General features: G+C 38.5%; 1 long non-coding RNA gene across 5 annotated transcripts; it reads left to right on the forward strand.

Moving 5' to 3' along the window:
• The first annotated feature begins 15,102 nt into the window (after positions 1-15,102).
• On the forward strand, positions 15,103-58,405 carry LOC101713598 (uncharacterized). 5 transcript variants are annotated; one of them, XR_015441704.1, is made up of 5 exons: positions 15,103-15,831; positions 45,049-45,147; positions 47,009-47,127; positions 47,987-52,318; positions 52,863-58,405. It is a non-coding gene; the product is annotated as an uncharacterized LOC101713598 (long non-coding RNA). The 5 variants fall into 5 exon arrangements; XR_015441705.1 differs by having other exon boundaries at positions 15,108-15,831; positions 47,987-53,127; positions 55,309-58,405; XR_015441703.1 differs by having other exon boundaries at positions 15,423-15,831; positions 47,987-48,080; positions 52,082-58,405.
• Positions 58,406-72,089: the final 13,684 nt, after the last annotated feature.

Genomic DNA, 72,089 nt, shown 5'->3' on the forward strand with positions numbered 1-72,089 from the left:
AATTTGTATCCTTTATCTAATCTTTAGCACTCTGCTTAAACATGGAGGGATGGCCAAGGTCCAATTTCTAGCCCTGATTTCCTTTTGAAATTGTGGTTGTCTTCATTGTTTATAAAACTCTCTCATCCTCCTCCCAACTCCAACCAATCCAAACTTTTTCTTACTTCGAGCCTCCTTTCCACTGAATGTACATACGAGCTTGACAATGCAATCCCTTGGATAGACACTATGTAAGAGGGTGAGGTTTCCAAATATCATATTCATGTATTGTTTCTGGGTCACAAAATCAGGATTTGACATAATTCAGATTCATTCTTTCAAATAGTTTGTTTGGCTTTTTTTTTTTTTGCAGTGCTGGGGATTGAACCCAACGCCTCAAACATGCTATGAAAGTGCTTTACTACCAAGCCTTTCCCCCAGCCCTCCAGGAATAACTTGAGCAATTGAAGGTCCTGCTTAGAGTCATGGAACTTGGATATAATCATTAAGGTGGGACCACAAAACTGGCATTTTTTCTGGGCCATTCTTTCCCATGTGTCCTTCCAATATAGGTTGTGTATAAATCACATTGGAAAGGTATTTTTCTAAATTTTCCACCAGGCTAATTCATCAAATATACAGAGTCTTCCAAAAAAATAGCCAGAGTCTTCACATACATGCTTCGGGAAAAAAAACACAGTATGATGTTTTTTTCAACAGATGATGTTACCCTTGAGTGGGGGACCATAGAAGATGTCCTGCATCGCAAAAGCCCGCTACGCCGCCTGTCTTTAGAGAAGAAATTGAAATGTGTGACAATCCCAATGACCAAGGTTACCCAAGCAGCAGTTCGTCATCCTAATAAATGTCTGGAAGTGAATGGTCACGCCTTTGAGTACCTCTTATAATTGTAGAGGCCAAAGGTAACTTGCATCAATCTCATTATCTCAATAAATTTGGTATTAAAATATTTATGTAAGTTTTTCTTTTCCTGAAGTGTGTATGCATTTTTGGGCAGACTTTGTATTTTTCCCACAAGAATATCTAGTACCATCTAAGTGGATAATTAACATTCAAAGTGCTAAGACCATGTCCACGCGATGAAAAGTGTTTGGGGAAAGGAGTAAATAAGTTCATTATGAATGAAAGATATTTTTCTTTTACAAAAATATCACTGAATTGTGCTATCCAGATAGTCCACTGTCCAATAGTGTATTGATAAATGGAGGAATAGACAATCACATCAGGAACAATAGAGAATCATTTGCAGTTCTTAACATCTATATTCACAATCAACAAGCAATGACCTTTCCTTCAAAATTGCAGGTAACAACCCAACAAACTGAACAGCAGTGATGCCCTCACTTGGAGATAGAAAAATGAAAGACAAACTCAAGAGCCTTTAGCTCAGGCAAGTTTTTAAATTATGTTGGCTGAGACTTACAATAAGGAATACAGTGAACAACACAACACAGATGCAAATGTACCTGTATACCTAAGACAAAAGTTTCCAAAGTATTTTGTACTTTATTATCCAAAATGTATACTGATATTTTCTATTGCATTCTATTTTACTTTAAAAATAATGCTAATTGCAAACTATGAAATTGATATCTCTACAGGATGGTTCTTAAAACAATGATTTAGTGGTTCCAGCTAGTCTACATGTTTGATAAATGTAGCAAATGGACTAAGCAGCTTTCACAAAAATGTGTATTCATAAGCTGGGTGGACTAGAGACATCTTATGTCCACAGACTCAATAAAAATTAATGAAATAAAGATTAGAATATCATAGAAAAATAAAGCTACCATAGATAAGCCATAGCTGATGAGTAGGAGAGCCAGCAGAATGAGTCTCTAGCAGTGTGTGTGTGGGGGTAAAGTTTGTACAATAGTTTTTGGCTGATTATGAAGCAAAATGGCAACTAGTGTGGCTGCAAGATCTCCATATTTTCATAAAAATCAATGAGCTGTTCAAGAGAATTTAAATCCAATTGTGATAAGTGGGTATAGATTTGAATCCCAAATTCTCCACTTACCAGCTTTGTAAAGAGGTATAAAGCGTGATCGAAGTAAATGGTGAATATTTAAAATTTAAAAATTTATTACAGTAAAAGACACATTGCCATTAATCTTCTTCAAAATACTTCCTCCATAGGGCTGGGGATTTAGCTCAGTGGTTCTGCCACCTGCCTCGAAAGCCCAAGGACCCGAGTTTGATTCCTGGTACCCCCCCCCAAAATACTCCCCCTCACTTCAAGCACACATTTTGCATCATTTTTGTTGTTGTTGTTGTTTGCTTGCTTTTGTTTTTAGACTGGCCTTGAGCTCACTATACACATCAAGCTGGCCTTGAACTCCTTGAAATACTCCACCTCAGCCTCCCAAGTGCTGGGATTATGGGGATGTGCCACCTTCCCCAGCTGTCCTACCATTCTTGCCACTTCCTGAAGCAATTCTGGAAGTCCTCGTTCATGTGATAAGAAATATGGTGCCTACTGCTGAGAAGTGCCATTCGGCCGAAGGCAGGCCCTTGTCCTCATCTACTTGTTCACTGGATCTGGCACTGTGCAACTTCTGCTGTTCCCCAAAGTCAAAATGACCACGAAAAAGGTGTTTTGAATTCATTCAGGGCACCGTGGTGGTGATGTACAAAGCAAGATACTCTCAAAAGAGCACTTTCAGCACTGCTTGAGAAAGTGGCAAAGACAATGGGAAAAGTATGCTTGAAGTAAGGAGGAGGATTTTGAGGGGAATTCATGGCAGTGTGTCTTTTACTGCAATACATTTAAAAAAATTATTCATTGTATTTTTCAGTCATACATCATATGTTCTCCAGCAAATCTGAGGCCTAATTTTGTGGTATTGATATCTGACTAACCAAGTTCTGATAAAATTTTCTAATAACAATGCACACAGAGAACAATGTAGTACCTAACATGTAGCAAGTGTTCAGGAGATAAATCAGGAGATATTATTTTGTGAGCTGGATGTCAGGGGGATGTTTGTAGGCAGCAGGTTTCTTTGCCAACATCTGGCTTTAGCCCTCCATCGTGCTAAATGGAGCCCCTTCAACATATTTCATCAGGCACAGACACACAGTGCTGCCACTGGCCAAACTGAACTGGGAGGTCACCAGGGTGGTGTACCCTCCTCCCTGGCAGAGGAACACAGTGGCATTGTGGAAACGATGCTGTACCACACACTGGACTCAGCTCTTACTGAGTGATGTCATGGCAGATGTACAAACCCCATTAGGGTGCAACCACGGATCATCATTACTATCACTTTTAAACACATGTTTGGGGAGTTGTGGTGTCAGGGAAACCAAGACATTGACAACTGAGACCACAGTGGTACCAACTTTGGAACTGCATGGAAGTGATTAATCCAAGTTTTCATGAGCCCAGTGGGGAAGGGGAGATGGGAAACTCTGGGCCGCTGGAGCTTTCCGTGCTTGGAGTGCTGTTTGGTCATTGAGACCTCTGAACTGGATCCGCTCCCTCTGTAGCGTGATCTTTCTCCTCTCCTTCCCTTTCTTCCCAAATTATCTCTTCTCCTCTTTTCACAAAGTTAGGAAAGAATGATAGAAATAGGATAAATGCTGACATTTAAAAATATAGCAAAAGACACACCGGAATGAATCCCAGTCAAAATACTCTCCCATCCCTAATCCCATTTTCTTGCCACTTTTTGAAGCAGTCCTGGAAGTCCTCCTTCCTCCTTTGTGTCTTTAGTTGCATTGTTGTGGCTGCCTCAGTGTCCTGAATTGATTCACAAGGTTCATCTAGTGAAAATGTTTACCTTTCATGCTTATTTCGCCTTTGGAGAAGAGCCAGAATTCACATGGTACCAGGTCTGGTGAATAAGGTGGATGAGGACACACCATAATGTTTTTATTTGCCAGAAATTGCCATAAATGTTTTCAGTCAATCCGGGACTTCAAGGTAGCCATGTCAGCACAATAAAGGCACTCAAGAAAGAAGCCTTGCAGAATTGCTTCAGAGCGTGCCTAGAGAGATGGGATAAATGTGTTCTAATGGGGGGGGGCTTTGAGGGGGATTAATGGCAATGTGTCCTTTATGTAATAATTTTAAAATATTCACTGCATTATTTCATCAAAATCTGTGTATCCTCAATTATAAAATATACCTGTTTTCAGCCATATTTGTGTCCCATCTATGTTGGTTAAAATTGTTAAATAAAATTGTATATGTTTAAGGTTTACAATAGTGTCTGACAGATACATACATTGTGAAAATCAAGCTAATTATCATAGCCATCGGCTCATGAAATTACTTATTTTTATGTAAGGAGAACATAAAGATTCACTCTCTTAGCAAATTTCTCTCCTTTGTTTTTGGTGCTGGGGATCAAACCCAGGGCCACAGGCGTGCTAAGCATCCTTACTCTACCACTGAGCTATACTCCCAGCTCCAGCACATTTCAAGCATACATTGAAGTTCTATGAACTACAGTCACCATGCTATAGATTAAGCCTCCAGGACTTATTCATCTCGGAAGTGAATTTTGTGCTCTCTCTACGGTTCTCTCCTCCAACCCCTGGTATCTACCACTCTACTCTATGCTTACGATTCACATTATAATCGAAATCATGCATCATTTATATTTTTTGTGTCTTTTTATTTCATTTAACATAATGTCATTCTGGTCCATGCACATTTTTGCAAATGACAGGATTTTCTTATTTTTTTAAGGCTGAATAATAGTCCATTATTCCAATGACAGCTCTATTTTCAGATATTGTGTGTCTAACTTAAAGGATTATGCTTAATACAATTGTTCTATATTCATATTATACATGACATACATTCATTACATTGACACTTGTTAAATTTTAAGTGCCAATTGTGTAATATTGAAGGTATCAATGTACACAAAGTTTGTTTTTTAAAATTTAACTTGTGAGAAAGTATAATTAATTACACAGTGAAATTCATGCAGGTTGGGCAGAAGTACCCAATATATTCTTATCAATAGACTTCCATATTTGTAATCACTTACAATTAAAAATTTAAAGAATAAGGAGATTACATTACAGACCTTAAAAGGACATTTCTTTTCTGAGTGTGGAATTAAGAAAAAAGTAAGAGCACAGCAATACCGATTATAACGCATAGAATGGTCAATGCAATTTCCCACTGCAGACAAGACAGAGTTATACAATTAGCAATAGAGAGCTGGGTGTCTACGCTGTGGATTTCTGATGATTATGGTAAGGCTTGTCGTTTCTTAATGTTTGGTGCATGTTACATTACTCAGGGTGCTCTCCAGCAATACAGAGTCTGGGTAGCTTCCTCAGAGAGATTCTGACTCAGAGGCTTGAGTGTTATTTACAAACATTGCAGCCCAACCTTCTGTCTACACCTCGAGAAGCTGGTCTAGGAAAATTCAGATGAATTTGTTTTCTTTTTGCCTTCCTATATTTCAGATGCAACCAAGGAGCTACACATTCGTCTAATGCTTGACATTTACTTTCAGCACAAAGAAGTAAAAATTTGAATCAGTTTTCCAGTCTAGGTTTCTGCCTTTGTTACCATATCTGTTGTACACCTTAAACGAATACCCTAGTTGTGTTTGTGCAGCCTTGTGGAGCGTGCAGTTCCATGAGCCCATGAACACATGCCCACAGGCGCACATTAATTACCTGGAGCTGCATCTCTTAAAGCAGGTGTAGATCAGTCCTGTTTCTTTAAGATCTGGGAACATTACTGCAATAAATGCTATCACTACATGACAAGGGGAAATCTGTGAGTGCAGTCAATATCCTTCCTACATTCTTAATGAGACTGCCACCTTGGACACACAACGTATTGTAGAGTCAGTCATTGAATATTACAGTAGTACAACTGTACTCACAGAGGGGATATTTTCTGCCATCCCCAAGGAGATGTTTATAGAAATGAAATATCAGCTGTGCTGTAGTGGCCTAGCACTGCAGACACACTTCAGTGTATGTAACCTTTCTACATTTCTGTACAGACTTAAAGGTCACTTGGCCATAGGTCACCAGCCATGTGATCAGAAGACCTCCTCTTTTCTACCCTTCTTCTCCCTCTAGCCTTCCATTAGATCTCTGCTTCTGAGAAATCTGCCCATGAAGAGGTGGAGGCTTAACTCTAGCCCTGCTTTCTAGTCCTGCTTTCATTGATCTCTCTTCTCACTCCCTGCCCCAGAGGCCTCATAGAAACATTTTTGGTGCCCTTTTTTCCCTCCCCTACATCTGTCTGCTGTACAGAGCCCCATGTATTTGGATAAAATGCCAAGGAAAGTCTGAGAATGGTTTACCACAGAAGCGATCACTGAAAACACAAAAGACTGCAGTAAGACTTATTTCCACATACCTCCGATGTTATCATTCCCTAAATTCCTTATGGAAAATCTGAAAACCTACCTAAGCCTGTGTCTAAGAAAATGAGTTTTTATCCACAAAATCCTCTGTAATCTGCAGGCTGTTGGTGATAAGTTTAATTAGGCACTATGGCTGTTACTGTCGCTGTTATTCCCATTCTATGAGCAGTGATAATCCTAGAGAAGCATAAGAGGGTGTGTGCACAGTCCATGCTGAGAGCCCTGGGGAAGGCAGTGACAGCTGGGGCTCCCTCCATGGTGGCCCCAGGAAGCTGAGCCTTCACCTCTCACAGCTGCTGAGGGACGGAGTTAGGAACCAGAGTCCTGGCTTCCATCCAGGATCAAGGTGCACCCAGCAGTCACCTCAGAGCACTGGGCTGAACGTAGGAGGTAAAAGGGCAGAGCTCTCCTATTTCTGGCTGCCTATGCAGAGTCTCTGAAGATCATGACATACGCCAGCTAAGCTTCCATTAGAAAAACCATAGTCTCCAAGTACATCTGTTTTATGGGTCTTGGAACAACACAAAAATTGTAGGTGATGGTTTTTAGGAGAAAATACATTCTGAGATTGTAATCACTGATTTAGTAACAAATGTTTAGAATTTCACTCCATTCACAAATTGGGGAGTATCTTTTATGTGTGTAGTACTATGATTTCCTAGGCAGACAAGCAAGAGGTAAGCAGAAAAGCACCCTGGAAACTGTAGTTATGTTTTTAAATGCCAAGATAAAGGAGCAACAAATATTGTAAAGAAACATTCAGAGAACTCCCACACATGGGGAATGGCTCAGGTGTGAATCCTGCTTTCTGAGAAACAACAGATCCGTGCAATGACTGCTTTTAGGAATATTTTCTTTGGCTTTGTCAAAGATTTTGACCATCATATCCCAAGAAATAGACCTCGGAAAAATATAAGACTAATACATATTGTCCCCCAAAATAGCAATTATGCTAAAAATAGCAAATTATGGAACTGAAAAATGGAGGGACGGGGAGGGAGAAAGAGGAAAGGGGATGAAAAACAGAATTAAAATGTATTATGTTCATTTACCAACTCCCCACGAGGCATGCAATCATGTACTGCAAACATGTACCTGTTAAAAAAAAATTTCAAGTTAGTATGTATTATCCTACTCTTGTGACTAGCTAGACATAATCCATGGAGAATATTAGAAAAATAAAATGAATTAAAAGAAATATGAACTAAAGAAACCCTTCTAACATTTTAGGGAACATGCATAAATGTGCCACACCTACACATTCAAGAAATCTTGAGTCATATTGAAATATGGTAATAGAATGCACTTTTAACTCAAATATAGCCCAAATATCTTTCCACGTCATTTACACTACAATAATCACAGTGAACATGTTTATTATTTCATTTTATGGCTGATTATATTTTATCTAATCTCCTATTTTGACATTTAGATTATTGTAACATTTTCACAACTTCACAGTCTCGTGATTCAGTTGTACTATGGCACATTTATTTCTTGCAGATGTGAAATTTATCAGGGATTTAAATTGTTTTGAGAAAGCTTTGGGAGGTTCGTCTTCTAAGTCTCCTGGTTTGACCACGCTGCCCCTGCTGGCTGGGCTATTGAGAGGATGCGATTCCGGAACACCTGATTATTTCAGTCAATTTGAAGAAACAACTGGTTGATCCAGGGCTTGATGTTATCTCGTTTTATTTCTCTGTTACATGGGAAGACTCATCAAATTCTTAGGATTGCTTACAATCTCATGTTGCCCTGTGTAACACAGAAGGCGCTAACTGACAAAGGACCCCAGTCACCAGCAGGCTTTCATTTCCCAGATGTCATGACCAAGAGTTCCTTGTGTTACTTTTATTAGTTAAGTCTGCAGTTTTATGTCAGTTTCTCAAGAAATCCAGTTCAGAGCCAACCTAGGTCGTTCAACTATTACCCTCATTGATAAGTCATTAGAGCATTAGTAGAGACAGAAACACATATGATATTGCCCCTGGTGATTTCAAAATTGGTCAATAGCATTGAAAATAAAATCACATTTCAGGGTCTTTATGGAATCTTTCCTCAGCAAAAACAAATGAATAGAACTGCTTACCAGAACTACTGGTCACTACCAATTCAGCTAAATGAGCTTCCAAACATGCTGAACTTTTAAACTCTTCAGCCATCTGTCCCATCATTTTCAAGATAGATTTATATGATTAAAAATAGTGATTGTGTATTGGGAAAGATGAAGTGAAAGAGTTATTATAAGCCAAGATTGTGGATGGATGTTTATAAATCCTCAAAGGATGGCTTTGTTTAGATCTCATCTGATTAGATATGAATCTGTACACAGCACTGATCTGTTTATATTTGCATTGAGGGAGAGGAGGCAGGCACAGCCCAGCTGTTTAATTTTGTAACCATCATTATTTTCACATTAGCACCTGTTGAATTAGAGATATTAACAACTGTTGTTTGACCTGTGTATCACTTTTGGGGTGCACTCTTAAATGTGAAAAAGGTAACATCGTGTGCCACATGAATGGATCATGAAATATAAAAAGCTGTCTTTGAGCTAGTCATGGTGATGCGTGCCAGTAATCCTAGCACTTGGGAGGCTGAGGCAGCAGGGTTCTCATGATTTTGAGGCCAGCCTCTGCTACACAGTGAGTTCAAGGCCAGCCTGAACTACATAGTGAGACCCTGTCTCAAATGAATGAATGGATGGATGGGTGGATGGATGCATAGATGTTGTCCTCACTAGAGTTTTTAATAAATAAAGAAACAATTTTAAGGCCTCAGAATAACTTTAGGATGAATGCTTCAGGATGAACAACTTCAGTGTGAATTTCTGATGAAACCAAGCAGCACTTGCTCTTGGGACTGTCCCTGGAGAGTCTGATTCTGAGAAATAGTCCAGGTTGGCACTTCACAGTCATGTGGACTAAACCAAGAGACAGCATTTCACGCAAAGGGACTTCATCATATCTCATATTTAAAGTACAAAACACTCCAGAGCACTTAGCTTGATTTTGCTGGCTTTGATGGGAAATGTGGGAAGTTGTTGGTTTTTGCAATTTGTACCTGATAATTTTTTTAAAAGTTATATTTAAAGAGTGTTTCCCCAGCCAAGTTTATTATTTGACGTGGTTATTTACAATGTTTACAAAACAATAAATAGCAGAAATAACATCACATATAAGTAAACTTCGAGTCAAGAATTTGGAAATAATAAAGGTCATATTTTTTACATCACTTCCCTTAGTTGAAATTTCCTGAGGAATTATATTGCTATAACAAGTTTAGATCAAAATGCTTTTGATCATGTCTAATTTAGGTATTAAGGAGAGAGCAAAAGAGAAATCTCCTTTTCAAATAGTTACTTTTTCCTTCCCGTTCATGCATCTTCAGGGTTTTTGATACCACTTTAATTTTAGGAGAGATAACATAGAGCCATAATAGTTCTTTGATAATCAACAGTATTTTACTCAAGGTTGTGTGCAAAATACTTCTGAATAATTGTGAAAACCTTCCCTGCGACAGTCTGAGAAAGTAAACCCTCCGGTTTCATCCCTGTTGGGATAGTTGGTTTCCCACTAAATCTGCATTGTTTACCTGTCTCAGTGTCTTTATGTTGCATCTTAGTAGCACCCTGTGTGCAGCAGAAATACACGGGGTCTTGTTAAACAGAAGCTGTGTTACATGATCTTGCTCATATGCCGTAGCTAACAGCTTGGCCTCAAAGAAGAGGGAATAGTGATTAGCAGAGGCTGCCATGGGTAGTCGGAAGGAAGGATAATCTCCAACCCCCTATTTGGGGGCACAAGAGAAATAATTTCTAGTGCTCTGCAGCACAACAGGATGACCCTATCATATCTCAAGAAGTTCACCTGTCATATTTCAGGGAGAACTGGAAGGGAGGAGTTAAAAAACCCAAAACATAAGGAGATGGAAATTCTGAGTCCTACTTTGGATATTTTGCTTTATACACATGTACATGTACTGAATCATTATATCATCCTCTGTATACTATGTACCGATTAAAATTAAAATAAAGAAATACATAAAACATGACTTACCAAGCTACCCAAGTCTTCCTGACTGGAGTGGCTTGAGAATCCGCATTTCTAACAGTTGCTTAGGAAATGCTTATGTTGCTGATCCTGGGACCACACTTTGAGAATTACTACTTTAAAGATTCAGATTTTTTATATTCTTCTCTTACACTCTTTTTCTTTCAAATTCATGTGTAGCAACCTCATAGTTTTAAGGTTAAGCTAATAGAGCTAAAAGAAGAAATGATGGCTGCTCACTAAAGCGTCCATTTACTCAGCGACATTACAAATCCCGATCTATACCACTCTCAATATGTGATTGGATTGATATCCAGCCATTTCTTTGAATACCTCACTTGGGAAAATGTTCTGCATGTTGTTGGAGGAGCATCAAACATCTGGGGAGGTTCTGTTTAAGATATAGGACAGGTACATAATAAGTACTTCATAATTTGCTGAATGAATGCATAAAAGAATGAATTACAAGCTTTCAAATTCATATATTATAGCTGCTTATCACCACTCCCACCATTTTTAACACCATCTCCATTTTGAGAAGAAAATTGAGAAAACATAATTTTCTCTCACATCCTCCTCCTCCTCCCTCTTGCTCATCATATTACATTTCACTTTTCTCTCGAATGGGTCTTTTTATCCTCAGGAAGATGTTGAGACAAGGGAGAGTAGAAATCACTCTGCCCATTGGATAAATGACAGAACCAGGCTCAGAGAGGCGTCTTCCTAAGGCCATGAAATGATGGGGTGAGAATGAACCAGGCTCTGCAATGCCAAGGCTCATGTGGTTCTCACAGAATGGGCCTCCAGCCTGGGTGCTAAGGAGAGTGAAGCCTGACAGGAAAGAAACAGCTTTCTCCTTGCTGCTCACCTGGCCCAATCTTGGGCAGGAATCAGCTGTCAGGGCCGGGAGAACTCTGAGGACCCAACTTTCTGTTGAAACTGCAATCAAGAACTTTAAACAATGAGGCAGAACACTTGTCAGTCACTCCCTTCCCACTCTCAGGCCCAGGCAGAAAAGCAGAATGAGAACAGGGAGACACTGTCTTAGCAGCATGCTGCTCACTCGCTCACCGACTGCCTGGCCCCCTTTCATTCTTCCTCATTGTGTGACTACCATTCTTGCCCGAGGTCTGATGGCTCCCTCCTTTTCCGGGCCTCTGCATCTCAAAGCCGAGCCTACTAGCTTAAAGCATGGATTTCTTGATCTACAATGAAAGCTTGGAGGCTGAGTCTGCCCTGTCTTATTAACAGACTATTAAATAAGATATGGTCATGCAAGAGTTAGCGTGGGATCCCACAGATGAAAAGCTCTTAGCCTCTCTCAGACCCTGTCTTACACAGAATCACAGTATGTGCTGAAGCCCACCTGTCCAGTGGACTTTGCATTCTGAATTTTCTCTTCAGTATCTGGTGTTAGCTGATCCCCCGCTGCCTTGTCTCGCTTCCTGCTTGTTATGTTCCCCCAAAGTCTCATATATTCAAAGATGTTGCTTTTGGAAGGTGACTGGATCATGGGAGCACTATATTCAGTAGTGATTTCATCCACTGATGAGTTCATAGCTGAATGTGTTGTTGGGGGGTGGATCCTGGTGGGAGGTGGTCACTAGGGCTGTGACCTGGAAGGGTGTGTTCTTATCTCCACCTTCTCCCCTCTCCCCCTGTTTTCTGGCTGCCACAGGTAGAGCAGCTTTCATCCACCATGGCTTTCTACAATGATGCTTTTGCCTTGGATCCAGCTAACCATGGACTGAATTCTCTGAAATGGTGAGCTAAAATAAAGCTCTCCTTTAAATTGCAGATGTTGGGAATTGTGTCTCAGGGATGAGAACGTGACCAACGCACATCTCCTTCTCCTCCTGGCCTCACTGGCATCATCCCAGTCCTGTATGGTGACACCCACATCGCAGATCTACCCTTTCAGTAAAGGAAAGCTTCAACTCTGAACTCGGAAAGCCTGGGACACAGAGGCAGACCTCCCACTGCAGACACTCACCAGGCATCTTTGTGAAGAAGCCTGGATCCCAGCCTCCCTTGCATCTTCTGAAACAAGAAGGGAGAGAGGTCTAGTATGCGATTAAAACTGTGGCAAAGTGGAGATGAGAATTTCCAATGCCAGTAAAAGTTGTAGAACGCAAAGGAGCTGCACAGTCTGGATGCTCAAAGAATTATTCTTTTTCTCAATTTTTAAAGAAATTTGTCACCCTAAAAAGAACAGCCCTGAAGAACGTGCTAATTAACCTAGTTGTGTTTGGTTAAGGGGAAATGTTAAAGGACTCTTCTGTTTCCTAAGTAAAATTGCACTCTTTGGAAATGACTGAGCCACAGAAGCATCTGGGGGCACTTTTTGGCATTAATAAGAAGTCTGGCCCTTCCTACAAGGTTAATTTACTTGGGATGAGACCACGGCTTCTTCAACTTCCTTTCATGCTCTCCAGAAAAACCCGCAGCCTGGGACCCTCCAGGCGGAGCTCATCTGCATTTTTTATCTCCCTACAGTCAAATCTGAAATTCCAGCAGTCATGTTCAGACATAACTTACCAGAAGAGTCATTTCATTCAGAAATATCTTAATTTTCAATGACATTTCGAGTCTCCAAATCTGGGATATAGAGATTTCTCTATTTTGACATGTTCATTCTGGTTGAGTAAATTTTGTTCGTAAAAAACCAATTTGGAAATTAAAAACTCTATATTTTTCCATATCCCGGTTTCTCTATCTAGGGAAGCGGGGGCAGGGGGCTTCTTTCTTAGTGCTTCCTGATAGTGTAGGCTCTTCCTTTCTACTCCGAGTATTTCTAAGCTGCAACAGAAAATGTGTCTTGTGTTGACTCTGAGCTGGAAATGAAACTTTTGAGAAATGTGGGAACCTTGGCAAAGATTTCACCAAAGTGCACACCACAAAGGGACTGAGAACACTGCAAAGACTGTTTCGTTGGGGGTGAGTTGTGTGGTGGAGAGAACCCCACCCAGGGAGCGGAGGGACTTGGGTTTAGAGTGCAGTCTGCCTCTTACTCGTTGTGTGATTCTCCGCCCCAGTGAGAGGAGACTCTGTAGCGTTCCTGCTTGCTGTGTGAAGATTAGAGCCTGTGACAGGCTTCGCACGGTGCCTGGCCCGTCGTAAGGACTGGATAAATGGGAGTGATTCTAGTTACCACTCTCTGTTGGCAGACTCCTCTGGTATAGATTTGACCTGGTCCACCTGGGGTTATTCTAATTTCTGTGTTGAGAAATGAGGTGCCCCATAAGACCCATCCTTTAAGTAAGTGCTTATACAATGCCGGCTGGTTCACAGTACTGGGTCACTGAGTGGAATGCATTTTTCCACTTGGAAAGTCATGTACTGCTTAGAATTCAAAATAGTGCAGGTGAGGGGGAAGAAATAAACTAGAAAGTGAGATCCCACAACAAACACAATACCCCAGAGCAGTGAGGGCTGGATGTAAAACCAAACAGTCTTTCATTCAATAAATATTTAATTACTTAATGTCTGCTGGACCCTGTCAGAGATATGCAGTGACTTCAAAAGTTACAGTCATTCTTCATACTTTTTCCCTTCCCTTATAACTGAACTTGGTTTATTTTGAAGCTCCCATTTCTTCTCAGCAGCTACCAAGTGGGTATAGTATTTAATTTTTGAAACCAGTTGAATATCCTAAAATTATCTTGGCCCTAATGCTACCAACTTAGCCACTTCTGCTTTATGAAGTGACTTGCAATCCACTCAGGCTGTGTTCAGGAATGCCTGGGGCACATTGACCAAACTCTTGGCAATGGACTGACATTGGGTTCCACCTGGCCTTTGAGTGCTGCAGAGTCATCTTTGTTTGTGGTAAAGACTCCTTCCTGCACTGCAAATGCACAGGTACACAAAAACCCTGAGGTGCGACTGTGAGCATATTCAACCCCCAACTTGGAAGGACAAAGTATCTTCTTAAGCCCTCTGCGTAGGAAATAGTCAATTCCACTAATGAAAGTGGAGAGGAACAATAATGGATTTGATCCATTGGCTATGGAGGTGTATTTACCTGACAGCCTTCTATAATGTGGGCTGGAAGCTCGAAAGGAAGCGAGAGGTGAGATGTGAACACTTCAGAGTGGCTTAGTTAGCTTTCTAATACTGTTGTGAATACTTGGGGGAAACAAATCTTTGGAAAGCAACGATCCATTTTGACTTACAGTTTTGAAGCGTATGTTCCACAACTGGTTGGCTCCTTTGCTTTTGGGCCTGGGATGAGGCAGCACATCATAGCAGCAGCATGTGGCAAAATTGATTTTCTCATGTCCCGGACATAAAAGAAAGGTAGAGGAAGGTCTGCGGTCCCAATATCCCTTTCAAAGATCTGCCCCCAAAGACATCCTGCTAGGTTCCCCTTCTTGAAGGTTCTACACCACCCCCAGTAGGGCCCTGGGCAGGGGACCAAGCCTTCCTTCAACATATGGCCCTCTGGGGGACACTTATCCAAGCCATGCTGCTTCCCATGCTAGTGCCCTTTGACCTCCTCTTGTTCCTGGTTGGGTAGTTACAGGAGCTCCATTAATTCACCTCCATTCTTGTCTACTGTCTGATTTTCTTCCTGATGGGGAATGAAGATGACTAAGGAAGGGTTCAGCAGAACCTGGGGAACCTGAGTGCCCTTGGTAACTGAGCAGTGTGATATCAACGGTGTCTGCGAGCACAAAGGAGTCTGATCTCTCCGGAGGCTTCTGAGTCAGTCCCATATAAACAGTTCAAGTTCGATATCCAAGTCTATAGATGAAAAGATGGTAGAGAAGGAGCAAAAGGCAAATCTAAGAGGACTCAGAACTGAGGGACCTGATTGGGCAGGTAAGAGCTTGCATGGTGGGGAGATATGTGAGAAATAAATACATGAGAATAAATAGGAAACAGTAGAGAAAAATGCAGTTTGAAAGAGTCTGTTTCTCCTTTACAGAGAAACTACTGGCCTTTCCATTTAGGGCTTTTGCTAATACTGTAGTTGTGGCTCTGTGGAGTGGTTCTTTGACCTTTACCGTCCGATTGCCTAAAATCACCCTGAGGCAGACTTTTTCCCTAAATCCTAAGTAAGGGCTGGGATTATTGCTCAGTGGCAGAGCGTTTGCTTGGCATGTGCAAGGCCCTGGGCTTAATACCCAGCAAAGGAAACAATTCCTGGCCCAGTTCTTAGACTAGCCCCCAGTTCTTTGACTCTCATATTTCTGTTTTCTCCAGGGATTCGGATTGTGAAACTCCTGTCCCTGTGATGATTTTTGACCCTTGCTTTCCAGTCTGCCTGGAAATTACTCCCTGTTAATTTGCACCTTGACCATGACCTATGCTACCTTCTCCCAGACCCTGCTTTGTTCCATCTGCTGGATTTCCATTGTCAGGGTCCTGCCCAGGACTAACCTCTGCTCATGAACATCTTCTGGAATGACTGTCTTGGCACTGTGAGTAGATTTCATCCTCTGGTGGTCACTACGTGAATTTGAATTCAATCTTCTGCTCAGCATTTGGAGGTTCTGTCAGTCAAAGGCACCAATCTTTTCTGGAAACTACTGTGTGTGTGTGTGTGTGTGTGTGTGTGTGTGTGTATGTGTGTGTGTATCATCTCTCAAACATGTTCAAAGAAGACTTGTGATTTTTATTTAACAGGCTACAAAAGAAGGCTCAGAGAGTTTCAGGAATCTCCCTAAGGTCACAGAATTTGTTCCAAAGCATGTTGTCTTTTCTATAGGTGACTCCCAAGGAGGTATGAGGAAGATACAGGAGGTATAAGGAAGTTAGGAAAGTCAAGACAACTGTGGTCATGAAAAGCAGGCCAGGAGTTTAAGATGTTTATAGTGGTCAGTTTATGAGTGATTCACTTCAGAGGAGTGGACTTGCTAGTGAGTGGAGTCCAGGAAAAGGCCACAAGTATGAAGGAAATCGAGGGACATTGTTGTAATCAAGGTCACAGAGAATCTGTCAGTATGAAGCTGATCATAAGGAATTAACTCTTCCCTTCTAGTTTTATACCAAGATGAAATGTAATGCTTTCCCTGGAAGTGGGTGTTGTGAAAGAATCATCCTTGGAATAATGATTGCTGCATTCACCTGGCCTCTAGACACAATGCTGGTATTTCCATGCATGCTGTGTATGTTTGCAGCAAATTTGCTCACACAGTCGGACCAGTCCTTTTGGCTATCATGTCTAGGAAGTATGAATTTAACATTTGTGAAAAAAGCACAAATGTTGCCTTTCTGGTTGGCTATAAATAGAAATGGTTCCACTTCCCTGGATGTTCCTGATGTAACACATCTTAATCCAAATGATAGCACTCCCTCCAAGTATATGCAGAATAGCTAACATTCTTCCTTTCCCTCTTAGAAGGTGGATTAGTACCACCTGTCTCAGCTAACATTCATGAGATTCAGCAGGAAAAACAGTATTAGGTGGGGAAAGCTCCTTTGAATGTGGTGTTTTAGGATTATTTTTCTGGTTGCTAAACTGCTACCTTTGTATTCAAAGGTGATGAGATGTTTTCTGGCTGGGAGACAGAAACAACCCCTAAAGGTGGGAAGTTAAAAGAGGGCTGATGAAGATGTAGAGTAGAGCCCAAGTTGCTGGAGGAGGATATGCCACTGGGTAGTAGGGTTGCTTACATTTTCTTCTTGCTGTTACAGTGGAGGGGAGGGCTGTGGTCATAGGCTTGCTTCCCTTCCAGCCCTTGCTTCCCTTCCCTTCTTCTAGGGAAGGTATTAACCTGAGTTCTCATTCCAGCTGGATCTTTGCCAGACAGTCAGGGCAGCTCTATGTTTCCCTGTACCAGGCCAAGAGGGAAAATGCAATGCTTCCATGTTCAAAGGATTGTCTTGGAGCTGGGGTCCTGAAACTTGCTCTTGGATTTGGGATTCGAAAGGAGCAGCATCCTGGGCTGGGGATTTAACCTTTTGCTGTCTGTGTGTTTCCCCTTTCTAAGTGGAGATCATGGAATTCTCTTGCAGGAGTGTTGGGAAGATTAATGAGTTAATGTTTGGTGAAGTGCTTTGAGATTCTCAGATGAAAAGTGCTACACAATAATTATGATAACACTTTGTTTTTACATAGTGGCTTTCTTTCAGAGAGCTCAAATTGCTTTATAAAAATTATTTCATTAATCCCCATGGCATTCCACTATGGCAGGTAGCAATTACTATGTTCTGTTCTCATCAGGAATCTGGAACACAGAGAAGTAAAATGACCTGGCCAAAGTTACACAGCAGCTCACTGATAAAAATCATTTGCTGAATTTGGATCTGATTCTTTCATCCACTGATTCACTCCTTCATCAAATATTTACCAATTATCATGTGCTATAATCATATGATATGATTTTTTCCTATCATATGGTAGAAGAGGACCTGATGGAAAATTAAGTAAAGCATATTTTCTGTCATTGAAGAGATTTAGTGTGTCCACTTGAATGAGTAAATAAGTAATTATAAGAAGACATGACAATCATTTAGTACAATCCAAAGAAGGACAAAAACTTCATCCAATGTAGGCAAAAAGAAGTAATTTTGATTTCCCAAAGAGATATCAGATTAGTGAACTCTTTCTTGAGTGATAAATTCACCAGTACCAAAAAGAAGGGGAAGAAATATGTCTTAAAAGAAGGAAGAAGCATAAGTCTGGGGTGTGAGATCCACTTGGCATGGTGGAAACATAGAACTTGTTAGAAAGAGAAATGAATTCTGAAATTTGACCTTTATGCACAAGGTAATCGAAAAGCATTAGAGGTTGTTCAGGTAGAAAGAATGTGGTGAGCTTTACGGTAGTCCTCCCGTACCTGAACTTTACTTCCTATGGTTTTGGTTGCCTAGGGTCAAATGTGGTCTGAAAATAGTAAATGGAAAATTCCAGAAAGAAACAGTTCAGAAGCATTGAATTACATGCGTCTGAGTAGTATAATGAAATCTTGCATCATCTTGCTCTGTCTCACTAGGAATGTGAATTATCTTTGTATCAGGTGTATTTATGCTGTATACATTGCCTGCCCTGTAAGTTACTCAGCAGTCCTCTTGGTTGTCAGACTGACTATCATAATATTGCAGCACTTGTGTTCAGATAAGTCTTATATTATTTAACAGTGGCTCCCATATCTCAAGAGTAGTAATGTTGACAATTAGCATATGTCAAAGTGAAGCTATAAAATGCTTCCTTTAAATATCATCTCCTATCATCACAAGAAGGGTGAATTCAACGTAATGAAATATTTTGAGAAACAGACAAATACACTTGCATAACTTTTATTATAGTATCTTATTATATTATTCTATTTTATTATTAATTACTGTTATTGATCTCTTACTGTGCCTAATTTATAAATTAACCTCTATAATAACTATAGAAAAGAACATAGCATACATAAGGTCTGCTACTACAATCCTTGCTTTCAGGCATACACTGTTAGGGAGGCTCGTCTAGAAATCTATTTCCAGTGGATAAAGAGAGACTATGTGTATTTAGAAAATTCGATCTGGTGGCTGATTATCATGAAGTTTGCATGTGTAAAAGACCTAAGTCCTCCAGCTAGTTCTCTCACTCAAAGTCCAGTCAGGCACTGGGGCCTTTTTCTCCTCAGTAGTTTTAGGAGCTCCCAATTCAATATTGTTTTGTAATTCTGCACATGGAACTTCAGGAAAACAGCTACAACAATAGTCTTTCATGGCTAGTATGTTTCTCATTTAGAGAAGCATATAACTGTCTTTTTAAAGAAACAAATGATCTATAATGAAGTTTTTCAATGATAGTACAGGGAGTGACTGTCACTCTTCTGCTTTGAAATCCATCAGGCAAAATGGGTAAGACTACATCCGTTACTTATTATAACAGAAAGTGAGTCTTTGTTATAGTATTTGGTAAGTATCTCTTCAAATTAGATACAAGAGAATGATCTTCAATGCAAAAAAAGTGTTCATTTTTATTTCATGTGTTAACTATTCTGTGATTTAGATATATTTATTTTTATTTTTACCCACGCTTATAACTGTGGAGTCAATTTTAAGAATAGTTTCCTAATCACTTGTATTTTTTTTCAAGTCAGCATCTCTTTTAAGTGTCTGACAAAGAAAAGAGAAAAATCACTTTGCTGTATTAGAGGCTCTCGAAATGTTTTTCAGGTGTGAATGGATGCAGATCCACAGGCTGCTTGTAGGATGAAGGAGGTAGGTGCACTTAGTGTCAGAATGGTCTGTTAAAGACCCCATTATCTTTAGTGTTTGTGGATAAGAATTAGCAGAGAAAAGGCATGAATTCAAATATTCTTCAAAATTTAAATCTTGACACATGTCTGTTAAACAATTGTGTACCTTTCTGACATGCAATAAATATTTGTTGACTCGTTGGAGAATGAATCTATTTTCAGAAGAGCAATGCTTGCCTTATAAAGAATATATCTTCCTTGCCCCTAAATACAATGAGTGTGTCATTTAGGATAGGCAAGATTATGATGCAGTAAAGAAACATTTCTCGGTATTGGTGGTTTTGATAATGAAGGGTTGATACTGGTTTTAATGCAAAATTCATCACAAATCTGAGCATATTTTCAGAATTCTGTGTAGGGGGTTGCTCTGAAATTTACCTTCCCATCAATATACATTTTAGCAAAAAAAAAAGAAAAAAAAAAAAGAAAAAAAAATATATACATTTTAGCGATTGCCAAAGCAGTGTAATGTAGTATTGAAGTGCTGGCAATGAAAAGCTTCTGAGAAATTTTTCACTCTTCATGACTGCTTATCTTCCAATGACCAAAGCAAATCACATGGCCTTGGCCAATTGCAATTACAATCTTTCTATTGCGTAAATAGGGGAATCAGGTATCAGTTTACATATGTATTCAACACAGCTTTATTAATGCTCTTCAAAAATTAATATCTTATTTTCTAAAAAAATCATACACTATCATGTAAGAAACATGTATCTTAATACTGGAACATCAAGTCAAAGTCACTTATTCACTGTGGCATTCCTAGAAGACCTAAAGGTATCATTAATGCCCATTGCTTAAGTATAGCCTACAATATGATACCATTTATTGGTTAGTGTCTCTCACCTACTGGTGATCTTTTTAAGATAGCACTTAGGTGCTAAGTCTTCTTTTTTCTGCATTCCCACTATCTAGAAAAAGCGCTGACACAGACTAAGCACTGAAAAGCTTCCTGTATACTGTGACATTAGTAATTTTTATTTTGTATACATTTGGAAAAAAATAAAAACAGGTAAACCTAATTGATTTTTCTCCAAGGAGAAAAAGAGTCCCATTTCATCACATGAGAAAGTATTAAAAATTTTCCACAGCTGGACTTCTGCTGCATTTTCTAGTTATACATGAAAAAAACTAAAGATCAAAAGACATGACTTATTGGAAATATTTTTATCATTTTGGGAAGAACGGTTGTGTGAGGAGTGAAGTTCATTGTACTCGATGTGGTGGGGAGGTTACTCCACGTGGAGAAGTTTATTCTAATTCATTGGCTTTTAGGAATCATTAATGAAACTATCTTTCATATGTACTTAAATGCTTTAAGTTCATAAAATGATGAAACTATAATAAATTTCTTAAGGTTTATCCCACTTGTTTTCTCCTTAAATTTTATTCTCATATTCCTAGTAATTGCTTCTAGTATATTTAACAGAATTCTTCTTTGGATTGTAAGAGTATTCTGTAAGGCTTTCATCATGCCTGCCCTACTAGTGCAATTCTCAATTGGTGTTTGCAATCTTTCTTCTTGTGCCCATAGCCCCTTTGGCATAGCCTTCTGGTCTCCTTCAAATACATCTGAATCACTCGAAGGCCATGATTTCTCGATACACAGGCAGTTAATCCCACAGTTTTGTGATACTCATTTGAGGGCCTTACTATGACACTTGAATAAAATTATTTTCCTGGGGGCTGGGGGTGTAGCTCAGTTCAATCCCTGGTACCAAAAAAAAATGGTTTTCCTACTAGTTTAGCACCTCTACATCTTAGATTCCTTGGATCTATTTTTAGGTGGTTAACTCCTGAAGTCTTGCTGCTTAGAAGGAATCCTCGTTGTGGGTTATATGGTAGGTCAATACCTTTCATTTTCATACATCTTGGGCACCAGGGAATTTTCCTCTGTTTCTTTTCCCTCCTGCACCATGAAAGCAGGTAATAGATCATGACAATAATTAAAAGGCCAGTGGAAGCTACTTTCTATTAAATAGACACCAAAGAAACCTGGTAAATTCAAACATTTCAGAACACCAGGGTGATATGACATCTTCCTTCCAGTCCTGTACAAAAGTGATCTCATGAGGGACTTGAAAGGGGAGCTATCAGAAGCCCTAACATAAAAGTTTTTTGTTGGTTGAAAAATCCTTGTCACAATAACAACTAAGGTGACTAAGGTTGTAAAGATGAAAAAGTAAGAACGAATAACCTCAGGAAGTTAGCCACAGTCATGGAACTCCTACTTAAAGACTCAAAGTTTATCAGATGCTGCCTTAAATATTTATTATTTTACTTTATTTTTGGGGGGACCAGGAATCGAACTTGGGACCTTGCACTTGCAAGGCAGGTGGCAGCACCACTGAGCTAAATCCCCAGCCCTACATTTATTATTTTATTAACCACTTTGGCGAGGACATTTTTAAAGTTGTTTCAACTGTTTTGGGGTGGGAAATGGGGACAAATGGGGGAATAGAGGCAAGGCCCCTAAATCATTTCACTGTATTTTTTTAAGGACTCTTGTTTTTGCAAATTAGTATACATTTGAAATGTGGTTTCTGGGTGGTGACCTCTGGATATTATGCCTAATGAACACATACATATTTGATGTGTTCTCAGCATGCATATATCATATATTCTGTCTTTGTTTCATTTCATGCTAGTTCACATGTTTTGCATGTCAATATTTTTAACACACAAATCATTTTTTATCGCTGTGTTATATTTAGTTAAACTACTGCTTTTGAGTTGGCTTGTATGTAAATTTTTAGAGTTTGTAATCTTTCTGATTTTAATGACTGCATACATTTACATAATGTAAAGTGTTTGTGTGGGTATCTAAATTAGATACTGGCTAAAGGTTGCCCTCTTTTCCTTCCTCTTGGTTCCCAGGTGCATACTGCTCCCAAACTTTGAGATTTCTTACTCCCAATGCTCATCTCCAAAACGATCAATCCCAGGAAGGTGATTTTCATGTAATAATTTTCTGCTCATAGTTTTAACCTCTTTTGGTGCATTTCTATCATTTCTTTGTCCTTACTGGTGGTTACACCAGCTCCCAGTTTAATATAATTTGCACATTTCATTAATATGTGGCTTAGTCCCTCTTCGAGATCCTTAATAAAGATGTTAAATTAGATTGTATCTGACATTGACCCCTGGGGCACTGCAGTGCTTTAACGATATCCCGTTTTCCTGTCTGCAGTCTATAGAGTTCTTGCAGAATGCGCAAGGCGCAGCTTCAACCTGGGATAAATCTTCAATTTTAATTCTAAAGCAGAAGTCAAGTCATGTGGTTTGGGATAACTTGACATTGCCAGAACATACTTGTAGTTGCTAGGAAGTCATATTTTAGCAATTAAGTACAGGTTTGCCAGAATTCGATGTCAGATTGCCAATGTGCTGACAATTATGAGATAGTCTCTGTGTCCTGCTTAATGCATTTCAGTCAAACTGAGAAGGGTTTTGTTTTTTAAAATAAAACTAAGCTTTTTTATTTCAAGCCTTAGCAATCACCTTTCAGCAGCTTTTAAACAGCATGCCTCGTCTGTATTTCAAAGCAGATTTATTAAAGGAACAGTTGTACCAATACATAGGTGCCCAACTGAGAATCCAGATGTGAAACCCACTTTCAAATTTCAAGAATTTACAACAAGTTCTTCTTCCAAATTGGAAACATTTATTTTTTTTTTGTAGAGAAGGTATAATACCATATGATATCCTTGGCATGGAATTTAATTCTCTTATCCTATTTGGTTTAATCAGAGAGATCTATATATTTATATCAGATAAAATTTCTTCAAATAAATTATTGAGTGTATCCATGAAACTAATTTGCATTACCACATAAACCAGAATTCCTATGAAATTAAATTGATTATGGTTAAGTGGAATATATTCTTCACTTACATAGCTGCAATGCTTTTTAAATGATTCTAAATGATCAAATATTTTTAAAGCTCTGTAGTAGACATTCTCACCAACTGCTTTTGTAACACCTTAAACCTCCCAAGCTTCACAAAGTATTTTTGTCTGCTCTTAGGCATACTCATTAAGAGAATTCTTGACTTTCCAACAAAAAGAGAGTGACTGAAACAACAAATATAATCAGAACTTGAAAATGGCCTTGTATATACAATTTTTTGGAATGATAAGCACAACTACAAGTGCATTTCAGTATCAATTGTGGAAGGCTGCATTGCTCTATGAGGTGATAGAGGGAAAATATTCTGCTCATATGGTAATTCACACCTGTGAAGGATTTTTCCAGCATATAATGGTTCATTACATCTTGGAAAGGGTAGTTTTTACTCCAATAGCTCATTGCATTTTGGAACTTGAATTCCTCTGGGGTCTCCAAGTGCAATTCTCAGTGGCACCAGCTACCCCCTTACTGTCTTACTATTTCACCCCTGCCCCAGTGATGAATGACTAATGGCCACTACTTTAAGAAAAGGGCATGGACTTGGGGTGTGAAGGTCAGTAGTAGAGGACTTGCCTAGCATGTGTGAGGCCCTGGTTTCTATACACAGTACTGAAAGGAAGAAAGAAAGCAAAAGAAAGAAAGAAAGAAAGAAAGAAAGAAAGAAAGAAAGAAAGAAAGAAAGAAAGAAAGAAAGAAAGACTAGATATGAATTAGGCAGTTCAGCGAACAACAACAACAACAAAAATCAAATGATTTGTTGTGTAATGGAATATCTAAGTCAATACTGTGGAGTTGGGTTGGGTGATGGTGGTGGAATCTAGATATATTCCTCAAATTCTAGCTTTTATTTGGAGTGAATAATAGGATAGAAGAGCATTTATTTAGCCAGGTGTGATGACACTCTCTTGTAATCCCAACACTCCAGGACACTGAGGCAGGAGGACTGAAAGTTCAAGCCTAGCTGGGGCAATTTAATGACTTTAATGAAAATTTTAAGAAGGGCTGGGGATGTAGCTCAGTGCTAAGGCTCAGCATTGTAAAAAAGGAGGATTAAACTATACTCTCCTGACCTTAAGGACCTACTAGTTTAGCAGGCAACCTAAGACTTAAGGCTTGGCATTGAATAAAAAGGATTAAGTTACATTCTCCTGACTTCAAGGATCTATTAGTTTAGCAGGCAAGGCAAGAGTCATCTGTAAGCTGATGAAGCATAATGTGAAATGACGTACAGTTTGATACTAAAGCAAAGCAGAGAAGGGCTCAATTGATGTGAGAGGAGTTATCACTCTCTAGGGCCTTCCTGTGGTTCTTGGGTCTCTTCCTTGTATCCTTTCTTCCTGGTTTTTAAATCTCTGTATTTTTCTAGAGTGTTTTCCTTTTTCTCTATATTCTTTCATTCAATTGTCCACTAAAAATGCCATCCGAAAACCCAAGAAGCCTCAAGGGTGCAAACCAGTAGTAGAGCTATCTCCTTTCCCTGTGCTGTGAGATAGGTCGACACAGCTAGGGATGTCAGTTTTGGTACTCTCAAAGCAGTCAGTGTGTCATTGTGGCTATAGGTGTTTCAGCTTCTACCAGCTGCTGTGTCATCTGCAGCCAATTAATTTAGCCAAAGCACTTCTGATTCAGTTTCTAATATAGGGTAGAAATTGCCACCTATGCTGAAATCACTGTGGAGGTCATGATGCTTTGTTCTATTCAGTAATTCCACCTACAAAAGTGAGGTGTTCCTGCTGTGACGTCTTCATTCTTTCTTTTTTTGGAAGGTCAAGTGGGAGGTCCAAATGTTTCCTTCTAGCTCCTAGAAGTGGAACCAAATCCTGGGGAAAGAATTCCCAGACCTGGTTTCTTGTACAATATATGGGTCAAAGAATAGAAAGAACCAAAGAAAAAGCCTCAGAGAAAGTCTCTCCTCTATTTTAGTGTAAAGCGTGACAGGCTTTCTTCCTTCAAATGGTGTTTGCTCACTTGTCAAAACTAAACAGATTATTGTAAACCACATTTTTCTCAGACCTCACATTGATTCTACATCAGTGTTAGAAAATCCACTTAAAATTATTATTTAGTGGGCAATAAAAGTTTTTTATATATGGAGAATGATGTGATCATAGTGGTCTATTTAATGTTTCTTTTTCAAAAATAATGTTGCCGCTATTTCTAGTCCTTGAACATAAATGATCACAAACGTGCAAAATAATTCTTATCCAGTGAATCCCTTAGATGACCAAAAGGCACACATTAAAGAGAAAGATATTAGTGAAGATAAATTTTTGCTTAGATTTTTTGGTGCACAAACTATCTAGCTTAACTTCTTCCACTTTGGCATTAAAGTAAAATGAGAAGCAGTTTTCAAAAACTGGTATCTATACTTTTTGTAATAAGTCAAACCACACACATCAAATTAATGTCTAATGTGCAAGTAGCCCTTCCCAGTTTCAAACCTGGCCTTACCAGCAATGTCTTAGCCTCTTTTTTCACTCACTTAAGAAACTTTCTATTTAAGTAATCCCTTCTCATCTTCATTTTCTCTGTCTGTGGTTTAAGTTTTCCCTGGTCAGCTGTGGTCTATAAATACTAAGCGAAAAATTTGAAAGTAAATAATTCTTATGTTTTAAGTTGCATCCCATTCTAAGTAGTAGAATGAAATCTCACAGTTCTGCTCCATCCCTCTTTGAACATGAATCATTCTCTTGACCAATGTATCCAGAATGTATATCCGATTCTCCTGTTAATCACTTAGTAGCCATCCTGTTTATCAGACAGACTGTGTTTGTATCCAAGTAATCCTTGTTTTACTTAATAATGACCCCAAAGTATACAAGTAATGATGCTGTCTGAATTGTACCAAAGAGAAGCTGTGAATTGTTTCCTCTAAGTGAAAAGGTGAAAGTTCTTGATTTTCTCATATATCTATATCTACAGATACAGATTTAGATCCACTAGGGTGTTGGAACTTATCTCCAATGGGTAATGGGGGACTAGTGTGCTGCTGAGTTCTGAGGACTACAGTCAGTGAGTTGGACCTTAGCCCTCCCCTGGTAGGGATGACAGTCTGCAGAAAAGATCAATCCAAAATCTAATATGATTGCTCTTTTATTGGTGTAATAATTTTTTTATTTTCAAGGACTTGTTTAAAATTTATTTTATTTAATTCAGTTTAAAAAGCCATGTTAAAGTTTTCTTTAAAAATGAGTATTCAGTACACTATTCTGATTCCAAAGCAGAAAAATATTTGTTTAAATATATTAATAAAATTTGGTTTCATTAAGTTGAGTTTTTCTCTGGAGGCATTTATTATAAGGCTATCTCATTAGAAAATTGAATTGAAAACTGCTTTTTTCGTCATGCTGATACATACACATGAAGTTGTTTGTATACATAACATGATAAGGGAAAAAACAAAAGAAAGCCTTTGGAGCTAAAAGTTTGGAGCTACTGGTCTCTGAGAAGTTACAACTGAAGTTTGGTGCAGTTCTAGAGGAAAGCCATGCATTTTTATAGTCAAGACAGTTTTTGGTCACTAATAGGTGGTCAGTTTGTGCAACAAGTAAACCAGAATGATTTCAGAGGTAAACAGAAGATAAGAAAGAGGGTGTCTAGGATTTTTTTTTTTTTTTTTAACTTTCTGTAAAGTTCAGGTCATGCATCATCTCTAATGAGCTTGATAAACCCTAGCAAGGCAAATGTGCTGTAATTCATCATGTTTCCCATTTCAAAAGTGACAGGCAACCGATGGGGAAAAAGTCTTTATTTTGCAGCAATAAAGAAAAAGAGGCAAAATAATTACATTTAAAACAATATCTGCAAAGAAACCCTTGCAGTGCACATCAAATATGAAAAACAGTCTATATGTGGATTTTTGTTCGGTTGATGTTGCACCAAAACTTCCTGTTACTGTCTGTTAGAAAACAGTTTTCATTTTTTTGTTGAAATCTCGGAGAATTAAAAAAAAATCTTTTCAAAATTTGACAGATAATGTCTTCTTATTGTGTCCTCTTATTGTGAGAAATAGCAATGTTTACAGTTGTTAGAAAGGCACCATTAGCTTTCCTGCTATCCTATTAAATACTATGACACAAAATGTTGAGAGGTCTAAATTAAATTGGTTCTGTAAAGAACCATAATGTATTTATAGTAATTTTCTGAGGATATTTGCCTACTTTTAGAAGTGGTTCCATAAAATAACACTCCCCAAAATGCGTCTCTTTGTGCTGTAACTATTCCCTTTGGAAATCAATCACATTTTCTTATAATATGGATCTAAACATCTCAGACCTCACACAGAGGCACGAGTTGGCAACAAAATGAATATATGGGGGCCATAATCACATCTTTAATGCTGCAAGTCGTTATGCCTTATCTGCAAGAATGAGGGAGGATGAAATAAGATTTGGACACACTAAGAAAAAATATAAGCCACTGCCCAAAAGAAATGCTGATTTTTACCATATCTCAGCACCACAACCTCCCTGCGTAATCACAAAATATGTCACTTTATATAATGGCTGCAGAAATCAATTTGTCTTTATTAAGAAGTTTAAGGACTATGTTTATTTAAAGTTATAATCTGCACACTAATGAACAGGAATGCTGTGCAGGGATAGTAGCTTTTGTGTTAAGAATATAAGAAGTACATTTACAAAAAGATTTCAAATTCAGAGACACATTTGGTTCTAAATCATTAGAATTACTGGCAAACTTGAATTTTCACGTTGAGGTGCTGGGGGTCAGTGATCTCCAGGGTTAAGATGGAATCTGTTTTCTCCAGCTTTCTTTGCACATTAGAATACATTATATTTGGTAGATTTAGGAGGAAAAGTCCTGTGGGACTTATAGTAATTGATTTTATATGGTATGAATAGAGGCGTACTTGCCAAGTGAATTCCATCATTGTTACATCCTTATCATTGGCTTTTTAAAAATGGCATTCTAGTAGTGAACAGTCCAATCTACTTGCCACTGAATTATTAATATACTGAGGCTTATTTTAGGCAAATTTTGTTTTTTTGGGCTACTCACAAAGAGCACCTTTCCACTACCTTTGAGCTCTTTAATAAAAAAGAAAATGAAAAATGTGATTATTTAAATCCATCTTCTCAACCCATGTATATTCTATAGAATGAAACACAAAAGTGACTTCTACTCATAAAAGTTTTTCCATCTGTTACTTTAAGGACAAGGACATAGGTTTTCTTCTTCCCTGGTTTGTCAAAGAGAGGAGGTTGAAAGTCTGTTCATAGCTCCATCCTGCTTTTTCTATATTTTAGAAGCACTGCAGAAGATGAAACATAGAAACATAGAACACAGGAAAACTTCACTGAAACATAGGCTCAGAGCTGAAAATGACAAGCTCTACACAAGGGAACTAGTTAGCGATGTGCTGTCCTTATTGCAGGGATTAGGAATATTTTCCATGATTGCAAACCCCTGCCTGGCTTGTTTGTCAGAATTCCAAGGCAAACATTTAGTTGCCCATAAAGCATATGTTTGAATATCCTATAGTTCATGAGACTTTCCCTTTTCCTTCTGAACCCCCTTTTCTGCCCAAAGAGTATTAGGTAGCTCGTCCTTTCCTTTCCTTCTTTCAGAGTTCTGGGATTATAACTGTCTACCACCATGCTCAGTTTCTTTCTTTTAGGAAAAGAAATTTTAAGAATTTCAATTCAAGCTCCATTAGATTATTAGTTATTTTTCTGATGCCATAAATAGCTACTTTTAGCTACTGGTAATCATACCTTTTCACAAATACTTATCTTGCTATTCCTTCCTACTTATTCTTCAATGAATGATTTTTTTTGCTGCATTTCTGGCCCTTTTCATTTAATATTTTGAGACAAGGTCTTGATAAATTCCCCAGATTAAGCTCACACTTGACATCCTCCTGCCTCAGCCTCTGGAGTTCTGGAATTATAGCAGTGTGCCGCCATTTCTAGCTTCAGTGAACAAAGTCTGATGAAGGGAGGAATCAGCGATTTCAACCATTACTATTTTTGCCTTTTTATTTTTCTCTCAAAGTCCTTTAAATAATGTGATACTCAAGATGCTTTTGGATGTATACCTCTGGATTCCTCAGAACTTGAATTACAATTTATACTCTAATATTTTAAAAAGAATGGGCAAAACAGTAGTCTGTGCTTTTCATTCCATTAAATAATATCCAATGATAAATTAATTGTAACAAGCCTGATAGAATTTAACATCCAGTGAAGCGGGATTTGTGGGGACCATGATGAGAACGGGAAATGTTCTTGGAGACCCTAGGCTGGAGGGAGATGGAAATTTACAGGCATCTTTGTCAGTTGAGCCCGATTGACAAGGCTGATGGGTTGTCCACAATTTCAATAAAGACAAACCAGTATTTTGGAAAGAGGGAAGGAGGGGTGGGGAGGCACATTTCATACTGATGCAATTCATTCCTTGAAGATTTTATTATCTGGCCTCTGCCCATTTAATCATGGGTAATAGGCCTTTTTCAGTGTTTCTGTCTTTTTTTTAAATTAGTACTTTCTTAGCTAGAGCTGCCAAAGGGTTACTGTCAGCCAGCTGAAGAAAGTTTGTGTTCCAATAAGGATGGCACTGGGGAGGACTTGAGGTCATAGCTCTTTCCTGCTACCCTGTTAACTTCATCTCTCTCTGAGATGCCACACAAACAGAGAAATCGTGACCCAGCAGTTGCAGCAGACGTGTGTTCTAAGCTCCAAGTCAGAGACCTTTGGGCAGAAACAGCCACGCTTCGGAACATAACCAGGGTCTAGTTGCAAGGCAGTCTGTTGGGACTGCACACAGTTCTTGCTAATTTCTGGACTGTCCTTGAACCGGCATCCTCCGGTTCTCCACCTGCACTCCTTCCATGCTTTGATATCAGCAGAAGGAAAAGTAGAAAACATCATGGGAGAAAAGGAAGCTTACTATCAAGCTGTATTCCTGGCCCAAGAACTTGGGGAATTACCAAATCCTGAGCTCCTATTAATTCCAGCAATGAAACTAATAATATAGAAAAGTATTTTTGTTGTTTAGCAGAAGACAAATTTCTACCTGTGAAAGCAACAAGAATGTGTCATGTGTAGCCCAGGCAATCAACATCTTTGCAGGGATTGTGGGATGCCAGTCAATGTGCTATAATATACAAATATTTTTGAATTTCCCTTTTGTGCTAAAATGTTATGTTAAAGATACATTTCTTTACTGTGTCTAAAAGAAGCACAGGAAAAATAAAGGTCTAGGCATTAGGGGGTGGGATTGTGAAAGCAGCGGCCAAAGAACTTTGTTTAAAGATGCTTCTGAGAGTTATTTATTTCAATAGGGATATAAACCTCCCTGAAAGCTTTTTTCTTCCTTGCTTCTGTTGCTGCAAGTTTTCCTGTCTGGGTGGATATCAGAAAGTATGACTCAGCTTTGAACCTGCTGGGTAAAAGGAATACTTGGTCCTCCCATTTAAAACAACCGGATTTTTGCTATTCGAACATAGGAAAGCTAATTACACTCTAGCAAATTCTCCTCAGTCTACCAAACACAGAAAAAAAACACAGTGACAGAAACTGAAAGGCCAAAAAAAGAGAAAAGAGTCCCTAAGACCTAATGAATCCAAACTAAACACCTCTCCACAGAAATGTCAAACATTTCTCTTAGCACAAAACAAGGCTTAAAGAATTCCCTGCTTTTGTCTCTGGCCTAATTCCTTAAGCAGAGAGGGGGATTTTCCTCTGGGAGTGTTATTTCACAAAGAACGAAACAGCAAATAAACAAAAGACTCTCAAAGAGAGAGAGAGTATAAATAAAATTCATGACTCCTTAAAGAGTTTACACTGAAAGAATGTGGAGGATTATTTACAATTAAAGCATAGCCCGTAGAAGAGTTATTATATAGAGCAATAGATAGATATCAAAAGAGTGAGAGCTCATTTTGTTCACAAGAAAAGTGCACCTGGATACTTTGCACTTTGGAAAAAAAATTATGAAAGTTCATTTTCTTACAATCCTTTTGTTGTGGCTTTTGTTGTATACATACTTAAAACATACATTCAGCATAGTATCTTCTAATTAATTTATATCATTTATTTTAAAAACTTAGATTTAAAAAATTGCTATTTGATTTAAAAAAATAAGCCTGAAAGATAAGTTTCCAAGAAAAAGTTTATCTGCATGTAAGTGGAAAAGTAATTTTCTAAATCCAGTGAACATTTAAAAATGAGTGTTTTCAGTGGTGAAATTAATCTTTGTGTTGAACAAACAACAAGTTGTACTCTATTAAGGAAAGAAGTTTGAATTAACAGAAAATTTAGAACTATCTAGTTTTCTGACAAATGATTCCATAACACAATGTAGTGAATAGAAATGAGGATAGAGGACATAAGATGAATCATATTAAGATTTTGATATTAATATACTAGGCAGACAGAAATAAATGGTTATTAAGATAACGAAGCAGAGTCTAAGGAAATCATTTGATTATAAATTTTAAAGCAATTAGTCCTCTTTTCAAAGTGCGTGTGTATTTACCAGGTGTCTGAATTCTACTTTGAGTGTGAATTAAAACAATGTTGATAATAACAGTAAAAGCCGTGGTACAACAGCCACATAGACAAGCGGAGTTTAAAGGTGGAGTCCAGCTAAAAAGCATAGTCTTCTAGAGGCTTAAATCATGCGCCTGGGAGAAGGGGCTGAGGATTTAAGTGCTTGCAGCGTTTATAGCGGAGTTTAGGTTGAGTTTTATCCTGACGTGCCTGTCTCAGTGAAATATCTGAAACATTTGGCCCCACAAGATTAAAAGAACAGTGCTTATATTTAGCATCTGCTGCCCTGAACTCCAACTTTGCTACTAATAAAATTCAGCTCTATGGAAAAGAATTTGAATCCCAGCTGGGCAGTTTTCAAAATAAGATGAAAAGTTAAGCAGGCAATTGGTGTGTATTTAGGGCTCAAAACACCTTGCCCCCTAAGAAGACTTGAAGGAGTTAATCCCTTCTCAAGATAATCCACTAAAGAGCATCCTTCATTATGATGTTAAAAGCAAGGGTCAGTGCCGGGGAGGCTAACAATAGGACAGGGGGCTTTTCAGTCCCAATCACATTCTTCCCAGGTTAGAAACAGAAACTGCTGTGATTCTAGTTGAAAATAGAGCTGGACTTTCTCTTGAGTAAAATATTCAGATGGAAGGAGAGGGACAAAATCAACCACCAGAACCAAGTTCCTCATTGGATGGTTTTTTAATCTTTTAAAAAAATGATTGTCCTGTCATGAAAGAAATAGGTCTATAACTTAATAATTACACAACGTGGAAAAAACTTGACTCCATAGAAAAGTGAATTTTGGATTAAATGATATTTATTCTATTACCCCCACCTCACAATATAGTTAATGAACACAAAACTCAACATAAACTTTTACCAAAGCCGTGTGCTAAAGTTATTTGGTGAGAATTCTGCTTCATGGTCAGACTTTATTTTTCAAAGAATCTTAACCATTTTTTATAAGTAACAAGACAAAGTATTTTGTTTGTTTGCAAATTAATCTAAAACATCTATTTAGAACCTTGTTCTTACTGTCTTAGCACATTTCATTTTCACAGTCATACAATTTACTGTTGAAAAAATTTGAATGTCACTTTCAAAATATTTTTAGGAGGTAGTTTTAAAATTAAAAAATCCTATAACATGTTCAATATAAGCCCTTATCTTAGATAAATCAGGATAGCAAAGTTTCGGAATATTTTCTTTTCTTTTCTCTTTATTCAAAGTACAAATGCATGTTTTTGGAAAGCATATCTGTTTTTAAAGAACTTCATCACTACAACACTAAATCCAGACAAAGAAATTTTTTTTCAGAAGTGTTTTTCAAGTGGAATCAAGTGAGATTCCTAAACGTATGTTTGTCTGCTTTATCCCACAAGATGTCTGTCGAGCCCCTAGTATGTTCCAGACAGCTGAGCTCAAGCCAAAAGCCCTGTTGAAGCTCCCATGCAGCTGCTAGTGGACAGTACAACTCTAGGGGGGTCAGTTGGGCATAGTGGGGTGATGCTAAGTTACTGGAACTTAGGGAACATTTGGTTGCTATGATTTGGACTTGGATGAACTGAAGAACCACCTGTAAACATTGGCAAGATATAGAATTTAAAACATAAAAGAACATATGATACGTAAATAGAAGTCATCTGAATGTAGTCAAGGACCTTATAGTATATGGGGAAATCCTGAAGTGAGAATTTGTGTGTGCGTGCGTGTGTGTGCGTGTGTGTGTGTGTGTGTTGGTACTAGGGATCAAACTAAGGACATTTAAACTGAGCTGCATCTCCAGCCCTTTATTATTTTTAAGTTTGAGGCAAGGTCTTTCTAAGTCACTAAGTTGCCCAGATGGGCTTGAACTTGCAGTCCTCCTGCCACAAAATCCCAGAGTGCTGGGGTCACAGGCATGTACTGTAATGATTGGCTTTAGGCCAGATTTTTAAACAGAATTTTATTCATTGTCTATTTTCATGCAATGCATCCTGAAAGGATCTTTAAAGTCAGATTTTTGCTACTTATCAAGGATATGACTTTGCTTCTGTTTCCTTACTTGTATTAAATGAGAGTAACTATGCCTGAGCTATAGACTGGTGGGAAGATTGTGAGACAGCGTATGAAAACCTATATTGTCTGAAGACATTAGGGTAACGAATGAATGCCTTGCAGTCTGGTAGACCCTGGTCGTACTCTGTGACATTGCACAAGTTCCCTTGTCTTACTGCTGCAGAAATCATTGTCATCTAGAAAGTGAGAGTACTGCCAGGTTTCTGGAAATACAAGTGAATATGGTATGTAAATAATCCAGGGCCTGACCCACATTTGCCCTCCAATAATTTTAGCCAAAAAATAATGAAAATATATATATTGTAAAATGTCAAAGATATAGCAAATTTGCAAGAAAAACTAGATTTTATAAATATGTGTATCTTTATTTTAAAGGGAAACAGAATGTATTTGACTGATGAAAGGAGTGTATTTGTTACTAAAGATTTTGATCTTATTAGTCAAAAAGCATTTTCCTAGTCCATACACCAGCAGCTGAATTTTACTAAAAAGACAAAAAATATTAATTAATTAATTAATGTAGATTCATTATCTCTTTTTCCCTTACCCCACTCTACACTACTGGGGAGAACAAGTTATTGAATATTAAAAGTAAGTAGTCCTTTTCTACAATTGTAGATTCTGAGAACTGTGAGTTGCATTTGACTTGACTTTTCTTCATTCATCATATATTCATTGAGCTGCATTTATCAGGAGAACAAAGCAGCATTTGTATACAGTTTCCTTTTTATTGTTACTTCAATCAATCACCTCAATTTTCAAATAAATATTATTCCTGATTTTTGTCTTAATAAACGAAAAGCAGGTTAGAAGTGTGCCCAAGGACAGTGTGCTGGAGAACAAAAAGCAAAGCCAGAATAGACACTGGGACATCTTCTCCACGTGCCCTGAGTAGGCAGTGTCTGGGTTTCTTTCCACTCGATTCTCCCACATTCTGATATTCTGGAACTCACAGGAGCTTCTGGTTGTCTTGGACCCCTGCAGTCCTAGCAACTTTATGAATGGGACTACTGGCTTCCTCCACCATTCTACCAGCTTGACTCTGCACTAAGGCTGGGAGCTATTTCAGTACTTGTCTGTCTCAAGGAAAGACTGGTGGGCCTAAGCAACCCCACAAAGGACCTCAAAATACTGTGTGCACATGTGCTATAGGTCAAAGTGTTCTCTAAGTGAGTAACTTTGATCCTTCCTCAAGGAAGGAGTATGGTGAGTTTGGAAGAGCACCTTGATATTGCTTAGGGAGGACAACCAGGCCAAACATTGACTCTGAATACCGTTCCCCTTCATAGAATACCAGGCATTGGATAAGTGTTCAATAATTACTAATTGAATTGAATGCATTTGGCAAAATAAAAGAAAAAAATGTGGGTCATAGAATTTCTTAGGTTAAGAAGCAATCTTGAATTCACAGCTTAATCAATAATGATTTGCAGATTCATTATTTCCCAACTCTCTGTCTGTACTCCTGTCTGCTTCATTATTTTTAAGCCTTTACTAGGTATATAAATACTTTTCTCTTTAATGAGAATGAAGCTGGACTGTCTGTACTTTATCAGCAAGTTACATTTTACTCATAAACGTTTCAGTTTCTGGATAACCCTTTTTATCATGCTTTAATTTATCATGCTTTCTTTCTTATCTTCTTCTTCAAAAAAGATATAACAACGTGAAGAAACTTTTATTGGCCAGAAGAGAGAATATATTTCATCAGTTGGACTGATAATTCAACTTCCTGATTATGCCAAGGAAAGTTCAATTTAGGGAGAGATGGACAGCTGGGAGCTCCCTTTGAAATCCAACTACCTTGCATAGCTAGACTTTCACTTGATCTTGGAACTGTTGGTGAAATTGGAAAAATACTGTATAGATAGTATAAAAATGAGATGGTGATAGTCCTCAAAAAATTCATCACTTAATATGTCCTTTTTCATCTGTCCCTTTTCCTTGTGACTTGAATCTTTGTACTCACACACTTTAAATATATTTTTGAAAAAGATATTTTTCAAAATTTTCACTGAAATATTTTCACTGAAATGTCATTTGTTATTAATATTAGAATACTGATATGACATAATTACTGTATTGTGAGGCAAAATTAGAATTGGAATACAATGGAAACATCCTATAATATTGTAGATTTTTGTTTTACTGCTCCCAGTGCAGAGGAGGTGAGCAGCCCGGTTGCCAGCAGAACACACCCTCCTTGTTGAAATGAGAAGACATGTAAACAAGCCTCAAAACCAGACTTCCATATCACCTACAGCAATCCCAAAGGGAAATGAGATGGAACACTCTGATACTCAACAACCTGGACTCCCTGAACTGGCAACAAAAGAGGGTTTGGAAAAATGAAATCATAAATAATTTCTCGCATAACAGCGGAGATTGTGCCCATAGTGCAAGACATGATTAATAAATCTAGAGAGGACACAGATAAAAAAATAGAGGAGCTGAGGAACATGATGAAATCCCAACATAGGAAACAAATGGAATCCATAAAACAGATGCAAACAGATTTCCAGGAGATTAAAAACTCCACTTAAAGTGTACACAGCAGAATGAGCCAATGTGAGGACAGAATTTCAGATACAGAAGATAAGATTGCAATTAGTGACCAGGAAAAGAAAAATTGCTTTAAAATAGTAAGGGACCATGAGAAACCAATCCAGCAGCTGCTGGATGATGCAAAGAAGAATAATATAAGACTGATTGGAGTCAATGAAGAAACAGGAGAGAGTGCAGATGACATTAAAAACAAAAACAAAAAACTGTTCACAGAAGTGATGGCAGAAAACTTCCCAAGCAGGGGAAAAGAACTTGACATACAGATAAGTGAGGCATATAGGACTCCAACTACCACTGATAAAAAAAATCTACACATAGGCATATAATTGTAAAGATTCCAGAAATTCAACAAAAGAACAAAATTCTATAAGAAGTTAGAGACAAGAAACAAATCACATACAAAGCAAAGCCCATCAAAATCACAGCAGACTTCTCAACACAAACCCTGAACTCAAGAAGAGCCTGGAGTGAAGTATTTCAAGCTCTAAAAGAAATCAACCTCCAACCTAGACTGTTGTATCCTGCAAAACTATCTTTCAAAATTGATGGGGAAACAAGATAATTCTGTAACAGAGAACACCTGAGAAACTTCATGAATACCAAACCAGCACTCCAAAGAATGTTAGAAAATATCTTAGAAAAAGACAATGAGGATCATGTCCCCAGGAAGCCCAGCAGAATGAATCCATTGGGCATGACAAGAAATTAAACACAAAGGGGGAGAATCCAACAAAAAGAAAATGTCATGACAAGGATAAGTACATATGTATCAGTTATAACCGCCAATATTAATGGTCTCAATTCACCAATGAAAAGAAATAGACTGGCAGAATGGATCAAGAAGCAAGATCCAACAATATGCTGCATACAAGAAACACAATTCAAAAAGAAACTCATAGACTAAAAGCTAAAGGGTGGAAAACAATACTCCATGTGACAGGAACCTGAAAAAAAGCAGGAGTAGCTATCCTCTTTGTAGATCAAGTGGATTTCAAACCAACACTGATTAAGAGAGACAAAGAAGGACACTACATCCTTGTAAAGGAAACAATCAAACAGGAAGAGATGACAATCATAAATATTTATGTACCAAACACTAGTGTGCCCAACTATATAAAACAAATACTAATGGACATGAAAAATCATATAAGCACTAATACAATAGTAGTGGGGAACTTCAATACTCCACTGTCACAAATAGATGAACTAGACAAAAAATAAGCAACAAAATAGTAGAACTCAATCAAACTCTTGAACAAATTTAACTGACATTTATAGAGTGTTCCATCCCACAAAATCAGAATACACATTATATTCAGCTGCACATGGGTCATTCTCCAAAAGAGACCACATACTTGCTCATAGAACATATTTAAGTAAGTGCAAAGGAATTGAAGTTATCTCCTGTATATTATCAGACCATAGTGTGATGAAATTGGAGATCAATAGCAAAAGAAACTCAAAAAATTTCATAAACACATGGAAGTTGAACAACACACTTCTGAATAACCAAAGGGTCACAGAGTAAATTAAAGAAGAAATCAGACAGTTCTTTCAATTAGATGACAATACAACATATTAGAATCAGTGGAACACAATGGAAGCATTCTTACGAGGGAAATTCATAGCAGTGAATAATCATATTAATAAAACAGAGTGAGCCTAATTAAACAACCTGATGTTGAACCTCAAGCTTCTAGAAAAAGAAGAGCAGGACAAACCCAAAGCTCATACAAGGGGGGAAATTATAAAGATCAGAGCAAATATCAATGCAATGCAGACTAAGAGAACGATGCAAAAAATCAACGAAGCCAAGAGTTGGTTCTTTGAAAGAACAAACAAAATTGACAAACCCTTAGCCACCCATATCAGAAAGAGGAAAGAAAAGGCCCAAATCCATGCAATTAGGAATGCAAAGGGTGAAATTACAATGGACTCAGCAGAAATCCAGAGGATCATCAGTACCTACTTCGAGAACCTATATGCCAATAAGATGGAAAATACAGAAGAAATGGACAGATTCCTAGATTTGTATGAATTACCAAAGATGAATGAAGAAGACCTAAAAATTCTAAATAACCCAGTATCAATCAATGAAATTGAAAACATAATAAAAAACTTACCAACTAAGAAAAGCCTGGGTCCTGATGGCTTCACTGCTGAATTCTGCAAGACATTTAGAGAGGAACTACTGCCACTACTGTTTAAACTCTTCGATGAAATTGAGAGGGAAGAAATACTCTCAAATTCATTCCTGGAAGCAAGCATCACCTTGGTCCCCAAAGCAGAGAAAGACCCACCTGAAAAAGAGAATTCTAGGCCAATCTCAGTACGAACATAGATGCAAAAATTTTTAATAAGACACTGGCAAATAGAATGCAGAAGCTCATCAAGAAGATCATACACCCTGACCAAGTGGGATTCATCCCAGGGATGGTTCAACATATGCAATTCAATAGATGTAATATACTATATCAATAGAGCCAAGGACAAAAACCATATGATTATCTCCATAGATTCAGAAAAAGCATTCAACAAAACCCAACAGGCATTTATGATAAAAACTGTACAAAAAATTGGAATAGACGGTCTCTAATTCAATCTGGTAAAAGCCATCGATGAAAAACCAACAGCCAATATCATACTAAATGGTCAAAAACTGAAATCCTTCACACTAAAATCAGGAACAAGACAAGGATGTCCACCATCACCACTCTTGTTCAATATAGTTCTGGAAACATTAGCCACGGCAATTAGACAAGAGAAAGAAATAAAAGGAATAAAGATAGGTAATGAAGAAGTCAAATTGTCATTATTTGCAGATGAAATGATACTCTATATAGAAGACCCCAAGAATGCCATGAAAAGTCTTCTAGACTTAATAACCAAATTCAGTAAAGTAGGTGTATACAAGGTCAACACAAAAAATCAATAGCTAGAAAAGCTGAGCCAGTCCCAGGACACGGGAGGAAGCTCCCACACCACCATTCCATGCTCCTAGGGCACAGAAGGTGAGCCAGTCCCAGAACCCAGAATGAAGCTCCCCCACCGCCATTCCACATTCCTAGGGCAGGGAAGGTGAGCCGCCCGGGTGCCAGAAGCACCCTGCCCCCCATGGAAATGAGAAGACACGTAAACAAGCCTTAAAAACAGCCTTCTGGATCACCTACAGCAACCCTAAAGGGAAATGAGATGGAACAATCTGATACTCAACCACCTGGACTCTTGGAACTGGCAACAAAAGAGGATCTGCGAAAAATGAAATCAGAAATAATTACTCAGATAACAGCAAAGATTGTGCTCACAGTGCAAGACATGATTAATAAATCTAGAGAGGACACAGATAAAAAAATAGAGGCGCTGAGGAACATGATGGAATCCCAACACAGGAAACAAATATAAACCATAAAACAGATACAAACAGATTTCCAGGAGATTAAAAACTCCATCAAAAGTCTGCGCAGCGGAATGAACTAATGTGAGGATAGAATTTCAGATATAGGAGATAAGATTGCAATTAGTGACCAGGAAAAGAAAAATTGCTTTAAAATTTTAAGGGAACACAAGAAATCAATTCAGCAGCTGCTGGATGATGCAAAGAAGAATAACATAAGACTGATTGGAATCAATGAAGAAAGAGGAGAGAGTGCAGATGACATAAAAAAAACTGTTCACAGGAGTGATGGCAGAAAATTTCCCAAGCAGGGGAAAGTACAGATAAATGAGGCATATAGGACTCCAGCTAGCCTTGATCAAAAAAAGTCTACACATAGGCATATAATAGTTAGGATTCCAGAAATCCATCAGAAGAACAAAATTCTACAAGCAGTGAGAGAAAAGAAACAAATCACATACAAAGGAAAGCCCGTCAGAATGACAGCAGACTTCTCAATGCAAACCCTCAAGGCAAGAAGAGCTTGGAGTGATGTATTTCAAGCCCTAAAGGAAAACAGCCTCCAACCCAGATTAACGTACTCTGCAAAACTGTCTTTCAAAATTGATGGAGAAATAAGATACTTTCATGATAAAGAGCACCTTAGGGACTTCATGAATACCAAACCAGGACTCAAAAAAATTTAGACAATACCCTAGGAAAAGACAATGAGTATCACAACTCCAGGAAGCCCAGCAAAATGAATCCACTGGACTTGACAAATTAAAAGCAAAGGGGGAGACTCCAACAAAAAGAAAAAGTCATGACAAGGCTTTTAAAACTTTTGACTTCATCTCCCTAATGAGTGTATAATTCAATGTTGTTATTGTACTGATTAGTATTTTTCTGATTCTAGAGTTGCACACCTTTCCTTGTGCTGTACTGGCTATTTATCATCTTCTTATGTCTACTTTTTAACTGGGTTGTCTATTAATGAGCTGTAAGAGTTCTTTATATAGTCTGGTCATAGGTTATATGCATTGTAAATATGGTCTTTTTAAGGACTACTTTTCATTTTAATGATGTCATTTAAAGTTCTGAATTTTGACAAATCTCACTTATCAATGTTTTTTCTTTTATACATCATGTTTTTTGTATCCTAGGTAGCTCTTGCCTAGCCTAAATTCATAAATATTTTCCCTTATAATTTCTTCTTAAAGTTTTATACTTTTAGGCTTTCTTATTTAGGTTCATAGATCCCTTCAAGTTATTTTTATGTGTGGAAATAAAGGGTTGAGGCTAATTTTTTATGCATGGATACCAGGTGTTCTAGTGCCATTTGCTGAAAACACTATCTTTTCCTCAGGTCTTGAATTGAGTTTATATTCTACAAAATGTTAATGTTAAATAATCTTTCAAAACTCAATGGACCATATATATGTGGTTCTATTTCTAGATTCTCTGTTTTATTCCAATATCTATATGTCTTTCCTTACACCAAAACACCTTGATTACTGTAGCTTTAGAAGAAGTCTTAAAATTAGGTACTAAATGTCTTCCAACACTGTTTTTTTTTTTTTAACTTTTCTAGGTCCTTTGTACTCCTACATAACTTTTAAATTTCAATATCCAGTTCTTCATTTATAGCAAGTATACATAGACCTGAATTTTTATATATACCTTGTGTTTTCTAATCCTGCTAAATTCAAATACAAGTTCTAAGGGCTCCTAGAGATTTCTTAGTATTTTCTCTGTAGATGATCATTTCATCCACATAAAAAGATTTTACTTCTACCTTGCCAATCCTATCCTAATTGTGTCATTTTATTGCCAGACTATTTTGGTTTGGGCCTAGGTTTCAAAGTTTAATGGACAGATGAAGAGTGAGCATATCTGCCCTTGTTCCCCACCTTAAGAAGAAAGCATTGTATCTTTTCCATTCATAGAAGGCATTCTTGTGGGAAGTATGGAGTACATGTCTTTAATCTGTTGAGAAGGTTCTGTTCTACTTTTAGTCTCCTGATAGCTCTTACAATGAACAGCTGTAGAATTTAGTCCAATACTTTTTCTCCAACTAGTGACAGGATCATATGGCTTTTTCCTTTCCTCTGTTAAAATGATGTCTTTTGGGGCTGGATCTGCCAATGCTGAACCAGCACTGCCATCCCTATAACAAAACCACTTTCTACATACTGCCAGATCTGATTTCTAATAGTTTGTTTTGTTAAACAAATTTCTATCTATGTTCATACTTTTTTCTTCTATTATCTTTATCCAGTTTTAGGATTAGCACAATGTTGATTTTCTAAAATGAGGGGAGAAGTGTTCCTTCCTTTTTCTGCTTTAATTGTTTGATATAATTTATCAGTTAAAATGTATATGAGCCTGCTGTTGTCATATAGGTAAGTTTTCAAGCTAGGAATATGCTTTCTTTAATAGATGCTATTCAAATTTTATATTTCCTCCAGAGTTAGTTCCATTAATTTGTCTTCCTAGGTACTTCTTAGAAGTTGTCAAATTTATTTCAAAACATATTTTTGAAATATACTTTCTATATCCTTTTAAATTCTGTAAAATCTGTGGTAATGTCTCCTAGAACTTGATACTGTAATTTAAGAAATGTATAATTGATATTGTGAAACAGGAAGAAAAGGTCTAAAGGTGCAGGGCAAGTGGGAGGGGTAGGGGAAAGGAAAAAAGGGAAAAGAAAAAATATGAGAAAAGGAAAAAAATGGAAACAAAGTCTTTGCAAATAGGGAATGGTGGAGGGGTTGAAGGGAGGGCAGGGGAAGGGCGGAGGGCGGGGGAGAACCTAGATACTCATGCAATGGTACAAGGTCCCAATGATGAATGTAACTGTATTTTATACTGAAAATGTACCAATAAACTTAATGGGAAAAAAAGAAAAAAAGAAATATAATCATAAAACAAAACCAATTCTAGGTAACAGAGACATGGCAGGGGGTATTACAACCCCCAAGTTGAAACTATACTACAAAGCTACTGTGTTAAAAACAGCATCGTACTGGCAAAGAATCAGACCTGAGGACCAGTGGAACAGATTAGAAGATGCAGAAACAACTCCAGACACACTCAGCCACCTCATCTTCGACAAAGGAGCCGAACACCCTCACTGGAGGAAAGATAGTCTTTTTAATAAGTGGTTCTGGAAAAATTGGGTTTCAACTTGCCCAAGATTAAAACTAGACCTATATCTCTCACCATGAACTAAACTAAAATCAAAATGGATTAAAGATCTAAATATTAAAACAGAAATGCTGAACTGGCTGGAACAGAGGTTAGGTAGAACTCTCTTGAAGACATTGGTGTAGGAAAAGATTTTATGAATAAAACCTCAGTTGCCCATGAACTGGCACAATCAACAAGCAGGATCTCTTCTTATTACAAAGCTTCTGCACAGCAAGAGAAACCAGCAAAGTGTGAAGAGACAACCCACAATATGGGAAAAAATTTTCACCTGCTGTTCCTCAGACAAAGGTCTACTCCCTAGAATCTATAAAGAACTTAAAAACATCAGACCTCCCAAATTTAAAGACCCAATGCAAAAATGAGCATCTGAAATGAACAGATATTTCTCAGACAAAGAAGTAGAAATACCAAATAAACATATGAAAAAAATGTTCCACATCACTCGTCATTTGAAAGATGCAAATGAAAACAATGCTGAGATTCTACCTCACCCCAGAAAGAATGGCTGCTATCATGAAATCAACCTATAACAAATACTAGTGGGGCTGTGGGGAAAGCGGAGCCATGCTCCATTGCTGGTTGGAGTGTAGACTGGTGCAACCACTGTGGGAATCAGTATGGAGATACCTCAAAGAACTAGGACTGGAAGTCCCATTTGCCCCAGCTATTCCCCTTGCTGGGTATCTTCCCCAAAGAATTAAAAGAATCACATTACAATGATATATGTGCACCCATGTTTATAGCAGCACAGTTTGTAATGGCTATAACTTGGAAGCAGCCCAAATGCCCATCACCTGGAGACTGGATAAAGAAACTGTGTTCTTTTTATATATAAAATGGAGTATTACTCAGCCATAAAGAATGAGAAACTAGAGACATTTATAGCTCAGTGGATGCACATTGAGGCGATACTCTTAAGTGAAATAAATGGGACACAGATATGTAAATACCAAATAGTTTCTCTAGTATGAGAAACAGAAAGTGTAAATAAGGACTAAAACCTGTAATAGATAACGTGAAATAGGAAGAAAAGGGGCAAAGGGGAAAGGGAAGTGGGAGGGGTAGGGGAAAGGAAAGAAGGGAATGAAATTAATATGATAAAATGAAAACAAAGTCTTTGTAAATAGGGAGGGATGGAGGGGTTGAAGGGAAGGCAGGAGAAGGGGGAACAAATTAGAACCAAGAGAGACTATGTAAAGGTGCAAATTTCCAATGATGAATGTCATTATATTGTATACCTATAAGCCCACCTAATAAATCCCCTTGCATATGAAAAAAATTATTTTCTAAGAAATTTATATAAACAATGTGGTTGGTTAATATGTGTACACACAGGCCTGTTTGCTCACTAAGATATTTTACATTCAATGAAATATTACAAAATAGAAGCCACCGGTGTAGTTTGACTATTCTTTTTTAACATCTAACAAATTCATATGTTTTGGACAATTATAGAAATATCAAAATCGGATCAAATTTTATAGCTCAGAAAGTTAAATGATGAAAACTTGAAGACTTTAAAGCCAAATGAAACTGTTTATTCTTCAACTTCATTTAGCTAAAGAAAATATTTCCTGTTATTTCCAGAAGCACCTTTCCTCCCTACCTTGTTCAGCACATCTCAGATCCTTATCCAGCTCCAACCACAGGTTTACTGTGGCAGGGAGACTATAATGCAAGCTCCAGGGAACCCTGCCTCCTGGATTCACCCTCTTGGGCAGTCCCCTCTGCTTGAGTGGGGAGCTGAGTCTCACTTCTAACCAGAAAGACTGTACCCAAGGAGTGAGGATGTCACTGTTTCCATTCCCTTGCAGGACCCACTCACCATACTGACTATGGTGAGGCGAGGCACCATGTTGGAGAGCTCCCTTGGGAAAGAGCTGGAGGCTGAATGATCTACATGGAATGGCCAGGTAGAAACTAAGTCCCTCAGTCCACCAACCCCGAAGAAACCAAATCCTGGCAGCTGATCACCATTTAATTCAGTCTGGAAGTGATTACTTGTACATTTGAACTTTCAGATAAGATGCCAGCCCTGGCCAGCATCTTGATTACAGCCTTTCTAGAGAACTCACAGCAGCTTATTGTATTCCAGTTCCTGATGCACCGACTGTGACATAATAAATGTGTGTTGTGTAAGCTGCTTAACTTGCAGTCATTTATTATATAGTAATAGATATCAAACACTCAGACACACACTATTTACTTTTCACCGAACGTAATCAAAAGGATAAGCCCATTTCAAACGGCTTTTGCAGTAACCTAGTTGTTTTCCTTTTTTGGTCTATGACGAACCTTTGTAGAATGAAGACTTTCTACAACCACTTCAGAAATAAGTGACAAGAATTTTATAAGTCAAGGAGCTATCTACTGAATAAATGGAAGAGTGGTTTTATTGCTGCCTGAGTGCGAAGCTTTATTATTTATGTATTTTTTTTTTAGTCATTTGTAGTATTCAGATGGATCGAATAAACATATAAATTTATCTTGAAAAGTTCAACTGCTTATTTTAAAACATTTTTAAAAGCAAAAGTAAGTTTATTGCTTATGTAGCCTATCTTGAAAAGCTTGAAGATAATACAAGAGATTTTCCTATTAATTATTTATAACAATCATTACTCATTATATCCTTTAATCTGGAAGGGAAAACAGCAAACTTGACACTCATCATAAACAGCTGTCTTTGTTCACTTGGGATTTTATAAGAATATACATCAGGGATCTTGAAGGTTGACTTGTCCTATATGAATATGTCTTATAACTGTAATTTTGATATCAAAAAAGGTTGTAGTAACTTCTCGTCTAATGGTATCGTACAAATCATATTTTCTGAAATGACCAATTTCTCCCCCCCACAAAAAAAAAATCCACAATGCTTGTTAATCAACAACTTTTGAGGCATCTCATTTTGTACCAATTATCTCCAGGTCTTATCAATGTCTCTTTGGTACCCAGCATACATATCATTTCGACTTTCAGTTCTCAAGTCTGATAAAACTAATAAACCTACACTGCCAGAGGTGGCACATTAAGCTGGTAAAATGGTTTTCATCTTAATTGGATATGAGCACTGTTATCGCTAATAACCCCAGGATACTTCTAATTGGAGTCTCTCTCTCTCTTTTTAAAAATTTTTGAAACACTAATCTCATTGACCAGCCTTAATTCCTCCTTCTCCCACTCCCCCAACCCAAACCTTGAAATGAAATATAGAAATTTTCTAATTTCAGGGTCTTATTGTATCATTATTTCCTTACACTAAGCCAAAAAAAAGATAAATGGTCTTGTGAAAATTCATGCTTCCTTTTTCAGTTTTCAGAAAAAAAGAAATTGTACTGAAGAATGTAGTATTGGAACTGCAGTCATGTCTCCAATGTAGCTTAGTTCCAGGTTCATCTAAGGATGCTAAATTAATGTTGTTATTTTATAAATGCAATGATCTTTTTTGTTGAGTTATTTAATGTAATTTTGGTTCAGGTGATATATCAGAACCTTTCAAAAGTTATCAGATTCATAAACACTAGATTTTTATTTTATTAATATTGGTGAATGTATATGAAAATTATAGAAATCTGTTTGTTTACATTTTTGTTACAACGTGAAAAGAGGTGACAGGCTTTTGTCCACAGATAGCTGTAATTGTGTTGCTGGTAACTACACCCTGGCAAACACATAAGAAGATTTAAAGTGGAATCAGCTACTGTACACTATCAATTTTAAATGAAATTTTGGCATGAAAAACTAATTCTGATTTTTTGTAATCCTATCTTTTAGACTCAGGAGGTCATACCTGGCACCAAAAGAATAAGTTAATAAGTAAAAATCTTAGATAAAATAAAGAAAGAGCAGGAAGAAAAATCTGTCTCATTCTACAATCCACCAATTTTTCCTGAGTAAGTATAAAAACTAAAAACTGCATATATTTTAATCATTAAACATATCACTGAGCTATTCCCTGGCAGAAATAATTCATTTTTAATATATATAATCTTTTTTCTGAAGCCATATATACTTTCATCAGCTGAGTATGGGCTTTTATAATTATTATCCCTATTCCCATACAATTAAAAGCCTTTATGTAGATATATAATTATCGATAGGCAAAAGAAACACTATACCGTTTCTGCAATCCATAAAATGGCAAGTGGAAAAACTACTCATTAATTTATATTTACACTATGGCAATTAAATTAGCAATACCTGGAGCACAGATGAAGAGAGCAAGGAGCCTTTACAGAAAGAGGCCTTTGCCCTGTTCAAGCTGTCATGATATCATACAGGCTTTTTGTGATAACTAAGAAATTTGTATATTGTTGTGACTAAAATATAGCTAAACTTTCAGTTTTGTCTAGTGTGTACATGTATGTTTAATACAATTATCTGTCTCTCTGTTGCCACATGTACATACTTACTTCACAGTGAAGCACACATATACATGTGTGAATATACAGGTTTTATACTGAGAAAAACATATATATATTCTATAAAATGTGTGATATATACATGTATCCACACATGCACATACAGTGGTGAAAATGATAATTTTATGGCTTGCATGAATTTTAGCTCTTTTGTGACTCATTCTTGGTTTCCCTCAGTTTGAAAGACACAAATCACAACATAATATATATGTTATGCATGTGCTACTGTAATGAAGTATCATATAAATACACACAGAAATTATAGTCATGAAAAGAACGGAACAAACCTAATATAACAGCTGTTTAACTTCTCTTTCTGCTTCCCTCGCAGGATTATTTGTCAGCTCTAAGGTCACTGACAGGCAGTACATGGACTGAGTCATTGGTACCTGCTTCACAGATGTGGTGGGCAAAGATATCCTGTGGTGAGGAAGGGTGAGGGACACAGAAAGCGTCCAGACACTGGGAATAAGTCTATTAGTACTGCAAGGTTCTACCATTTCTTAAGCTTCAGTGACTTTCAGCTTTATTTCTTTCCCATCACCCATACACCAAAGTTTTATTCCTAAGATATAGGAGACTGTTTTCCCTTACTTTTCCTTTTCCCCACCACCTTAATGTCTTGTCTTTCATTTCCACCTTTTCTTGAACTTAGAGTTTGTCCTGCCCTGCCTTACCTTGTCCTGTCCTTCCTTTCCCATCCCTTCCATTCCCTCCCCTTCCCCTCCTGCCCCCTCCTCTGTTCTCCTTTCCTCTCATTTCTTTCTTTCTCTCTCTACTTCCTTCCCCTTCCCTCCTTCTCTGTCTTTCTCTCTGTGTATCTGTCTCTCTATGTCTGTCTCTCTATGTCTGTCTGTCTGTCTGTCTGTCTGTCTCTCTCTCTCTCTCTCTCGCACATCAACTCTTTTTAAAATTTTTGGACAGGGTCTAAATAAGTCTCTAGATTTCCAGGCCTAAGTTAGAATTTCTGATCTTCCTCCCTCAGCCTTCCAGAGTGCTGGGATTACTGGTATGTATCACCATGCCTGGCTGAATTTACTTTTTCAATGTCATAAAAGGCAGTATATTCAGGATCTAGGCTCCAAGTTCAAGGCCAGGAAAAATTAAGGAATTTTCCCAAGGTTATGCACATGGGGATGAGTGGAATAAGAATAAGAGTGGGGCTCGTGTAGTGGTGGCATGCAAATGAATCCCCAGTTCTAGGACAGACATTGTCCTGGGCTGTGAGGAAATCCTAGTGAATAAGATGGGAAAGTTCTTAGAGAATAAAAAGTCATATTCTAAAGGCAAATGATATGAAATAAGCATATAATAAATAAATTAATAGCAGAGGGGGAAAAAGCATGGGATGGGGACACAGACAGTGCTATATGGAGATTAATCAGTTAGCTTTCTGTCACTATAACAAAATATCTGAGAGAATTAACTTACAAAGAGAAAAGGTTTTACAAGTCCCAGCCCTGACAAGACTGACCCACTGCTTTGACTTGAAGAGTTGTAGAAAATAACAACATGCACAAGATTTTTATACTTAGGTGTTTGGATTTCCTCTTGTTTCCTCTTTGCCTCCATCTGAAGAGCATTGGAGTGGGCTGATGACATGGAGGCTGAGAGACAGCGCCTCCATTGCATGATTTAACCATGCTTCTTCCAGAGCAAGGGGGTGCATTGCCTCATGACTTTCTGGGTGGGTTGGATTTGTTTTTTGGCCTTCATCATTTACACTGGTCATTGACACTACCAGACCTTTCTACCTAACTGCACACTTAAAATGTGGTCACGCTTCTGTGACTCCCTTTGCACCATGCCCTGGCTGCCCGAGTACCTTAAGATCTCCATTCCAGGCAGGCCTGGGCTAAGCTCTTGAAAAGTCTGGAACTAGCCACCACTCCTGCACTTACCTTTAGCAGTAACACACGTTTCTCCTTTTAATGTTCATGTGCGTTCCATATTTCCAGATTGAAAACTCATCTGGTTAAACATCCTCAGACCATATTATGATGTTTACTGCAAGAGTAATATGAATTCTCAAGAGGTTCTTTAAATAACTCTGGCTAGGTAAATAAATAAATGATACCAGTTGTCATTTACTGCACACCTACCATGTCCCAGGAACACTTTTAAACTACTGACATGTATGCATTTAGTGCTCACCAAACCCTCTAGTGTAGCTGTCCTGGTGAGGTGAATTTGAGAGCATTTGAACACCTGAACAGTAGCCGTGCCCCAGTCTGCAGCTTCTAGGTAAAAAGGAAGGGCCTGGCTTGGGAGATAATCTATAATTTTTATATATGAAAATTCAAGATTTTAACAGTGTGGGGTATATGTGTGTATATTTTATATACTTATTTTATGGACACATGTTAGACTATGTTATAACTACATCATACACTGTGAGAACTGAACAAATGTGCTTCCTGGGCAGCGTACCACCTCAGGCCCAGCAAAGAGCCTCTAAGTCAACAGTCTACTCTGGGATGGTGAGAAAAGCACAGCATTGGAGCAGCTGTATAACAGGGTGGTTACCTCTTCATTTCATGGACCCTTGAGATCCTGAGTTTAGATAGAAGTTAGTGGCAAACTGTCAGCTAGATCACACTGTTGTGGGCATTGGAAGTGTATTCCTAGAGTTCGTTGCAAATTAGGGGCTTGGTCCATGCCATTAATTTCTTCTTTTTTTTTTTTTTTTTTGTACCAGGGATCGAACTCGGGTCCTTGTGCTTGTGCAGCAGGTGGCAAAACCACTGAGCTAAATCCCCGGCCCATCATTAATTTATTCTTTGGGAGGAAGCTCTGGGTATGGAAACAAGGTCCTGGTACATCCTAGGTGAATGCTCCACCACTGAAGCATACCCACATCCCTCAGTCAGCTGAACAGGGCGCTGAGCCCACTCTCAGGGAAATGGGGTCCACAAGATTCTCTTCTTACTCTTACCCTCCACGGGAGCACCTGACCCAGCCCAAGGACTCATTTTTTATGTGATATTTGCAAGCTTCTCTATCTATACCTTTATTCCTCCTGGGTAAAAAGTTTGATAGGAATGTAAGTGGGTATCCTTGAAAGAATATTTCTATTTTGACAGGGACCAGTGACTTTGAGTAGCTTGAGAGAATACTCACGTGAGCCTGAGAATGCCATGAGAGATTGGGCATAGACACATTCCCTTTTACCCACCATGACTCCACAGCCTCCCTAGCTGTTTGTCTCTCTCTTCTACTGAGGCTTCAGGTAGTATTCTTTTACAAAAAAGGGGCTCTGTGGCAATGATGAAGGTATCTGGAAAAGTTAAAACCTTCCAGCCAAGTTCTAAGCATCAATCATTTTGTTATCAATTTTCTGCAAAAAGTTGTGGATTTTTTTCCCCTGCTCATAAATGCCTCCTAGAAAAATAAGAGTTGCAGTAGGCACTTTCTTTTCCCCAGGCACAGAACTATCAAACTTCTCAGCTGGAATTCAGAGACAGTAAGCAAACTCCCTAAATACTAACATGGCATACGAGCTGTTTTCCTGGCAGGATGGTTTTGTGCCCATCAACTTGGGAGTGCTATGGCAACTCAGTGGGGCCTTGCTGAATAGCAGTGGCACTGGGACTCTTCACTAAGGTCCTTCTGGTGCCAAGCAGTCCCCAAGTCAGAGCATGTGCTGATTTCAACATTTGTTGTCACTGTAGATAAAGAACAATCAGCAAAGATCCTGATCCCATGACCCATTTCTCAATTCTTCTGGTTTCTGGGAATCAGCATACTGATTATGTAGACTTGGCTGACTAGGAGAGGCTTGGGATTCCCCTACTGGCTTATGTCCTATTTTGCAAAATGAACAACTGTTTTCTTTTTCTTCCTCATTTGCAAGGTAGGGAAAATACTTCCTCTAGCCCTGTAGCAAATCTCCTTACTTTGCAATTGCATCTTGGTGTTCTGCTAGGTTGGTTAGGTGAATAGGGGTCTGGTGTCACAAGGCTAAAGAGAAGTGAGGGCCTGGATAGTTCATTTTTTTCTTCCTTAGCCTTTCCTTTTTCTTATTCCCTCTTCTACCTTTCATTTATGTTTCAGGTTATTTAATGGAAAATTGAAAGCAATATTTTAAGTAAAATGCCTGCGTTCTCTTAATGGGCATGGCTGTGGCCAACAGACCTATAGGTCGAATGGCTATGACACCAAGCAGTGGGCACATACACGTGCGTCGGCCAGTGTGCCCAAATCAAGTACTGTATGTGTGTGGAACCACATGCTCTTCTAGAGCTTTTCAGAGCCGGGTGTATGCTGGGCTGCAAGTGTTTTTCACTTCTTTTTAGTTTTTAAATGAAGACCCTTTTTAGTTATCTACCTCGGATACTCCATGAAATGGAAGAATACCTCACTGCATTTACCAACTCCATTGTGTGGCTTAATTGATGGTCAGTGTGGGCCTTCTTTGGGTTTTCAGAATGTGGGAGTTAATCATAGTGCTTCCGTTGCTCCCTTTGGCAATTCTGAGGAGCTACGAGGATCCTGATTTGTTCGCTGCAGTTTTAAATGACAGTGTGTGGGAAACAAATCAAGGAGTTCTGAGTCTGGTGGAGCTGCAGCTAGGGGCCTGTTCGTACAACCTCCATGTCCTCATCTGTAAAGTGAAGGACAAGAAGCATCTGCAGTCCAAGGCCCCTTCTGGACTCCTGGTTTGGTATGTGCTGGGCCTGATCCCCTGGGGTGAGTGGGAGTCTGTGTCTGTCTTGTGATCTTGGCTAGAATTTGTGAGGTTCTTCCCCCATCATCCGCATTGTGTATGGACTGGAAGAGCCCTGGAAACCCCAAAGCTGATCCCAGAGGCCCTTAGGGAGAGCTCCAGTCCTGGAAATAAGTTCTGTTTGGCAAAATAAGTTCATCTTCTCTTAAACTGTGTAGGCTTTCTAGGTTCTGCCAAATGGAGAACCAGTGAGAAGTGTTCATGAATAGAAACTCACATTTCTGCTCAGTAGAGCTCCTAATGATTAAATGCCTTTTCAAATAGGTACATCAAAGGCAAACAAATCAGGGTGTGGGACTCTGTTGTGGGTCTATGAGATCTGTTATCATGAGTTAAGTATTTTTTAAAACGTGGTATTGAGTCCAAGAGTCTACTCGATTATTATGAAACTAAAAACACATTACATTCCAAAGATATTTTGGAAACAATAGATTTTGATATTCACCGGTGGCTTTTATCATTTCAACAAACTTGTATTTAGGGAGCAGGTGGTGTCTGTGAGCCTAGACCATGGAACTGGTGTTTAGTGGTGAAGCCGATAATTCTCCCACTTGCTTAAAAGATTGAGCCGAGACAAGAGATTTTTACCTGACTGTGTCTTCTGCCAGAAGCCAGAGAAATGCACAATCTTGGAACGCTGAGACGTGGATACCGCATGTCTAATGGATGGAATCTTTTTTTGTCTGGGGTAGAAATATACAACTATTGACTGTGTTACGCATATGGAGTAAAACTGATTGCAGGTGGTAAGTTTGTGTGTACTTTAAGAAAAACATTGATTACTTATACATATCCTGGTAAATGTAACTCAGTTCAAATCCAATATAAAAATGCTTTCAAAAGGGAACAGTAAAATTTTAACTGGATCCCTTCAATGTATGAAGGGATCCCAGCAATACCCATGGTATGAATTTAATGCTCTTTTTCAAAACTCTAAGCTCTGTGATTCTGCATAGACCAAATTAAGAGAAGGTTAAATTCGATATGCATGAGTGGTGTTAGTCCTTGTTAGGAGTGAATCATTTTTGGCCTTAAGACACAACATTTCATGTTCAATTCATGTCTCAGAAAAGAAGCCGTAATTCTAACTACTGGAAATGAAATAATGAGCATAGTTGTACTGCGATTACAGGTGTATCTCACAGATAAAGAACGATTAACATGAATAGCTCACATTCCCCCCATCTCGTGGATGGATATGAGCAAGGTAGCCATAGTCGGCTGACCCTGTGCCATTGATGGTGTGAGGTCAGCTGGAAAAGAAGCCCAGACCTGCATTCTCGAGACCTCATCACGAGCCCTCTTGGCATAATCAGCATAGCACAGTGTTTTAGGTCAGAGGCACCCACCCAGGCTCTGCCCGATCGCTGCTGTACAATTTTAATGAGTTACTCTATCTCTCAAAATCTTCTCTTCTGAGTATCTGATTAAAATAGTCTTTCTGTGAGGACTGCATTGCGATATGTCTGGCACACAGTGAGTGCTTGAGAAACATTTGCTATTATTATTATTATTATTATTAATTTTATTTACTTATCTTGAAGCCAAATGAACAGATATTTGAGAACTTTAGGAAAAAGTCAGTGTAGGAATTCAAAGTTTCACCAGTAATGGAATTATTTTTCTTCCTCAAACTGAGGCTTTTCAAAACACCAGTGATAAGATAGGTAATCTCTAAAGGCTTGAAGATTTCAGCTTTTATTTTTGATACATCTTGGTCCTTTTTTTTTTTCTGAGTTTTAAAAAATACATATGACCATCAGGGAATAGGAAAGAGGATTAGTCTTCCTAAAAATAATATGGGCTTTATAGGTCCATTTTGTTTGACAATTATTTTCTAAGGCAACTGGCCTTTCCAAAATAAATTTACAAACTGTATCCTTATAAAAAATTAGAACTTGGCAAGCCAAAAGAATTTGGGCCATATCAGCTCTGTCATTCTACATTTTAAAATATTTAGCCCTACTTCAAGATAAGTAGGAACAATTGAACTTAAACAACCAAGAAAAATAAACATACAACATCTTGAAAATGTACAAATAACTAGATGGTTTTTAAAAATGTTATCAGAAATGTCTTTATTACTAATAAGCTCTAAGTTAGACTATGGCCATAGATTATATTTATTTGTAATGTTATGGCCACACTGCCAAGGGACTGTCCACTGTGAGGACAGATGAAACTCAGCATTCACAGCCACTTGGAGCCGTGGCTGGAGGAACCCCAGCTGGCTGATGTCAAAACCCTGGCAAGTCTTTGGCATGGGGGTGGAGAGCATGTGCTTTGGTACAATCAGAATGGCTCAGGGTATGATTTGAAGGTATGATTTGAAGCTAAGATTTGAACAATCTTAAAGGACGATTGGATAGTGTATCAAACCGAGTTCTCCAGAGGAATAAAACCAATAGAATGTATATAATAACCACGGGGTGTGTGTGTTATTACATCGTTTTACATAAAAAAGGCTGAGTAGTCTCGCTGTCTGCAAGCTGAATGGCTGAGGGAACTTGTAGGTGTCCAGTAGAAGAAGCTAGGAGCCTCTGATCAAGGACCAATGATGCAGCCCCAGTATCGAAGCTTAAGGCCTGGGAGTGTCCTGGACAGTCACTGGTGCAAGTCTGCATCAAAGGCTGAAGACTGGAGCCTGATTGCCACAAAAAACTCGGCGGGCCAAAAAGAGCTGAGCATGTGCCTGAGAGGGCGTTTCCCCTCTTCTGAGTTCTGTTCCATCCCGGCCCCCAGCCTATGGGTGCCTCACACATTCAGAACTATCTTCTCTCAATTTGCTGACATGCGTGCCGGTCACCTCTGGAAACACCTTCACAGGCATACCTAGAGTGCGCTTCATCGATTTTCTGGTTGTGTCTCAATCTAGTCAAGTTGATAACAAGATGAACCATCACAGATGGGCTTGTTGACTCTTCCAGGTACAACGGTTTCTTCCTTTCTGCCTCTCCACCTTCCCCTGGCACCAGTTTCCTATGCTTGGAGATACGAATAATGGGAGCCCAGTGATCATGAGAAAATTCTACTGGGTTGATGAACAACAACAGTGAAGGGCAGGAACAGTACAAAACCAGTACTGGGAGGACAACTGAGACCCATAATTACTCAGTGAGTTGACCTTGCCCTCCTCAGGACACCTGATGTGCTGCTGAGCGATAAAATATATGGCTCTGGTATCAGATGCAAATTCACATCTCCCCACACTGGTAGGTTTCCTGTGATCCTCAGGCCACGCACTCATTGACACCCATCTTTTTCATTTGCAATATAAGTATATAAAAATTAGATTTTTGTGGGATGAAATGATAGAGCTATAACTATTACTATTAATTTTTAGTCTGCAGTGTGTCAAGAACATTATCCTGACATGAGTTCTCTTTATGTACTAATATCTATTTTATTTTTTTAAAAAATCTATTTTATTTCTAGTTTTCCAGTGATCTCTGATAAAATCACAGGTACCACAGACCTGTGATGCTCTATTAAAATCTAAACATTTTTTTCTGAGTCAGAAATATTTTAAAAAATCTCAGGAACTTCCCATACAAGAGTTTAATTAGGTAAACACATCAAAGAATAGCTTAGATTATTTTGTTTATAGTCTCAAGAGAAAGTTCTAAAGGACATACTCCTTTTAACTTTAATACACTTTTCCAGGATCCATTGTTTTATTTTGATTTATTCCTTATAAGTACATTTAAATGACTGCTATGAAATGACATTTAGGATACAAATATTTTTAATCTTAATTTTTAATAATTTCTTGTCTTAAAACTCATAATATTTTGAGTTCTAATAATAAAACTGGAATTTTGATTTTTACAAGTAATATCTCAACCAAGAATCATCATATACAAACCAAAAAATTTTCAAGACAGTCTGGATTGTATTCAAAGTAACAAACATTATTCAAAAGTACAAATTTCATTCATATTTATTGCAACTCTATTCATAACAGCTAAGAAAGGGAAGCAACTTGAGCATCTATCAACTGATGAGTGAACAAGGAAAATGGGTTATGTATACATAATGGAATACTATTCATCCATAAAGAAGGTTGAAATCCTGTCATTTGCAATATAACATGAATGGAATTGTTGATCTTTATATTAAGTGAAATCAATCAGGCACAAAAAAGACAAACAGCACATGATCTTGCTCATATGCAAAATCTAAATATGTTGATCTCATAAAAGTTGTGAGTACAGAATGATACATGTCGAAGAGAATAGAGAGAGCACAAGGACAGGGAGAGGCTGGCCAATGGGGATGAAGTTGCAGTTAGACAGGAGTAAGATATTCTGGTGAGCTCCTGTATGGCAGGGTAACTAGATAACAATAAAGTAGTGTAGATTTTAAAAAGCTAGAAGAGAGGATATTGAATATCTGTTCCATAAAAATGATAAATGTTTGTGGAAATGGACATACTAACTCTGATTTGAATATTATACAATGTATGAATGTATCAAAACTTTACATGGCTCCTCTTGATGTGTATAGTTTTGTATTTCTATCATCAATTAAAAATAAATTTCAAAAATCCTCAAAAATAAATAAATGACTCACTTGCTTGGCTGTGTTGACTTCTATTTTCCATAGTGACTAGAAAAATCCAAAAGAACTGACTGAATGTGTCAGATATCATACAGACAGAATTAGTCAAGAGAAAGTTGACTTCCTTAGATATACATCTTCTCTTATATAGAGTCAGACCTATCCAAAGTAAGAAGAGTGAGATAATACTTTATTGTCTTTTTGTTCTTTTTAGCATTTAAGGTAGTAGTAGTAGTTGCTGATATTTTCATCGACAAATATAAAATTTTTTTAGTAACTGTTTTTTTTGTCCTTGAGGCTGAACGTATAACAGAGCCAATCACGTTACTTCATTCTGCAAGTGAGGGTAGTTGATTGACAGATGCCATGTGGCCCAAGCTGAACTAATCTGAATTCTTCACTTGGCTTTGTTTTGCTGCAGCTATCAGGGAATACTTTCTTTCTTCCTAGGTTGATAAGGATGGGACTCCCATACTTCAGGTATTCAGTAAATGCTTAACTTTGCCCACTGAAAGTTCAGCTCTTTGTTCACAGCTCCAAGGGTGGTGAACTCAAAACCCACAAGATACTATCCTTGATAAGGATGGCTGTATGTATCTGGGGTTTGAGACAGCCAGACTGTCTATGCTAACAATGCAATTTTTGGTGAGGGCTTGGGCTATGTGATACCCCTCAAGCTATAGAGGAGCTGGAGACAAAAGATAGGCTCATAAGTGATCAATGTGTCTACATGGCAGACTCCTAACAAAAAATCTGGACAACAAAACTTGGATGAGCTTTCATGGTTGGGAATATTCTGTGTGTGTTATTACACATCCTTGCTGAAAGAACAGTGTGCATCCACCTAATTTCACTAGGAATGGGCAACTGGAAGTGCCACACGTGGCCTCTTCTGGACCCTGTCCTGTACCATTTGTCCATTTGTTAATTTTCAGCCAGTCCTTTCATTATGAAACCTTACCACACCATTTATATGATGGTGTTTCTGATTTCTGTGATAGTTGCTAGTGAATTATTGGAACAGAGTGGGCTTGGAGACTTCCTGAACATGTACAGGGCATTTGTTTCTCCACTTTTACAGAACAGCTCAGAGAGAGAAGAGAAGGAAAGATGATAAATAAGGTGGATGAACAGGAGAGAAATGAAAGAGAGAGATGAAGAGAGAGAGAATAGCATCATTATGTCTCACTCTAATGCTTGAGGCCAATTAGGATGCCTTATTTCTTAATCTGTAAATTAATCAGATATATTCAAATCATTTACTCTCTCACTTCCTTTTTCTCTCCTTCTGATAGTTTATGTTGTATTTATGAAAGGCATATTTAATCACTGCATAACAATTTTCCATATGGTTGTGACTACAGTAAAATCCAAGCAAAATAAATCTTTGTAAATATTTTGTACCCATTAACAAACTTACTGAAAAATACACTAATTTGAAATAAATTAATTTAGAAATGGAGATGTCACCTTCATAAACCATTTTAACTACCAAGTTATTTGTGAAATACTATTAGAAAAAGACAGTTGAAAACTAAACTTAGTATAGGCCTGCTAGTGTACGTCTGCTAGTTTCATACTCTGTGTAAGAATTTTTAATATATAATTTTCTACATTTTGAGCTTTCAGCATAATTTTTTTATGTGCGAGGAGATGACATCCTATCACTCTAGAGACCTAAAGCTAAAAACTTACAATGCTACTCTAGAGAGGTATTAAGTCCAGAGAGAGTGCTGTCATAGAAAATGCTATATTCTTTTAAGTGCTACATTCTGTTACTGCTAATCCCAAATTTTAGCATACAGAAGAACAATTTGCAAGTATATTCTTTATGAACATTTAGACATTTCTATTATACCATTTATTGTTCTATTGATGGAAAATGGACTACCGTCACTATGTACTGATGGTTTACAGTTAGTTGTGCTCCAAGAGCTCCTAGGAAGGACTTTTGGAAGGTGGTGGAATGACAGGGGCTTCTACCTGACTTCCTGTTAGGGGCTGAGTTCTGCCTGGAAGAGGGGGTGACTGGGAATGCGACTTGGAAGGGAACGGCTGGCTTCTGGCTCCTCCTCTCTTTCTGTTTCTGATCTGTCAGGCCTTGAGCAGCTCTCCCCGACCAGCCCCTCTGCCATGCTGTCTTGACTTGGAGCCTGTGGATTACAAACTAAAACCTCTATAAATTGTGATCCAAATTAAAACTTTCCTCCTGTAAGCTGTGGGTATCAGATATTGTGTCTCAGGGATGAGAAAATAACTAAGACACCTGGTAAGAGTCCAGAAATAGCAACTACATCTCTAAAAATGTGTCAGTATTCCTGGGGATTTGGGGAAACAAAAGGAAACTTTCCTAATTTGGTAAAAGTACACAAATTCTTAAGACAAAAAAATCCCATGTGATTCTTAGATGTCATAAACATTTCTTATAAAGAACAGCTCTCTTATTACTGCATCTAGGTTCTGGATTGAATGAAAAAGAAAATGAACTGCAATTATTAGAATCAGAAAATTTCACAATTACAGATAGTGTAGTTTTATAGAAATTTACAAGAATTTTGGAAATTTTATAGCTTCAAAGGCAATATACAAATGTCAATATTAATTGATTAATTATGACTGTATCCTTCAATATTAGTAATGAGAAAACATGTTTTTTAATTTGTCTTGGTATCTTTATGTGGGATTGAACAAAAGGCCTTTGAACTGAACTATGTTCTCAGCTCTTTTGTATTTTGAAACCCAGTATCTCTGAGTCACTAAGTTGCCAGGTTGGGCTCAAACTTGTGATTCTCCTGTCTCAGCCTTCCAGAATTCTGGGATTATGTATTCTTTAAAGGATTCCAGGTCAGTATTCATGAGAATACTGTTTCAGAAGTTAATGAAGTGTGGTGAATATAACAGTATCAAAAGGACACAGAAAGTCTTATGAGTAGATTTATTTCATATATCCTAAAGAGATCAATTATCTTCAAACTCATCTAAAATTTTAATTAAAATCTCAACAGAGTTTTTTGTTTTCCATACAGTTTGAACTACTTAATTCATCTGGAAGAGACAAGGGTCCTAAATAGATCAGGTGATTTTGAAAATGAAGAGTAAAGAAGAAGCACATACCAGATACAGACTGAGTTATTTTAAGGCTGATATGTTCAAAACAGTGTGCTGTGGTCTACCGTGGTAGGTAAAGATCCTAGAAGAAACAGCCCTACTTAGATATGGGGAGAGGCTATGAGATGACTTTACCAAACCAATGCGAGAAAGGGCCTTTTCTGTGCAAAAAATAAATTGGTAAAGATATGTTTTATACAAACCTAAAAGTAAACATCATATACTGAAGTCTAGAAGCAAAGCTCCAAAATTCGTAGACAAAAAGAGAACATTAATGACATCATAATAGGAAATAGCTTTACATGTATATACATGCAAACCATAATCAAATTAGTAACTTTGACTAAAGCTCTCCTATGACAATTCTTCTTTTCATTTACAGGTACCTTAAAATACCCCCAAAATTCTATATTCTTATAGCAAACTAGATCAAGAATATATAAAGAATCTGACCAGATAGAAAAATACGAACACAGTGGCATGTCATTTCGCGAATTTAATTTGTTCTAAGATTTTCGAAAAGATGGCCACGTTTGTGTTTGTGTGGGAAAAATGGATGCAGTCATGTTTGTTGCCCAATGTAAAGTGTGCAAACAGAAACAAAATTTTGCCAAATGCTTCTGTTTGCAAACCAGATTGTTTTCAACCAATCAAATTGGAAATTTTCAAAACTCCAACACCTGATATTGTGGAAAACATGAGGAAAAGGGAGCCTTTGAGCATGACTCCAGATGCGATAAATGAGGATGCTGACTCCGGAGTATCACTTGACAAGATGCAACAAATCCTGAAAGTAGTCATCCACTGTGACCAGCAGTTCCACTTTCTATATTTACATTACAGAAATCTTTGCACCATAGCTTGTGACAGTGAATAACTGGAGCAACCCAAGTGTATGTCAATAAAGAAATTAATGACTGTGGAATATTCCTAACAGGGATACTACACAGTAGCTAAAATTAATGAAGTAAATGTCCTAGTGGTTTCCCGGTCTGCTATATCATCCCATTTCCCATGCTTCCATTACATTGATCTCCTTTGGGGGATTTGTTGTTAAGGTTTCCTCTCTCTGGAGCTTTCCTTTTCCTAGAGGTCCCTGTGCTTCATTTTTGAGCTTTACTTTGTATTTTTATCACTTCATGTCACCTCTTTGCAAATATCTTGTGTAAAATTACCATAGAAGATTGCATCTCCTCACCCCACGGTCCTCTGACCTCTGTTTGCTTTTTGCCCTACAAGAATATAAGCTTCCTGCTGTATGTGTATTTTTAGAGTAAAACACAGTTACCTGCTCACATTTGGAAGTTAACACAGCTGTCTTGGGCATTAGCCTGTACTCTTTTACACTCCTGTTTTGCCATGGAAGCAAGACCTGGAGTTCCTCCCTTTTACTGCAAATCTTCCTGGTTGTAACAGATGAACAAGAGGAATGTGATGCAGGAAGCAGCCTGTGAATCCTCCAGGCTCCTGAGCCCTCAGACCTTGCTTTGCTTGGTCCTTCCATGAGGCTGAAGTAGGCAGGAATAAGTGTTGTATCTAAGACTAAGACTGGGTCTAGCTTGGATATGATGGAGGTTCCCTTAACTGAGAGGTCGTCAAATGACACTGTAGCCTGAACCAGAGTAGAACCTGTGCTCTTTAGGGCCCAGTGAACTCACTTGCTTCTCCCTGAAGTTTTTACAATATCATTTGTGTTGGAAAAGACCACTTAAAACCACAGTCTAGCATAATGTTTATATCCAGAGGGTTGGAAAAGGAGGGTCATTAAGTGTTTCAGACAACAAGAAATGTTCGACTGCTGCTCTTCTAGGAGGGGGGACACTTAGCACACAGCGGTGTGCCCATGTGAACCGCATCCTTGTTGTCAAAAGCCTTAGGTATCTCTCTTCTGACCTGCGGTTCACCTTATCTTCTCAGGGGTAGGTTGAAATGGGACTCCTTGCATCAAATGAATAGTTATTCTCTTTCTTGAATTACCTGTGCTCCAGGCGGGAATATGGGATTTGGGATTTGATAGACTAGGTTTGAATCATGGCCACATTATTTCTTAGCCATGCGACTTTCATAAGTAGCTTAATTTCTCCCTATGCCCTTTCTTCACTTAAGTCATAAAGGTTATAATAAGTCTTCCACCTCTGGGTTTTGAGATAGACATAAGGGAACAGCAGATACAAGGTGCCACGATCCTGAAATTTGATTGACAAAAAGCACATTTTCTGGACCAGTTTAAATCTTTCCTCTCTCGGTGGAGATAGTCCTAATTCTCCTTAATACAACTCACACAAAACTACATAAGAATGAATTCCTTTTAGAAGCCTAGAGAATAAGTCCCTCATCATTGCCTATTTTGCTGAGTGAGGGAGAGGGCAAAGCAACAAGTGATGATAACACAACAGATACTGCTCTTGTCTCCATGGAAATCCTCTGGTAACTGGATAACTTGCTGCTAGCCCATGTGTGAGCTAAATTTACTAAGTAAAAGACAAACTCAAGATAAAACAAATGGATGGAGAGCCCGCTTCTGGATGTTGACTATTCTTATCTGGGAGAAGTCTAAACATAAAGAGTTTATTTCTTCATTTTGAGGAATTTTGAGGAACAGCTGGTACTCAGACCCATGTTGCTGTCCTTCTGTTAAACTTCAGCCAGTCTAGAGAGTTCTAATCAGAAATGATTTCCTAACGGTTAAATGAAAGAAACCAAGGTGCACTTCTTTTTGATAAAGAAGGATTTCTATGGTAAGTAAAGGTTAATTTAATTTATTTTCTATTTTTTGGTACCGGGGATCAAACTCGGGATCTTGCACTTGCAAGGCAGGGGGCAGAACCACAGTAAAGGTTAATTTGAAGAAAGAAAGAGCAAGCTTTCCCCCAGCCTTCCCCCTCTTCATTTTTCAGTCTCCATTTAAAACATGGTCATATTGACTATATTCTATCGCTGGCTCTGTTCTCTTCTTATCTGGAATTTCTTCTTCATGCTCCCTGACAGCCAATGTAGGGGCAAGGAGAATGTTCAGGGGCCTGGATTCAAGTCATGGCCTGACACTTATTAGGTACATGATGACATTTACCTCCACACACTCCACGGTTTGAAAAACTGGGGTCCAGAACAGTTAATACTGATCTTGAAAATGTCTTGAGGGGACTCAGTCAAATAATATCTCCAAAAGATCTGGACCATAAAAGCCATCAAGTAAATAGGAAGCAGCTGCTATTATGATTGTTCTCATGCTCTTAACTACTCTCAACCTCTCAGGAGAAGACTGAAAGGGCCCTTCGCTCGTGCCTCATTATTTATATTGAAGAATCTAAGCAACATAATCATCCTAATTCTGATACATTATGCCAAGGGCTATGGAATTAGCTCAGCAATTAGAGATTTTAGTAACTTATTATTTTTAAACATTTCTGAGGAGTAGGTAGATTCAGCTCTAACTTAATAGATAGGTTGCATAACTTTGTTAGTGACCCTGATTACTCCATTTCCTTATCCTTCCAACTTTAGACTTTCATTGTATACGTTTCTATTCTCATACTTTTATATAGACTTTGTTTTGTGCAATACCTGATTTTATATGTACAATACTTAATTCAGCTTGCCTATCTACAGATGCTGAAATCTAGCATTCTCAAGAGAGTTTTGCATGGTTTAGTCATTACTCTTGTAGAGTTGTTCCTAAATGAGACCCCCTCTCACCCCTACCCCAGCAAACAATTGACAAGGTCAAGAGACATTTCTGGTCATCACAACTGAGTGAGAGCAGTGATAATGGCACATACTGAGTGGAGGTCAAAGGTACTGTCAAATATTCTACAATTTACAGAATAGACTGAACAATTAATAATCATCCAATGTAATCTGTTAATATTTCCAAGGTAAAGAATTCAGAGCTAGGGTGACCCCAGACATCCTTTTTTTTCTTGAAACAAGCTCTTACTATGTAATCCAGACTTGCTTTGAACTCACTGTGCAGCCAAGACTGGCTTTGAAATTGTGATTTTCCTACCTCGGCCTCCCAAATGTTGGGATTACAGGCATGTAGCACTATACCCACCCAACTCCAGACTTTTTGATTCAACCTTAGACATTTGAAGAGTAAAAGCAAGCATCCGTAACAATTAATCAGAGATAGCAGGTATGAACTGGAACTATTACTGGCATACAGAGATCTAAGTTTCCTCTATTTTGAGTTCATTTTCTTTTGGAATGCAGAGATATTGCCCATAATTTTAGTTTTAATTTACCTTCTTAATTTGCATATGCCTTTCTCATCAGTTGTACTTTAAGTTACCAAAAGATGCATGGTGTGGCTTCTGCAGTCTTCCCTCTTCCTGCTAGTACTATATACAGAGCCCCTCCTTAATAAACCTTCTTGACTTATTTATAATCTCTGTTAAAATTTGGGTCCTTGACAAAGCCAACTATAAACTTTCCAACCCTTAATTATATTAGGAATCAAATATGTGGGTGAAATGATGGAGAATTCTGAAAGTACATTGCTCATAATATAAAGAAGATTCTATCTCTTATGCTATGTAATTTGATGAAATATGCTAAGCAACGTACAATCCTTTTAATTGGTATTCATTTAAATTACTTATGTTTACTATAAATCTTACTGCAGAAAATGTGCTTCTATTGAATTAGAGAAAATTTTATTGTTGAAAGTATTGTTTAGTCATGTAAAATAAGCAAAAGTTGATAATCTGCCCCAAATTCTGTTGCAGACATAAATGTAGAATAAATATTACTTCCTCTTGCCTTTTTGCTACATGGAACATCTTAAATATCATTTAAAGTCACAGAGATTTAATCAGTTTAGAACTGTTGATTCTAGAGATATTCAAAGTTACTGAGGTGGTTAAAATTGGTTGATGTATTGGTTTTCTAGGACTCCCTTAACAAACTACCACAGAATGAGTGGCGTTAACAACAGAAACTTAGTGACCATAGTCCTGGAGGCTGGAAGTCCAAGATCAAGATGTCTGCAGCATTGGTTCACTCTGAGGGTTGTGTGATACTCAGCTGTTATTGTTGGGACAAATACCCAACATGCACAACACAAAGGAGGAAATGTTTGTTTGGCTCATGGTTTCAGAGGTTTTAGTCCATGGTTTGTTGGCTCCAAGGCTGAAACATCATGGTGAAAGCATACGATGGAGGAAAGCTGCCCATCTCATGTTAGCCAGGAAGCAAAGAAAGCATAAAAGCCAGAGAGAGAGAGAGAGAGAGAGAGAGAGAGAATTGGAGACAGGATCTACCCTTCAAAAGCACACCACTAGAAACCTAGTCCCTACACTTAGGCCCTATTCTTAACAGCCCATTCAGATAATAAATAATCAATGAATTAATCCATGGATGATTAATCTTAATTAGCACCTTTCTGACCCAAACACCTCTCTAACCCCTCCTCTGAACATTGCTACATTGAGGATCCAGTCTTCAATACATGAGCTTTGTGGGACACTTCATATTTAAAGCATAACAGGCTGTGAAGAAGAGTCTGTTCTGATTGTTTCCCTTGGCTTACAGAGGATTCTTTCTTCATGGGCATGTCTGTGTTGTCTTTCCCTTTTATATGTATAAAGATATCGGTCATTTTGAAGTAAGGTCCATCTTGATGAACTCATTTTAACTTGATTACCTCTGTAAAAATCATATTCTAAATTAGGTCCCACTCTAAGGTACTGGAAGATTAGAACACCCACCTACAAATTTTGTGGGAACCCAATCCAAACTATAACAGTTGGTAATTAAGAAATTACTATAAAGGAATGATAATCTAGCAAAATTGTGTAAAAGACATATGTACAATACCGTGCTATAAAGGCAGAGTCGTGGAATGAGTGCAGTTTGGAAATGATGAGCTTCGCTAAGTTATTGTAGATCGCTGGCAAGTACACTTTGGTTATTTATCTTAAAGCAAAAAAGAACTTTCCAAGAAAAATCACATGGATCAAAAACATGAACATCGTTCTTCTGAACAGTTCAAAATACTTTGCTAGTCTTTATCTTTTGTTTCTGTTTTTGTCTCAGAATCTCTTGGGATGAATAAGACACCATGTTTCAAGTGACAAAAGTGAGGCAGAAGGCAGCCAGTTCACTTGTTGCAGACCGACTACACTTTATAAAAACAAAGAAATTTGCTCCTGGCTGCGGCTTTCTTGAACGTGTGTCTGCATGGCTGGTTAGGGCATGAAAGAGATTATGGGATTCCAAGTGTGTTGACTTTTAAATGGATGGTATTCAGGAATTAATCGGGGGGAGGTGGGTCTTCAGGGAAGCCCCAGGATCCACCAGGCTGGGATCTAAGCCAACTGAGGGGTTTGGCTTCTCTGGTGTGGAGGAGACTTGGAGAGCTTCTCAGGGTGGGAGGAGGAAATGTAAAGATATATCTGTCTTTCCCTCTGAAAAGAACAGTCCACAAAGAGTGGGGTTCCAGACTCCCTTCACCTTCTGATCATCTGCTTCTTACAGTGCAGTTCAGAGTGTTGGCCTAGGCCCAGCAAGATTCCATGGGACATTAAAATCTCATGAGAAAGGTTGCACCAGTTATGAAAAGTGATTTTCCTGTGGGTAACACTGGTGATGGGTTGGCCCTGGAAGAGCTGTAATGCTGCAACCTGTCCCTGACATGCTAGCTGCCTCTGTAAGACTGGTTGGGGGCAGGGAAGTGTCTCCAAGATGCCTGCAGCTGACCTTCTGACCTGGCCCAGCAGCTGCCCTTTCTCCCCACCCCACCTCCCCCGTCCAGGCTCCACTCCTGGAATTGTCATCAGCGCCTCAGCCGGCGGCCTGGAACCACCAGAGTTTTTACACTGTGGGCTCAAAAGTTGGGGAGCAAAACCCACAATTTGCCTCTTAAGAATAGATTTCAGTGATTCTTAAATGCAGGGAAGCGACCAAGAGTGGGTTGGAAGCCTGGGTTATTTAAACAGAGACCTCTTTATCTGCTTGCCCCGCACAGCAGGGCAGCCTTGGAAAGTTATCACAGTGTCATTAGCAGGACAGCTGCTGGTCAACAAGAAGGATGTCGACACCAGGGCCCCATCAACAGGAATTTAACTTTAGTCTTTCTCTTACTTAAACAGTCTCTCTCTCTCTCTCTCTCTCTCTCTCTCTCTCTCCACTGTGCATCATTTATTTATCTCTGCCAGGTTCCAGATAGGAGGCTGGCTTTGGCTCGAGAAAGCCGCTGGGATAGAAAGTTGCTAAGGTGCTGGGACAGGCACCTCAGGGCAAGTCGAGGGGACACAGAGAGGGAAAGGGATCTGGGCCAGGAGCTCCCCGCTTAGCTGGAAACTGATCCCACACATTTATAAAGGTGTAACTGGACAGCTGCCAAGCGCCTGCATTTAAGTGATTAACAAATGTTTCTCTTTAAGTGGACACCTCTTGTTCTAAATATATTTGACAGGAATGTGGGGAGTCATCTGGTGGACAGAGAGGGCGCAGCTCAGCCCCTTCGTGAAACTGGCAGGCTGGCAGCCCCGGCTCTGGCCTGCCCTGTGGCCCGCCTGGTGCCAGCGGAGTTCACCTCGCTGGTGGGCAGGCTGCCAGCACCAGAGGCTCCCCGCTGTTTGACGACAATGGATTTACTGCTTCTCTCCATATTGGTGCTGTTCTGTATAAACAAGGTTAACACTGCTTTCAAATTAAATGCACTACCTGGTAACTAAATGGGTGACCTTGCCAGCTCTCTTCGCTTGGCTCCCCTTTTAACCTGTAGCTCTCCTTTGCTTCGCATGTCCACAGAGCTCCCGCAGGGCACTGGTTGGTCCCTCGCCCCTGCCCCTGCCCCGGGGCATCAGAAATGACCCAGGTAGCAGATGCCCCGTGATGGGCCCACGTCCGGCCACCTTGCGCGCGGCGCGTGTCACTCGAGGCTGCGCCCAGCCGCATGGAGCTCGCTGTCAGCTCAGGAGCCTGGGGCTGCCCCCCACCGGTGTCACAGCGAGTGGTAGGCGGCCTTGTGGGCCCTGCCAAGACTGCCCCCAAATAGAGATCGCTAGAAGAGGCAACACTGTAAACATAGGTTCTTTGTGCTCCACTCCAGCGAGGTGCTGCTCTAATACCGGCTGGCACTTCCCCACCCTCTAGGAATCTGAACACCTGGAAAAATTCTCCTGGCTTTACATTTGAGGAAATTTAATGGTGTAAACAAACTCAGCGGGAAGCCCCCTTTGTTGTGCGGACACCGCGATCTACAGCACGGAGCTGAAGGCTGGAAACTGTGCTTGGGAATGTCTGCTGCGCAAACCCTGTAAAGATGGCTTGGAGTTTGAGAAACTTGAATCGGATGACTCTGCTTTGGAAGCATCTCAAAACAGTCTAGCGCCTTCAAGAAAATATACTTCAATTAGTCATTCATTGAGTGGGATTCTCACTTTCTTCTTGTGACTGGGGCAGAATTATTAAGGAGGCTCCTATGTGACGTTAGCATGAAGAATTTGAGACCATTTTATCAGCTTTATGGCTATGCAAATAAGGAAGCCACACCTGGAGAGGTGAAAGGACCTTCTTAGGGTTTCCTAACGCAGAATCTGAGTCCCCTAGACCCTAAGTCCCAAGTCCTGGATGTTGTAATTGTTGTTTTTTTCTATGGAGTCTTGCTCTGTCTACCCAGAAAGTACACCATGAGCCATAGGATTAAGAAATTTGTTTTTACTCTTAGCAGCATGGACTACCTGATTCAATAGCTTCTACTTATGCTTTTTTCTTTGTAGCTCAAATTAGAAAAATAGAAATGTCTTTATAAACAGGTTAAGTAATTCCAATGCATACAGTTTGCATTGCTGGAGTCCTAACAATTTTATATGAGATTTATTAACATAAGTTTGAATATGGATTTATTAATACTTTTCAATGTTTGAGGTAAAATGTAGCCTTCTTTCCAAAACCTGCCTAAGGTACCATTGTGATGGGGAGGTTAGCAAAGAAACCTATCGTTAATGAAATCCATTGACCGTGTGTAGGAAGTGTTCTAATTGGTTTCTAAAGACAGGAAATATTTAGTGTGGACATCCAGAGCTAGGTCTTGCATACCTGGAGAGGAATATGGCACACTTGAGAAGAGATTAGTTAAGGCTGAGATGACTGTGCTTATGGGTAGGAGGAATCTAGGGTAAGAGACACCACGTAGACCTTGTACAGTGATTATTGTTTGTTGGCTTCATCCTCACAGCTCCTGGGCTACTGGTAATCATTATAACAATCCTATGAGGCAAGAGCTGTTATTAGCTCCACTTTACATGTGGGGAAACTGAGGTATGGAGGAATTAAGTAACGTGGCCAAGATTTCACAAGGGAGGAATTCAAACCCAAGCAGCCTGCCTCGATCCCACACCCCTACTGTTCTGCGGTCATGATATTGGGATTGTCATGTGGCACTTCTTTCCCCCTCAGACCTCCTGTCTTCTAAAGACTGACTGTTGCAGTGGAGCACAAGCTTTTAAAAATGGCACAACATGATGGGTTTTGCAGATAATCATCTTTCTATCCTCTCCCTGATTTATTTCCTCACTGTGTCATTGCCAAGACTGGGCCATTCATTGCCGTCGTCTTCAGCAGCACCATCAACTTCCTTTTCATTGTGTTAAACAAACACATTGAAACGAAATCCTTACAGGTATCAGATTTTTTAGGGAAGTAAAACTTCCAGTTGTTTTCTAAAGTGAAGACTGAATTCTCAGGGATTTGTATGGAAGTAGAAGGCACAGAGGCCATGGCAGAAAATACACAGCCAAGAAGACAGAGAAAGGGTCATCTTTACAGAGCAAGCAGTGCAGTTTGCAGTGGGGAATGATGGCGGAGGACTAGGGCTGCTGGAAGTATAAGAGGGCATTTCCAGCTAATTTGAAGTAAGCCCTCTTTAGAGAAAATAGGTGTCTGTTACCTTCTGGCAGCTGCATTCAGACTACAAAGCAAAGCACTTCACAGTATAAGAATTTCTTTCTTAGTATAGACTCCGCTCTATACCCCATCTTCCACTCTCCCCTAAGCCCCAAGCTCGGCCCTCTTGGTCCCCAGTAAACATACCTGGGGTTCAGAAAGCCAGCTACTTCTGTGACCTTGAACCAAATGAGGAGCTGTGAGGTGCTGCCTGGTGACAGTTGGGTTTGTTTCTCTGTTTGTAAGACATATCAATTGAAATCTTTGGCCATATAATGATAATATTACATGATATAGAATATTCTATGATGCCATACATTATATGATCAAAATGTATTATGTGTAATTTTTAAATATAATTTATTATTCTATATATAGCATATCATAAACATAATATATGACAAAGAAAATTGAGAAAACTATGAAGCAAATAAGAAAAAGTTTCTAAAAATTGCATTACTGCAAATGTTTTAGGCATTATTTTTTTCAAGTCTTTTAAATTAACACATATGTATCTTAAGAAAAAAGTGCATAAATACACACAACTTAAGTAACTATCATGTGGTTTTGAATGCTACTTTTAAACTTTAGAAACATTATTCCACTGTCAAATATTCTTTACATTTTTCATTTTTAATGATTATGTAATGTTAAGCATTTTTTTTAGTTTTATGTAATCCAAATTAATAATCCTTTGTTCTTGGACATTTAGGCTATTTCTAAATGTTGCTATTATAAATAATCTTGTATATATACTTTGGATATCTATGAGATTTTTTTTCTTTTTTATTAGATTCCTTAGAATTAGAATTATTGGACCAAAAAAAAATTCATTTTTGCTGTTCCATCAGGATAATGAACATCTACAGCATAAGAGGGTTAGGAGGGAGTAGGATAAGATCGGAAAGTTTAACCAACTTGCTTAATTTGTATAAAAATGTATACACTGTTTTCTTAAAAACTGAAATTTGTTCAGGATTCTCTTCTTTATTTCACTCTGACATTTGCACTATATCTGATGTTGTTGCCACTAGGGTTAGATTTCTGCCTCCCAGATGAAAAAAAAGATAAAAAGTGAGGATGCTGGAATTTAGCATAATTACTATGGTTTGGAATTACCCTAAGGGAATTAAGCTGTTCCTGTTTGTCAAGTATCCAACATCATTTTTCAAGAATACAGACTAGGAAGAACCCAAGGTTGCTATACAAACCTTTCACAAGAATTTATACATTCTGGAGTAATGAGATATATATATGAATTTGGCAATTTGTTTGCCACAATGAGACAAATGAGTTTCTAAGGCCTTTCTCTTGCTTTCTGCCTGAATGAATTTGCAGTACCTTTTAAAATTGAAGTTATGTTTGACAGTGCTCAAAATGTAACTTTTCTGGGTGGGAGAAAAAGAATTCACCACTTGCTGTCACAGTCTTTAGATCACCACTAATACCCGTATTGGATGAAGACCCTTCCTCTGCCATGTTCTCCTCCACCCCAAGTGCCTGCCTCGGCCTTGTCTACAGGCTGCTCTCCACTGAGCCAGTATCCTGTGCCACCTGTGGCTTGTCATTTGCTGCTATTGGTTTATCTCAGTTTTCTACTTGGTCCTGTTCAGGTCACCACGCACTTCACCTCTTCTGTTCTAAATCAGATCCTGGGCTCCTGGAAAAAGTGACACATTAGTGGCAAGTGTTTCTATGTAATGATGACATAGTTGAACAGAAGGAAATGGAATGAAACCCAAATTTATCTGCAAATATCTGGAATAAGCAGAGAGAAGTGAGCAGAAGTCTGTGCAATTGGAAAGCCAATGTGTACAACTCAGTTTTGTTGCCTCAGGGATATGAAACATTAGTTTAAAGAATGATGCTGTCAACACTGCCAATAAAAGAATAGATTTGTATTTATTGTGGACCCACTGGGCTTCCACTGAGAAAGTTGAGGCTGTTTTTATCCAAATGAAGAAGCTCCCTGCAGCCCCAAGATCCTGCTTCCTCCTCTGGTACCATACTGGGAAGTGTTAGATATGGTTCTTCCAGAATAGTTGCAGGGCTTTCTGTGGGGAATCAGTTCCTAGGGTGGTGTGTTAGCATATAATTACAGCCTGCTATAATTTAAACCTGGAATGTCCCCTGCAGGTCTAGATGATGG

The sequence above is a fragment of the Heterocephalus glaber genome, unplaced genomic scaffold (genome assembly GCF_053883595.1).
Source record: "Heterocephalus glaber isolate CG9 unplaced genomic scaffold, H.glaber_assembly_v1.0 deba00001531, whole genome shotgun sequence".
Classification (NCBI taxonomy): Eukaryota; Metazoa; Chordata; class Mammalia; order Rodentia; family Bathyergidae; genus Heterocephalus; species Heterocephalus glaber.